The 70,755-nt window shown below is 36.3% G+C and overlaps 8 protein-coding genes, 1 long non-coding RNA gene, 1 other non-coding gene and 2 pseudogenes across 11 annotated transcripts; 7 read left to right on the top strand and 5 right to left on the bottom strand.

The window, feature by feature from the left end:
- The first annotated feature begins 17,237 nt into the window (after window positions 1-17,237).
- Window positions 17,238-20,262, top strand: LOC125203933 (SNF1-related protein kinase catalytic subunit alpha KIN10). The gene is made up of 7 exons (XM_048102449.1): window positions 17,238-17,463; window positions 17,966-18,150; window positions 18,235-18,417; window positions 18,524-18,655; window positions 19,038-19,223; window positions 19,527-19,616; window positions 19,937-20,262. The coding sequence occupies exons 1-6, from the start codon at window positions 17,277-17,279 to the stop codon at window positions 19,557-19,559; spliced, it is 906 nt and encodes a 301-aa protein (XP_047958406.1). The 5' UTR covers window positions 17,238-17,276; the 3' UTR covers window positions 19,560-19,616; window positions 19,937-20,262.
- Window positions 20,263-22,572: 2,310 nt separating this feature from the next.
- On the top strand, window positions 22,573-26,689 carry LOC125203932 (annotated as a pseudogene).
- Window positions 26,690-30,366: 3,677 nt separating this feature from the next.
- On the bottom strand, window positions 30,367-31,756 carry LOC125203269 (scarecrow-like protein 3). The gene has a single exon (XM_048101580.1). The coding sequence runs from the start codon at window positions 31,680-31,682 to the stop codon at window positions 30,444-30,446; it is 1,239 nt and encodes a 412-aa protein (XP_047957537.1). The 5' UTR covers window positions 31,683-31,756; the 3' UTR covers window positions 30,367-30,443.
- A 2,768-nt stretch (window positions 31,757-34,524) lies between these two features.
- Window positions 34,525-35,094, bottom strand: LOC125206853. The gene has a single exon (XM_048106073.1). It carries the CDS (start codon window positions 35,092-35,094, stop codon window positions 34,525-34,527), a length of 570 nt encoding a protein of 189 aa, XP_047962030.1.
- A 2,679-nt stretch (window positions 35,095-37,773) lies between these two features.
- LOC125207304 (MYB-like transcription factor EOBII) lies at window positions 37,774-39,331 on the top strand. The gene is made up of 3 exons (XM_048106585.1): window positions 37,774-38,032; window positions 38,240-38,369; window positions 38,757-39,331. The coding sequence occupies exons 1-3, from the start codon at window positions 37,906-37,908 to the stop codon at window positions 39,178-39,180; spliced, it is 681 nt and encodes a 226-aa protein (XP_047962542.1). The 5' UTR covers window positions 37,774-37,905; the 3' UTR covers window positions 39,181-39,331.
- Window positions 39,332-39,445: 114 nt separating this feature from the next.
- TRNAI-AAU lies at window positions 39,446-39,519 on the bottom strand. Its single transcript has one exon. It is a non-coding gene; the product is annotated as a tRNA-Ile (tRNA).
- A 504-nt stretch (window positions 39,520-40,023) lies between these two features.
- LOC125207303 (ultraviolet-B receptor UVR8) lies at window positions 40,024-44,033 on the bottom strand. Its single transcript, XM_048106584.1, has 8 exons — window positions 43,523-44,033; window positions 42,774-42,967; window positions 42,251-42,298; window positions 41,839-41,911; window positions 41,420-41,591; window positions 40,686-41,117; window positions 40,421-40,612; window positions 40,024-40,318 (listed from the first exon to the last, which is right to left on the bottom strand). The coding sequence occupies exons 1-8, from the start codon at window positions 43,776-43,778 to the stop codon at window positions 40,276-40,278; spliced, it is 1,410 nt and encodes a 469-aa protein (XP_047962541.1). The 5' UTR covers window positions 43,779-44,033; the 3' UTR covers window positions 40,024-40,275.
- Window positions 44,034-45,568: 1,535 nt separating this feature from the next.
- Window positions 45,569-47,537, top strand: LOC125207984 (uncharacterized protein YwbO-like). Its single transcript, XM_048107514.1, has 8 exons — window positions 45,569-45,729; window positions 45,818-45,968; window positions 46,043-46,162; window positions 46,236-46,282; window positions 46,362-46,487; window positions 46,931-47,015; window positions 47,099-47,155; window positions 47,240-47,537. Exons 1-8 carry the CDS (start codon window positions 45,683-45,685, stop codon window positions 47,312-47,314), a joined length of 708 nt encoding a protein of 235 aa, XP_047963471.1. The 5' UTR covers window positions 45,569-45,682; the 3' UTR covers window positions 47,315-47,537.
- Window positions 47,538-47,672: 135 nt separating this feature from the next.
- Window positions 47,673-49,193, top strand: LOC125207987 (annotated as a pseudogene).
- Window positions 49,194-49,632: 439 nt separating this feature from the next.
- LOC125207986 (glutathione transferase GST 23-like) lies at window positions 49,633-50,637 on the top strand. The gene is made up of 2 exons (XM_048107518.1): window positions 49,633-49,989; window positions 50,150-50,637. The coding sequence occupies exons 1-2, from the start codon at window positions 49,681-49,683 to the stop codon at window positions 50,516-50,518; spliced, it is 678 nt and encodes a 225-aa protein (XP_047963475.1). The 5' UTR covers window positions 49,633-49,680; the 3' UTR covers window positions 50,519-50,637.
- Window positions 50,638-50,737: 100 nt separating this feature from the next.
- LOC125207985 (E3 ubiquitin-protein ligase At3g02290-like) lies at window positions 50,738-53,133 on the bottom strand. 2 transcript variants are annotated; one of them, XM_048107516.1, is made up of 5 exons: window positions 53,009-53,133; window positions 52,214-52,606; window positions 51,548-51,980; window positions 51,132-51,241; window positions 50,738-50,936 (listed from the first exon to the last, which is right to left on the bottom strand). In XM_048107516.1, exons 2-5 carry the CDS (start codon window positions 52,328-52,330, stop codon window positions 50,910-50,912), a joined length of 687 nt encoding a protein of 228 aa, XP_047963473.1. In that variant the 5' UTR covers window positions 52,331-52,606; window positions 53,009-53,133; the 3' UTR covers window positions 50,738-50,909. The 2 variants fall into 2 exon arrangements, with proteins under 2 accessions (XP_047963473.1, XP_047963474.1); XM_048107517.1 differs by having other exon boundaries at window positions 52,214-52,441; window positions 53,009-53,102.
- Window positions 53,134-64,260: 11,127 nt separating this feature from the next.
- On the top strand, window positions 64,261-64,647 carry LOC125203645. Its single transcript, XR_007173413.1, has 2 exons — window positions 64,261-64,458; window positions 64,522-64,647. It is a non-coding gene; the product is annotated as an uncharacterized LOC125203645 (long non-coding RNA).
- The last annotated feature ends 6,108 nt before the right edge of the window (window positions 64,648-70,755 follow it).

Raw genomic sequence — 70,755 nt, 5'->3', positions numbered from 1 at the left:
TTCTTATATATGGTAGTTAAAACTAACCAATTTCTCTCTTTTCAAAATCATCTTAAAATTTTAAATTTACTTAACTCTCTCGATTTAAATTATTTTTCGTAAAAAATGGTATATCAAATTAAAGGTAATTTCATAAGGATTCTAACGAAATCTCAATTGCATATATTCTGACTGTGATCAGATTATGAAATTTTATAAAAACAAATTACAATTTTTGTATATGGTGATAAACATTTCATACCAATAAATGCATCAAACAATTTCAATATAATGCATGTACAATATCAATAAAACTGTATTGATATATTCTGGTACATGTGTTCAGATTCTTATGTCACTGTGTTGATATTAGTAATATACTACGCTATGTAAAAAAAATCGAGAAAATTATCATGTTATAACAAATTGACTATGTTACCATTTCATTGAAATACGTGAATTTTAATCTCATCCATTTATTTTAAAATATAATGGTGTAGAATTAATTTTAGTTATGAATTTGATACTATGTGCATTTTAACACTACCCATGTTTTATCCATAATTCTTAGAAATTTAGGCTAAAATGACCTTGTGACAAAATTGAGACTATATAATCTCATTTTAAAATCGCATATTGGAAGAATTAGAACAAAATAAAGTTGGTGAAAATATTCACACAATTCATTAGACTTTTAATCATATTAATCCAGTGGTGAAAATATTCACACGACTTTAGAAGATTCAAATTTTATCCAACATCAGCACAAAAATGAAATTATAACGTCATAGTTTAAGGTTTGGAGTTTTAATGGTTATTTTTTGTCATAACCAAATGTTTTAATATAAACGAAACTGGTCACCGTAGCTTTAAAATGGTCAAGTCAAGTCCCCTTTTAATAGTGCATGTCATATCATAAACTATACTGAATAATACATTAAACTATAGCTTTAATTTGGTCAAGTCCATTTCAATTTGATCAAAATCCTAAATCGTTGAAAACTATAATGTCAAAGATAGTTATTACTCCTTCCGTCCACGAATAGAAGTCTCGTTTTTTAGACTGTCTGTGATTAGAAGTTCCAGTTCATTTTTACCATAAATGGGAATAGGGGTCTCACTTTTCACTAACTCATTTCACTCACATTTCATTTAAAACTAATATATATAAGTGTAACCCTATTCCAATAACTTATTTTCACCCACTTTTCTTATCATTTCTTAAAACTCGTGCCGTCAAGAAATGAGACTCCTAATGGCGGGCGGAGGAAGTAGTACTACATTTAGACAAAACACACACGATTTATCGGTGAAATGGGCCAAAAAATCCAACCCATTCCGGCTTAATATTTCCAATTTATCAATAATTTTTTTTATACATCAATTTAACAATCATATTCAATACTTTTCACTCGTATCATTTTTATTTTTTACAACTGAAATTTCACTCCAAGCAGCAAGTCGTAACTTGAAAACATATATCAGTAATCAATTAACGTACAATTAAACACTGAAATTAATAAAAATAATCATAAATATCGAACTATAATCACAAATTTTTGCATAGTATATAACTACAAATCACACAACAAGTACAAATAAACATAATTGCTATGACGAAGCGGGGGCCGGAGGATTTGTTGAGAGACTTCACGGCCCGAGTGTCGACATGAGTCGCCATGATTGAAATTAATCGGTAGCCGAGCGAACTTGAAATTGAACTTGGAAAATGAGGTGTAAGGAAAGACGGCTAGCGAAAAAACAATGTATTCGGCGGCGGAGGAGCGGAAATATTTGGAGGGAGAATTAGCGGCGACGCGTTAATCGAGTCTGTTTCAGTTATTCTAGAAGCTTTATAATTTAACAAAGTTTTGTCCACCAATACTCAATTTGGGCCCATAATATTTTGATTTAAGTATTACTCATAATAGAATAATGTTTATATACGTAAGAAGAGATCAGAGGATTTGTTATTTAAATAGATGTTGGTGATTTGAAATTATATACTCATATTAACAAAAAAATTAATTTAACTTGTCAATAGTATTATTGTCTAATTAATACTCCATTCGTCCATAAACAATAGATCGTTTTGTGTATGGTACGAGTTTTAATGTAAAATTGGTAAAGTAAGTGAGAAGGGAAAAAAGTAAAAGAGAAGGAGAAAAAGTAAGAAAGAAGTAATGTTAGTAGAATGATATGTAGGATTATAAACTTACCATAAATAACTGTGATCTATTTCTTGTGAACGGCCAAAAATGAAAATTGTGATCTATTGTTTGTGGACGGAGGGATTATAAAATTAGTTCCTTCGGTAGCAAGCAACTACAAATATAGTAATCACTTTACTTTTTTACTTTATATTCTTTTTTTTAACCTTCAAATTTGTACCCTTTCATTAATTTTTTTTCACTCACTTTTCTTATCATTTCTTAAAACTCGTGCCGTCAAGAAATGAGACTCCTAATGGCGGCCGGAGGGAATACTCTTTTTCTGGGCCTTAAGTTAACTGAGTATGACAATGAGTTTTTAGACAAAACACACATGATCCATCGGTGAAATGGGCCAAAGAATCCGGCCCAATCCGGCTTAATATTTCCAATTTATCAATCATTTTTTTATACATCAATTTAATAATTATATTCTATACTTTTCATTCGTATCATTTATATTTTTTACTACTGAAATTTCACTCCAAGCAGCAAGTCGTGACTTGAAAACATATACCAGTAATCAATTCAAATACAATTAAAAACTGAAATTAATAAAAACTATCATAAATATCGAACTATAATCACAAATTTTTGCATAGTATACAACCACAAATCACACAACGAGTACAAACAAACAGAATTGCTTACGACGAAGCGGGGGGCGGAGGATTTGTTGAGAGACTTCACGGCCCGAGTGTCGACATGAGTCGCCATGATTGAAATTAATCGGTAGCCGAGCGAACTTGAAATTGAACTTGGAAAAGGAGGTTTAAGGAAAGACGGCTAGCGAACAAACAATGTATTCGGCGGCGGAGGAGCGGAAATATTTGGAGGGAGAATTAGCGGCGACGCGTTAATCGAGTCTGTTTCAGTTATTCTAGAATGTTTATAATTTAACAAAGTTTTGTCCACCAATACTCAATTTGGGCCCATAATATTTTGATTTAAGTATTACTCATAATAGGATAATGTTTATATACGTAAGAAGAGATCAGAGGATTTATTATTTAAATAGATGTTGGTGATTTGAAATTATATACTCATATTAACAAAAAATTGAATTTAACTTGTCAATAGTATTATTGTCTAATTAATACTCCATTCGTCCATAAACAATAGATCGTTTTGTGTATGGTACGAGTTTTAATGTAAAATTGGTAAAGTAAGTGAGAAGGGAAAAAAGTAAAAGAGAAGGAGAAAAAGTAAGAAAGAAATAATGTTAGTAGAATGATATGTAGGATTATAAACTTACCATAAATAACTGTGATCTATTTCTTGTGAACGGCCAAAAATGAAAATTGTGATCTATTGTTTGTGGACGGAGGGATTATAAAATTAGTTCCTTCGGTAGCAAGCAACTACAAATATAGTAATCACTTTACTTTTTTACTTTATATTCTTTTTTTTAACCTTCAAATTTGTACCCTTCCATTAATTTTTTTTCACTCACTTTTCTTAACATTTCTTAAAACTCGTGCCGTCAAGAAATGAGACTCCTAATGGCGGCCGGAGGGAGTACTCTTTTTCTGGGCCTTAAGTTAACTGAGTATGACAATGAGTTTTTAGACAAAACACACATGATCCATCGGTGAAATGGGCCAAAGAATCCGGCCCAATCCGGCTTAATATTTCCAATTTATCAATCATTTTTTATACATCAATTTAATAATCATATTCTATACTTTTCATTCGTATCATTTTTATTTTTTACTACTGAAATTTCACTCCAAGCAGCAAGTCGTGACTTGAAAACATATACCAGTAATCAATTCAAATACAATTAAAAACTGAAATTAATAAAAACTATCATAAATATCGAACTATAATCACAAATTTTTGCATAGTATACAACCACAAATCACACAACGAGTACAAACAAACAGAATTGCTTACGACGAAGCGGGGGGCGGAGGATTTGTTGAGAGACTTCACGGCCCGAGTGTCGACATGAGTCGCCATGATTGAAATTAATCGGTAGCCGAGCGAACTTGAAATTGAACTTGGAAAAGGAGGTTTAAGGAAAGACGGCTAGCGAACAAACAATGTATTCGGCGGCGGAGGAGCGGAAATATTTGGAGGGAGAATTAGCGGCGACGCGTTAATCGAGTCTGTTTCAGTTATTCTAGAATGTTTATAATTTAACAAAGTTTTGTCCACCAATACTCAATTTGGGCCCATAATATTTTGATTTAAGTATTACTCATAATAGGATAATGTTTATATACGTAAGAAGAGATCAGAGGATTTATTATTTAAATAGATGTTGGTGATTTGAAATTATATACTCATATTAACAGAAAATTTAATTTAACTTGTCAATAGTATTATTGTCTAATTAATACTCCATTCGTCCATAAACAATAGATCGTTTTGTGTATGGTACGAGTTTTAATGTAAAATTGGTAAAGTAAGTGAGAAGGGAAAAAAGTAAAAGAGAAGGAGAAAAAGTAAGAAAGAAGGAGAAAAAGTAAGAAAAAAGTGGTGTTAGTGGAATGATGTGTAGGGTTATTATTTGTTGAAACTTACCATAAGTAACTTTGATCTACTTCTTTTTAATGACCAAAAATGGAAATTGTGATCTATTGTTTGTGGATAGAGGGAGTATAAAATTAGTTCTTTCGGTACCAAGCAACTGGAAACATAGTAATCAATTTACTTTTTTACTTTAATTTTTTTTAACCTTCAAATTAGTACCCTTATCTTATTCAAAGTGGAATATTTATTTTCTAACGAATTTTTAATTAATTGGCGGAAGCTAGTTTGATTAAGCCGCATAAGACGCAACAACTTTGTATTTGTGTTTCAAGACAAAGTTATGTAATGAGTAAACAGATAAACTCCTTATATTGATCTGCATCGCGTTATAGTTCATAGTATTTTAGGACAGAATACCGAGAATTCAAATTACTAGCAACACATACAACACACGGCGAATCCAAACAAACCTTGAATCTACACGACCCAATGAACCCGCTAAACATAAAAACCAAAATTTGTCTTCGACCAAATGAAACAATTACGTCAAAACCACACTACATACGACAAGGTACTTTAAGCTTTTTCAATCCACACGAAGAAGGTAACCTCTAGTGGATTAACTAGTGTGAAATGAAGTCGATCCCCGACTCCAATTCCATTGTCACGAATGTACCTTTTCCACCCTTCTTTGACCCAAACTTTTGACGAATTATGCATGATTGTGAGCATCCACGTATTCTCAATCGTGAGGAAGTACATGGGTGCTTTAAGTGCACCCATCGGGATATGGCATCGCCAATAGCCGTATGGTATCATGGTCGTGCCATTCAAGTGAGAATCTGTGATCGTCACAACAAACCCAGGCCAACCATCCAATTCTAGAGCACCGTGTCGTCCTCATAATCCGAACCATCACTTGAATCAGTGTCAATATCTGTTGGATGATAATCATCAGATGCGTCGGCGTCGTCGACGGGAAATTCGTCATCCGGGACGGCTACATAATCTACACAAGTTCAACCGTTTGTTAAACTTGGAATTTAACATGGTCTTCATATAAAAAAACATACAAAAAAGGATTCGGTTTTACGAATCACCTTCACCGTCATTTTCCGACTGCAGCCGTCGTCGTCTAAAGGTCTTTGACACGAAAATCAGCCAAAGGTAAGCCACATCCACGATTTTTCTGACCCATTTCCTCTTTTTCTAGTTTTATGTTGTTTTGGTTGTGACTAGTAGTCTCCGACCAGTTAGACGCCCTTTTCCGACTGCAGCCATCGTCGTCTGAAAGACTTTAACACGATTATCATCCAAAAGGTAAGCCTTATCCACGATTTATCTTTCAGTCAATTTTTTGAATTGCATTTGGATTATTTTCGTGATGTTGAATTTGGTTATATTGAGTCTATGTGATGTAGTGAATATTTTGTGCATTTGGTTGTGAAATAGATGAGAAACATCGGTTTTTTGTGCCAATGCATATTCTTGATCTTAGAGGATTTGGTTCAGCTGCTGCAAGTTGAAACCACAACCCTAGTCCATAGGTATTTGAAATGTAAGAGCCGCCGTAGGAGACGTGTTATTTTAGATAATGCACGGCGCTATAGTGTACTTAAAAAAAATGCCAATGCAAGTCAAGCACCTAGATCGATTGGTTAATGTCACCGTCTACGATTGCATTTGCTAATCTAAGGATGGACCGGAATGCCTTCGACCGTCTTTGTCGCATTCTATCCGAGCGTTGCGGTTTGAGAACATGGAAGTGTGTTGGTGTGGAAGAACAAGTGGCTATGTTTGTCACTATGTTGGCACATCATAAAAAAAACGTGTAGTCAAGTTCCAGTTCTGGAGATCGGGTTCAACTGTGTCGCATTATGTGAACAAAGTATTGGCCGCTACATTGAGTCTTTATGGGATATTGTTGTCCAAACCGGAGGCGGTAGCGGGAAACTGTGTGGACTATCGATGGAAATGGTTCAAGGTGGGTTCGGTTGTTATCCATGGTCACCATGATTGAATTTAATCGGTAGCCGAGCGAACTTGAAATTGAACTTGAAAAAGGAGGATTAAGGAAAGATTGCTAGCGAACAAACGATGTGTTCGGCGGCAGAGGGGCGGAAATATTTGGAGGGAGAATCGAGCGGCAACGCATGAATCGGGTTCGTTTAAGTTATTCTAAAAGTTTTATAATTTGCTCCAATTTGACTATCAGAAACAATGGAACCATATTAACCATCCTCATCTCGTATATGAAAACAAATCCGTATATCTCGTGTAACAGCTCCGATGAATAAGTATACCTCAGGATTGGCTCGAGAAAGAAGGCTCTTTATAATCGAATCCTTGTGCAATATAATTGGGGGAAGTGTTTGTACCATTGGAGTGTTCAGCTATTGTATGTCAATAAAATGATATAAAATCCTCAGCAGTGTTCAGCTCTTGTGTGTCAATTCCAAAATCATAAAATAATGGCCAAAAGACTCTACACTGATAGTAAATGAAGAGATAAAGCTACATACTCTGTATTCTACAAGACAATCGTGGAAAAAAGAAAGCCTCCCGAGGGTTCAGCTTTCACCGGGTCTAGACTTCGGTACACATCAATGTTGATTTCCTCAAGTATTTGTGGCAAACGTCTTGAATTGCATCGAGCACAAATACCAGTAATCAATTCACATACAATTAAAAATTGAAAACAATAACAAAAATCATAAATATCGATTTATAATCACAAATTTTTGCATAGTACACAACCATAAATCACACAATGAGTACAAACAAACAAAATTGCTTACGACGAAGTTGGGGCCAGAGGATTTGTTGAGAGACTTCACGGCCTGAGTGTTGGCATGAGTCGCCATGATTGAATTTAATCGGTAGCCGAGCGAACTTGAATTTCAACTTGGAAAAGGAGGTTTAAGGAAAGATTGCTAGCAAACAAACGATGTGTATGGCGGCGGAGGAGCGGAAATATTTGGAGGGAGAATCGAGCGGCGACGCATTCGGGTTCGTTTCAGTTATTCTAGAACCTTAAAATTTAGCAAAGTTTTGTCCACTATTACTCAATTTGGGCCCATAATATTTTGATTTAAGTAATAGGATAATGTTTATCCACACAAGAAGAGATCAGATGATTTGTTATTTAAATAGATGTTGGTGATTTGGAACTATAAACTCGTATTAATAATAAATTTGATTTAATTTGTCAATAATGTTATTATTTAAGTAATATAAAATTAGTTCCTTGGATATCAAGTAATTGGAAATATAGTAATCACTTTACTTTTTACTTTAAATTTTTTTTTTTTTTAACTCAAATTAGTAACCTTATCCTATTCAAAGTGGAGTGTTTATTTTCTAACGAACTTTTAATTAATTGGGAAGCTAGTTTGATTAAGCTGCATAAGGCGTAACGACTTTGTATTTGTGTTTCAAGACAGAGCTATCTAATGAGTAATCGGATGAATTCCTTATATTGATCTGCATCGCGTTATAGTTCATAGGGTTTTAGGACAGAATACCGAGAATTCAAATTACTAGCAACACCGACAACACACGGCGAACTCCAAACAAACCTTGAATCTACACGACCCAATCAACCCGCTAAACATAAAAAACAAAAGTAGTCTTGACCAAATGAAACGATTACGTTAAACCACACTACATACGACAAGGTACTTTAAGCTTTTTCAATCCACACGAAGAAGGTAACCTCTAGTGGATTTAACGAGTGTGAAATGAAGTTGATCTCCGACGCCAATTCCATTGTCACGAATGAACCTTTTCCACCCTTCTTTGACCCAAATTTTGACGAATTATGCATGATTGTGAGCATCCACGTATTCTCAATCGTGAGTAAGTAGATGGGTGCTTTAAGTCCACCCATCGGGATATGACGTCGCCAATAGCCGTATGGTATCATGACTGTGCCATTCAAGTGAGAATCTGTGATCGTTTCCACAAACGTAGGCCAACCATCTAATTCTAGAGCACCGTGTTGTCCTCATAATCCGAATCATCAATTGAATCAATGTCAATATCTGTTGGCTGATAATCATCAGATGTGCCGGCGTCATCGACGGGAAATTCGTCATCCGGGACGGCCACATAATCTACACAATTTTAATCGTTTGTTAAACTTGGAATTTAACATAGTCTTCATGTAAAAAAACATACAAAAATGATTCGGTTATACGAATCACGTTTACCGTCGATTGGGGGAGGTATGCTTGTGTGCGCATCGTATCTCTTCAAGTGGAAAATCCCAACATCGGCCATGATGAAAATCCCAAAATCCCAAAATTCCAACGTCGATTTGGCCTTTCATATGTTGTAACCTCCAATATGTTTATGAGGCGCCTTAATGCCGAGACCTCTCGTGTGGCCACTCCTATCCTATAAATAGGTGTGGATTTGAGAGATGAGAACACACCAACAATCATTCTCTCTTCTCTCAAGCTCTCAAGCATTCTAGTTCGCATTTTAGGAGCATTGCATAGCTCGGTTCTCGACTCCAATTCAAGTTTGCCGGAGCCTACGAGTTTCAGGTGCTTCAACTCGGTAGGAGGAAAGTCGTTTCATCTTTGGGGACGTTGCGCCAATCCGTGAGCACTAGCCGGAGCGTATCTCGTCTTGCGGAGAGAGAGTTACCTCGACTCGACTTGAAGAAGACAATAGTTTGCATCTTGTTCTTTTATTGTATTTCTTTTGTTTTATTTACCTTCTAGTTTTTTTTGGTTCTTTTATAATAGCAAGAGTTGCCCGTGTAAAGGCTACACTATTTCAAACATGACTAACAACCAAAAAACTTAGCAGCACCTACCATTTCGTCCATATTGATCGCGGCGGAGAAAACCCGAAGAAAGGACGAGCGACGCAGGTATGGAGAATATTGATCGCGGCGGAGAAAACCCGAAGAAAGGACGAGCGACGCAGGTATGGAGAGTCCTCCGTTTGGCATGGCTCCGGCCTTTGCAATGTACTTTGAACTACTACTTCATTACAAATATGCATATAGTTGTATTTACCTACACAACTCACTCATCTCGATTTGCGTAAAAGGCAGTGTGGCGTGGTCAACGAAGCCATAAACAAATTTGCGTCGAATTCGAAACGTATTCAAATTTTAAGGATGAATGGCTTAAGCCCTCGCCAAAAACAAATTTATTATTTTTAAATATTTAATATTTGTTGTATAAATTATTATACAAAATCCTGTGTCATTAAAATATTGTATAAAAAATTATTTTAACATTTTAAATATAAAATACTATAGATTTATAATTCTACATTTACAAATAAAAACTACTACTTCTACTATTGTTTGCAAATTACATCTACTACAACGGATAAATAAAAACTATACATAGTATACTAGATTTGAAAAAAAAAATTATGAGGTTATAGTTCATAGTACTAAAATTTACGAACAAATCTTTTAAATACTCTATAATTTATGTAAATAACAAATTATGTGCTCCAACAAATCCCACTTAATCATGTAAAAATCTAACATGAGATTTGGTATACGTGACCATTTTGTTTTCATGTCAAATTTGTTCCGAGTGAGAACTACTTTGAAAATTTATAATTTTGAGACATTAAAAAAAAATCCAAAACATTTTTTCAATTAATACTTAGAAATGGTTAAGTAGTTGTATAAATGAAATTCAATATATTAAATATAATCCGATTTTTTTGGGCTTTTCTCGGTTCTGAAAAAAATAATTAAATGAATGAAAAATCCAAATTGTGAAAGAAAAAAAAAAAAGACCAATTCTATCTGAATAATTTGATTTGGGTATTCGAATGTGGAGTGTTACCAATATTTTGCTCGCACTAAGGTTTGGAATACCTGCATGGGAGTAGTTTGTACTACTGTCTAATTATTTAATTTGTGATTTTTAAGAAGCTAAATAGAATCTCAACTAGAAATTAATTAAAAATATTTTACAAAGTACTTTGAAATCCAAAGGCGTGGAATATTTTGGAATTGTTTGTGGAGGAAAAACAGATCATGTGATAAAATAGAAGCATCAATTTCGAGAGCCACATTAAACATTAATATCATATGTCATACTTCCTTCATCCCATTAAAAATGACTCACTTTTTTTTTTTATTTATCCTAATTAAAATGACCTATTACTTAAAATGGAAATACATTTATCTCTATTTTATTCTTTCTCTCTTACTTCACTCTCTCCCCATACCATATAAAATATATCTGCATAAAATTCTGTGCCGCCCAATGAAGGACATCTTCCTTGAGACTTATTTAACAAATACAATAAGTCAATAACTATTCCATGTGACATATTTACTTCACATCTTCCTCAAATTCCACGCATAATCGAGTTTATTTTAGCATCATTCCAGTATGTTATAGTAATACTTTATAACCTAAAGTCGTGGCTCGTGGTGTTTTTTTATGGCAACGTATCACATGATTTGACACTTTGTGTTAAATTATTAGTATTTTTTTTATTTATATATGGACAATTAGGCATATAACACTGGGTTTTAATAGGGATGCTTTTCCAGATCAGGTTGGTTCCAGTTAATTCATAATGTCAAACAATTTGATTTTTTATGATCACAGAAATTTATCTTTTTTTTGTTTCTCTTTTTATGGTAATTAACATTTTTCCGGTTAATCAATTTGGAATCTAGTACTGTTAATTACCAGCATTAATGACTTTCCTTTTATGTTTTCGTGGTAATTTCGTAGAAAATATTAGTAGTGGAAAAAAAAAAGATTGGAAAATTGGTTTATCGTTTACCATATCGTGGAAATTGCTTCACTTCCCTTTTGACAATTAATAGAGTTCATATTTTACTCATTTCCCCATTTACACTTCCAAAAAATTGAGAGAGTGTGACACATCGAACACGTCAAATCTCTAGCCCTTATTAATTTGATGCTAATTTAAAGGCTTAGGTGCATTGAATGGAAAAAAATTATAATGTGCGATCAACCCTAATTTTCAGCTATATTGAAAACTACACCTATCATTTATATCTCAATAAAATTTAGAATAAATATATGGGGATCATAGTATTGGTGGCCACATTAGGATACTTAAAAAATGTTTATACCTTTTTTTAGTAAGAAAAATGTTTTTGAGACATAATGACAATGCCATAATAAGATTAAAATAGTCATGCTAGATTGTTTTATATTTTTATTTAAATAAATGTTTTGTGCATATATCATGCTATCTTTGTGCACATAAAAACATTTATTTATATTTAATAGTACTTGCTTAGGAAAGTTGTGTGCAAATATTGATGGCATGCTTTAAGCAAATATATACTCTAATCATCTCACCACAATCTCCAATCTCTCTACCTAATCTTCGGCTGCATCATATATTGGCTTTAATTTTATATTCCACTATTTTGTTTAGGAAGCGTACATAAATTTCAAAATTTTAAATACTCCAATGATGCTAAATTTTAATTATTCTTTCTAACTTCAATCACGATTTTTATTTAAAAAAAAATCTAATATAATGAATTTGAACTTTATTTTAAATAATACATTATACAATCAAATTTTTAAATTCAAAACTTATAGGTACTTAATAGATTTAATACTCACTCATAATTTTCTTATTACAAAACATTATTGAATTTAGAATTTATATTTATAAAATTAATAAATCAATTTAATTGCTTGAGTTCTTACAACATCAAATAAAGATGCGAAATTTATACATGCTTTATTTTATTAACGGACAAAATGTTAGGGAACAATAATTTAAATCTGTATACTAGAATTAAATTGTTACATGGTTTCAAAATAAAGTGTTTTAGCTATAGAAATTTAATAGTCATGTCATGTAGGTGTGGGAATACGGATATCGGGTATTGGGTTTATCCGTACCCAATCCGATATTCGCCGGGTATTGAATACCCAATATCCAATTTTACGGGATTGGGTATGGGATTGGGTATTGAAATTTAAGATAAATCGGGTATTGGGTAACCCGAATGGGTATCGGATATTATCCGAATATCCAATTTATTATTTAAAGCAATTTTTAAATTAAGTTCAGTGATTTTGGGCTTCAAGAGCTAGGCTAATTTATTTACTAATTACAACTTACTAGGTTAATTTTCTCTAAACTTATATAAATAAGTCAATCTCTCTTACTCTCTAGGTCACCGCTTCTCTAAACTCTCAAGTTTTACATATTGCATAACCAACTCATATGGTTTTTATATTTTAGTTAATTATTTTGACTTTTGAATTATATTATTGGTTGCTTCTACTATTTAATTAAATGCGTAACTTTTACTATTTTACTTACATATTGTATAACCAATCCCAATAAATATAATCACACACTTTAAAATAAAAATGACCCATTTTTTATAGTTTTATACTACAAAATAAATGCAACATTAAAGATATAAATCAATTTAAATATTTCTATATTTATATTAGTATATAAAATTAAATTTTTTTATTAGTTATTAACACATGTAAAGAGTCGGGTATTCGGGTACCCAATACGTCGGGTATGGACACCCGGGGCGGGTATTGGAGTATCCGAAAATATATTGGGTCGGGTTTTGGATAGACATTTTGATGATTTTCGGGTTTGGATACCCGGTTTTTTCGGATCGAGTATCCACGGATACCCGTATTCCCACCCCTTCATGTTTCAAAATAATTTGATTGATGTATATTTTAGATAAAAGATACTAGTAATTTGATATGAATTGTCTTTCCTTTTATGATTAATTGATATATATTTATTTATTCAATTATTATTTAATTTAAAATAAGGGTAAATTATTCCATATTATAATTTAACTTATATGACAAAGTGACATAGAGATATTATAACTTGGAGACCTTATATCTCTAAATCATCACTCAATGAGTATTTACTTATCATGTGATCAAAAGGCGTCATATTTTTTCAAAAAATAATAGTACTCCTTGTCCCTTGATATACAAAGTCGTGAACACACAATTAAATTATTCACGTGTTGTATTATTAATGAATATTTAAATGTTAACAAATACACGATTTAATATGCGTTCAATTGCTACTATGAAATTTAGTTATTTTCGTTCAATATTTGAGTGTAAAATCTATTAAGTATTTAATACTACATTAAAAAGTCAAAATCAGGGCAGGCCCAACCCGGCCTACTTAGTTGTTTGTCCTGACCGGGCCGAGCCTAAACTGCGGCGGGTCTACTCGAGCTGGCCCAGCCCAGTCGACAACACTACTACTCCACTATATAATACGAATAGAATTCGAACTTCTAACTTTTTCTGGGGTGCTAAAGAGGGCTATAGTCCTTAACTTCTAACTATTAGTAACAATAATTGTTACTCCACTTGTAAGCTCAGTTCTTTTTCTTTCATTTAAGAAAAAATACTTTACAATTAGATTTAACTTAGTGTGGATATTATAGTAAATTAGTACTCCTCCGTTCCATAGTAGTTGAGTCATTCAATTTTATACACTCATTTTGTAAAAATGATAATAAATAGTTAAAGTTGATAAAAAGTAAAATTTAAGATAGAATAATATAGAGAAGACTTTTATCTACATTATTCTTTATTTTACTTTATTTTTTCTCAGTTTTAACTATTTATTATTATTTTTTTAAAATGAGTGCATAAAATGAAATGACTCAACTACGTGGAAAGGAGTGAGTATATATATTATATATCTGCATTTTTAAATACTACTTTAAACTGCATGATTAACAATAATGTCATCTGTAAATTGTATTTAACAATAATATCATTTTTAATATTAATTATGTGAACATTAAAAGGCTCTTCTTGAATCATGACCGCTCATTTAAAGGTTTACTATATCAAATAAAAAATTACTGTATATAGTTATGTGTGCGGAATAAATATGCATTAAATAATAATTATAATTATAATAAGTTCAACGTGTTAAATAGTAATAGCTGCGAAAAGGCCCTCCAAATGTTGAGAGTATCGCACGTGAATACATTTAATCTGATTTATGAAATTTGGAAAATGATTTGAACTACGTACGCATGATTATAAATTAATACATCACATTTTGATTTAATGAAAAATGGTGTAGACCCCTCACCCCAATATAATAAATATATAAGATGAAGTGTTCTGTGTGTAATATGATATCGTCCTAGTACATATAAAAATGCATGAACAAATCCCAAAACAATTAATATTCTGCTTAGAGATGTCAAGTGGGCCGGGCCGGCCCAGCCCGGCCCGGGCCCGGTATGGCCCGCCAGTATTTGAGCCCAGCCCGGCCCAGGCCCATGTTTGTGTCGGGCCGGGCCGGGCCTGGGTTTTGAAATACAGAATGAGCCCAGCCCAAGCCCGGGCCCAGTTAGTAAGTGGGCCGGGCTGGGCCGGTCCGGGCTGGGCTGGGCTGGGCCAAGCTCAAATTTTAATTGCACTAATTAAAAATTAATTGATCAGAAGGTTTCGAACCCAAGTGCTAATGGTTCCCAATTAGCTACACTAACCAATTGAGTAAAGATTGAAATGTATCATTGTACTTGCATATATTTAATATACTAACACCTCAAAATGATGGGGGTTAGTGTAGTACTAATGATGTAAAAAATACGTATTACCACAAAATAAGGAATCAAGATTTTGAGCATGAAGTTTTATATATTCCCACAAAATTTAGGTATTATATTAATAGATTATACACGCATAAATGTTATATATAATCCCCAAATTTAGGAATCATAATAGTATAATTATGAAACTATTTTTAATGGAGATAAATCTATAAAAAACCTACTCCTTATGATTATGCAAATTAAATGTAATTATGAAAATAAATTTGTTATAAATTTTGATTTAGGTTGAGTGATTGAATTAATTGATTATTTTTGCATAATTTTATTAATAAAATCTATGATTATCATAAAAACATACAAATACATATATACATCCAATCAATCTTCATACTCATATACATATATTATATACATATAAATAACTAATCAATCATTATATTTATGGAACTATATTTGATAGAGATAAATGATTGACAACTAATCTCTATAATTAAGCAAATCAAAATTATTATAACACAAACAATTATAGGATCCACTATTTTTTTTAAAAGTCAATAACTAATCTATGTAATTTTAGAAAACAAATGTGCAAATATAATACTCCATAATCATGCATCTAATAAATTAACTAGGAGATATGATTATTCGATATATTATTATATATGAATAATATTCAAACTTCACCCATATTCATAATACATATATACAAGTAAGAAATATGCACAAATAACTTGAAAGAACTAATGTACCTAATAGTATAAAACTAAGTTCATAGTTACATTCTGCCGGGCCTGGGCCGGTCCTGGGCTGGTCCTGGGCTCGGGCCGGTCCTGGGCTGGGTCGGGCTTTGAGTGGGCCTGGGCCTGGGCCGGGCCTGGGTTTGTAAAAAGGCCCAATTGGAGCCCGATTAATCTACTAAGCCCAGCCCAAGCCCGCACCATTTCATTGGTGGGTCGGGCCTGGGCCGGCCCATACCGGGCCGGGCCCGGGCTGGGCTGGGTCGGCCCGGCCCACTTGACATCTCTAATTCTGCTTGACATAAACACCAAAGATTCAAGCCCTAATTAGGGAGCAATACTAACAATATAAGAACTTGATTCCACATGAATAATAGTAGTACTAAATTATGGAGTAGTGTTATTTGAGAATCTTGGAGGACAAATATCTTACTTTCACTTCATTAAAAAAAAGAAAATAAATCTTACATTTACTTATCAAAATCAAATGCATAATACAGAAAGAATCCCTCCTATATGTACTAACCAAATCATATTTAACCAAATCTTGAGTGAAAAAAGAGTATAATTTATTAATTTGTAAAAAATGTTAGTACTTTCCTAATTTGATTTGTGCTAATGATAACAATAGCAATAATTGAAATAATGCTCCCCACGCGTTCCTCTAAATAATTGGATCTTTCTTCCCCACCTATACTAAACTTCCATTTATGTAACTGTATTTTCCACAAAATCTCTAATTAATCAACTCCAATTCACGCCTTAATTATTCAAAATCAAAATTAAATTATAAAAAAAGAAAGCAAACTTAGCTTTCAGTATCGGCATCGCCAATTCGCCATCACCACCATCATCATCTCCTCAACCTGCATTGGAGGAGGCCATCGCCCCCACCCCGCACACACTTCGTTCGTACTGAATCAAATCCCCCTCACGATTTCGATTTGTTGATTTCCTTTGTTTTTCGAATTTGCATGTCATTGTTCAATTTGCATTTACAATTTTATTTTCATGATAACAAATTGTGTGTTTTGATCTCTTCTTGATGGGTGTTCCATTATAGTAACTTGTTTAAAAAGAGGAAATGAGTTAGAATGGAAAATCTGGACAAATTTACTTAGCATGCTGAAGGAGTAACTTATGCTGGTTTTTTGCTATTGTTGATTTTCGACCAATCGAGTAAATTCATGTCTCTATAATTCAATTCTGTGGTAATTACTTTCAATCTTAACATAGTTGTTGCCTTCCTGAAGTGTGGTTTATGAATGAAGGTCAAATCTGACATTATGTCTTTTTCAGATTATGGATGGATTAAACCAAGATGGCAACAGTGTTGATTCGTTCTTACGGAACTACAAACTTGGGAAGACTCTTGGGATTGGTTCATTTGGCAAAGTTAAAATTGCTGAACATGCACTCACAGGGCACAAAGTTGCTGTCAAGATTCTAAATCGTAAGAAGATAAAGAATATGGATATGGAAGAAAAAGGTTAGTGCAAACCATATTCACTATATGTTAATAATATGTCTTCTCCAATTGATGTGTTCGCCATCTATATGACCATGGCATGTGGCTCCTTTGTTGTACTGCTGTTCCTCCCCTTCCCCCTCCATGTTCATTTTCCAATTTCCTTGTTTGAGGAACTACGGTTATGTAATTAATCATGCTCAGTATTGGGGTAATTTCGCCAAAATACACAAATTTTCACATGAATCTGTTTTTACATGTGCATCATGTCGGGTATGTAAGGTCCATTTTCCGTGCAACTATTCTCAGAGTAAAGATGATAATTATTAATATAACAGTATTGCAAAATTTTTACTACTTTAAAATCTGAGACTCCAAATGGTGTCTAGCTGTGTCCAAGGTATTTTATTCCCGTACTTGGATATGTGTTCGTGTTATTCTGTATGTTTCTTTCTCTAGTAATGCACATGTTAGTTAAATCAAGCATACATCAGTTTTTTTAACAGTTGGTTGCCTCTTGCAGTCCGAAGAGAAATCAAAATTTTGAGATTGTTTATGCATCCCCACATCATACGTCTCTATGAGGTAGTGAAGACAAATTCCGACATATACGTTGTGATGGAATATGTGAAGTCTGGTGAATTGTTTGATTATATTGTGGAGAAAGGCAGGTTACATGAAGAGGAGGCACGCATGTTCTTTCAACAGGTTAGATTTTTCCTTTTAGACTTATCAAGATATTTTTCATCTACGATGAGTGTAGCAATGTCTTTGTGGTGCTGATGATTGCAGATAATATCTGGAGTGGAATACTGCCATAGGAACATGGTGGTTCATCGAGATCTGAAGCCAGAAAACTTGCTTTTGGATTCTAAGCACAACGTAAAGATTGCTGATTTTGGTTTGAGTAACATTATGCGTAACAGTCATTTTCTGAAGACTAGTTGCGGAAGCCCTAACTACGCTGCACCAGAGGTACTCTAAAATACCCATGAGGCAAAGATGTAGCTAGAATTTAGACAGAGATTTTGAGCGTTTCAGAAATGTGCAATTCAAAGTATGATGTGTGTTTCTATCATAGGTTATATCGGGTAAACTATATGCGGGGCCTGAGGTGGATGTATGGAGCTGTGGTGTAATTCTTTATGCACTTCTCTGTGGCACCCTCCCATTCGATGACGAGAATATTCCAAACCTGTTTAAAAAAATAAAGGTGCATCCACATAAGCTTATGTTATTATGTTTGTTGTTTCCTCTTCATATATTTTATGCCTGGAAGTTTAGTTATAAATAGCAACCACTGCATCGCTTAAGACAATGTTCATCATTACATTTTTGAGCTCATAAGGGGTGCAGTTCAGAGCTGACTTCTGACTTCTGAGCTTCCTCTTGACCATATATCATTGTTGTTTTGAAGCTTTAAATGTTCCACAAAATTGCTAGCTGGCCTACTCTCATTAATTCATAAGTATTCCATGGAACCTAGATTGAATCCTATTCATAGCATTCGGTGTAAAACTGTAAATGAAAGGAAGACTTTCACATATCGTGGTGCTCTTAATGCTAAATTGCTAATCTGTTCATTTTTTCTCTAGGGTGGAATATACACTCTTCCAAGCCATTTATCTGCTTGTGCAAGAGATTTGATTCCCAGGATGCTTATAGTTGATCCCATGAAACGAATAAGTATTCCAGAGATCCGTGCCCATCCTTGGTTCCAAGCTCATCTCCCGCGTTATCTGGCTGTGCCACCACCAGATACAACCCAACAAGCTAAAAAGGTAACTGGCCGATTCTGTGAAAACTGAGAAATTTCTACAAGATTCTCAATGACTGACCAATGACCAAGAAATGAGAGTAAAATTATGAGCATCTTTCCATTTCTTTGTATCTCTATACAATGTTTTTCTGGCATTAGTGTTGTTCCTGCACCACCTTCCTCTCCTTATTTTACCATCCAGATGATTTGACCTTCATAATGTTCTCCTTACTCATCGTACTTTTGCTCATCACATGACCTGAAATTTTAATGCCCAGAATCATTTATATGGTTGTTTATAGTGAAGAAATTTCATAATGTGCAGATTGATGAAGATATTCTCCAAGAAGTGATTTAGATGGGATTTGACAGGACTGCACTTGTTGATTCCATTCGAAACAGGGTCCAAAATGAGGTAAATTTTGTTACTCTAACATTGTAACATTGTTATGGGTTAATCGCATCTAACAACCTGACATTGACACGTTTTCTGGGTTACACCATAAACCTTAAAATTATACCACAACACAACTTAGCAACTTTTGCAATTATAAACTCTATCCTAATATCACGATCGCAGCACATTTTCTTGGTTGTTAACACGACTCTTAATCATTGCACAAGGAACAATGTTTTTATATTTATCATGACTTTGAATCGTTGCACGTGTGAAAGGAATGTTAACTGTATTGTTATTGAAGTTGTGTTCATTCTCAACGCTCAACCATTTTTCAGGGTACTGTTTCATACTATCTGCTCTTAGACAATCGATTTCGCGTTGCCAATGGCTACCATGGAGCTGAGTTCCAAGAGACGGCGGTACACTTTTCTGTCAATAGATTAGATGTACTATTTAAAATGTTTTAAGGAAATTAGAGCTTTTACATTTACTCTGCACAACCAAATCTATACAAATATAAAAGAGCAGTTTTTTGGACTGCCACTTGTCATTGGTTTTGGCGGGAAAATGAAGTTGTTCTCTGGCTCCCTTTTTTAATGTTTTTCGTAGGTTTTGGCGATGCACTTTCTAGGTAGTCTACATTTTGTATCAGAATATTGTAGTATGTGCATGTGACAAATTTTAATGACATTAGTGTATGATTAAACAAATCTTTTAAAGTGCTTAAGATCTAATATCATAAAAATAGATAGATCAAATACTGAATTATTTTCATCCAGCTATTTGATTTACAAAAAAAAATCAAATGAAATAAATATTTACTACATAATTTTATATGTTCTTAATATGTAATTTCACAAAATAGGAAGATTGTTTGATTAAATAATTTTTTATTTTGGTCAAATTTAATACTATCAAAACATAGATATATAAAGTAATGCATTATTTTCGTTCAATTATTTGATTGGTAAAAGAGATTTTATTGACATTAGTATTTGATTAAATAATTATTTTATGTGATTAAGATATAATATCACAAGATAAATAGAACAGTTAATGAATTATTAAAAGAAATTCTCTTATCACTAATATTTGATTAAGTTGATTTTTTAATATGATTAAATCTCTATAAATATACATATATTATATAATAGTAGTAATAAAATAAAATATACAAATGAAAAAGAAGTTTTCTCCATATTTATACGCCACCTCTTGTATTAAATGATGATTTACTCTAATAGCTATTGTAATGTAATTTGTTTTGTTAATTTTTATTGTTAATAAATATTATCGCCGTGAATGTAAAAGATTTTGTATTGATTTCTAACTTTGAAACTCTAAAATGTGTAATTAATGCATAACAGCATAACTTTAATTTAAATTTTCAATACTAAAATGAGAAGGGATTCTTATATACTAACCGAAAGTATGGTGGAGGGTTAACAAGTCATTTTAAGTTATCCACTAAGTACAATTTATATTTTAATATAATCAATACTTCAATTTACTAATATAATCTTGTGTGGCTGGCCATAGGGGTGTAAATTCGGGTACTCGCGGGTACCCAAACCCGAAAATTCGGGTACCCGAACCCGAAATCTCAAAAATATCATACCCAATACCCGACCCGTATGTGAATTCGGGTACCCTAATACCCGATGCGGGTACCCGAACCCAACTAATCGGGTACCCATAAACCCGGAATTATTATATTTAAAATTTATTCTTTTATATAAATTAAATTGTGATGAGAATAGAAATTATTAAAAATAACACAATACTTATACTATTTACTGACTATAAATATATATTATATAAAATAGATATAGAAATTAGAATAATTTTTTAAGACATTAAATTAACATGTAAATAAAATGGAGAAAGAATAACTATTAACTATATATTTTCAAAAGATAACAAGTAAGAACATAAATAATGCAACATGAATCGAATACGAATGTAAAGAAGTATTAAATCTACACTTGATTAAATAAAGTAACCCTAGATTTACCCTATTATGGCCCTATACTAAATAAAAGTATTTATCACAAATACATGATTAATCGGGGTCAATCGGGTATTAGTCGGGTACCCTAATACGGGTTTCGGGTACCCTAAACCCAAAAAATCCTAACATTAACTAACCAAACCCGTACCCGAACCCATAATTTCGGGTTTCGGGTACCCAAAACCCGTCGGGTATTGGGATTGGGTCGGGAACACCCGAAACCCGCGGAGTAAATTTTCAGCCCTAGCTGGCCATAATGTGGCCATTTAGCATCGCTCAAATGTTTATTATTGGCTTTGTAATTAGAGACGCATATATTGCGTCTAAATTTATTAGAGATGCAATTATATTATATGTCCCTAATTTGGGGATGCTTCGTTTTTTTTCGTCTTAAATTTTAACTTCTCCTTTAAAAATTTACAACGCAATTGATTCGTCTCTAAGTTAGCATCCTTATAAGACATATTTGTTGTAATGGTCAATTCCTATTGTCAACAACTTTGAATGCTGCACTTCTCTTCTTTGTAATGAGAATTTGATTTGCTCGAGAGTCCCATCTTTCGAAACGATAACCATTGAAATCGACGAGAAGTGTTCATCTAGTTATCTCACATTGAAATTTATCAGTACTGTTACTACTGTATAATTTGGTGCCAACATACAAGGTGTCTAATTTTACACCATATTTGACAGCAAAAGCTCATCCCCAAAACCTAACCCTTTTCCATTTTCAAGTAAAATAACTTGGTTTTTGTTGATTTGTTCAATAAAAACTGTGTATTAGTGTTAGCTATGTTAGAACTTATAATCAATATCCTTCTCTTTGTTTTGTGGTCTTATGGTTATGTTGATTCCTTCGTACATTTTAATGCTTAAAGAAGTAGTTAAATAGAACTGATTGGATGTTATCTCCATTAATTTTTTTTCATGAACTCCCCCATTAATTGTATCAAGGCTTCTTTAATAGCCAAGACAAAGTAACTCTTGCAAAACACATACTCGATGTAATTGATCCTCAGATGGCGCCTAGTAGAGATGCAACATTATTACCACCACCACCGCCAGATGGTGGAATTAGTGCAGCAATGGACGATATATCATTAGCTAAGATTAAGAAGATTAGACATGATCCTTTACGAGGGATCGTGTGAGTGCTGGGTCTACCTTGATGTGGTCGGTGGCCTCTCCGAGAAGAAGGCCTTAATGTTTGAAGGTATGCAAGTTTCCATTTGAAAGCATGTAGATATCTGTATTAACGGATATACTAATATTTATCTTCATTAGCGGCAGTGAATCCGAGACAGCAACTTGATGTTTTTAGCAGTGATGGCAATGATGGTGGCAGCAGTCCGGTGGCATCTGCAGGAGGAGGAGGAAGAAGAAGGAGGTATGCCTTCCGTACTTTAAAAAAATATAATATGAATCAGTTTTTACAACCAGCTCTGCACATCCCAGCTTTCCATTAACTGTGGCTCGGTTTCCATGTCTGCAGCACTCAATGGCAGAGAGAGTATTGGAGACATACAACCAAGAGGATCATCCATGCTACAGATAAAGGGTTCACCAACCGGCTCAACTGTCAAGCATAGCTCCGTTGCTGCTCACCAAGTCCCCCACAAGAAGGCAAGAATGTCTACTTCTCAATTCTCCTATGCATTTCGAGTCAGCTAGGGTGAGAAAATTATACGCCTTCACTTTAATCCCACTCTATATAAAGGCTTTGAAAGGTTGAAATACTTGTTCAGTGTCGAAGCTAACTTTAATACTCCTTCATTAACTGCTGCTGCTCTTGGTGTCAACATATTTTCCAAAGAGTTCTGCATAAGCCTAGAAGAAAACCAAATATAGAATGTAACATTTTCTCCTGTGACTAGTGACCTAAGAGATAATCCCAGTACCACTACGTTACTTGAAAGAAGGTGATCATCGAGCCCAAGTGGTTAGCCAGGCTCTGGTGAACATTGACAATACCACTGCACTTGAATTAACACACAGATATTTAGTTTCATTTTCTGATGATAAAGCAAGGGAAAATGAGATCAACGGTACTACCTGGAAAATGCCAGTGGATGTTGGCTTTAGGTAATTGGTGAGGATTCATTTCTGCGACCTACGTCTCCATGCTGAGGGTCTAAAAGTCCTCATTGATGAAGTAATTTTGGATGCTAACACGTCCATACAATGGGTTGATTGAATATGGCATCATATAGTACAGTGACTATGTAATGGCAGTTAAAGGGCGAAAGGAGGAGGGTAAACGAGAGCTCTTGATTTCCTTGCGGTCGAATGATGAGTTTGTTGATGCACATCAACTCATCAAGGGATTTGAGATATACAAACCGAGCAATCCTGAAAACAGTCTTGCCAGCCCGAATGTCTTCCCTCCCAGAAATAAATCCCCCCCTTGGATTATCAACAACTTACGGCCAATTCTCTGTCAAGGAAATGCAACTGCAACTCTTGCAATATACATAGTATATAAGCTGCGGGAAATCTGTGAAGAAAACATAGGCTGCATGACTCTGTCGACGTTTTTCAATGGCTGAGATTCAATTAGCCACCAAAAACTTCAGTGAAGGGTTACTGATTGGAAGGGGAGGATTTGGTAAAGTTTACATTGGACTTAATAGATAACGGGCGAGAGACCGTTGCCATAAAGAGGTTGAAATCTAACTCAAGACAAGGGAAAAATGAGTTTTCGACTTAGATTGAAACACTTTGTGAGCTCCGACATATTAATCTAGTCTCTCTAATATGCTACTGCAGTTTTCAAAGGGAAATGATTCTTGTTTATGAGTACATGCCCGGTGGCACACTGGCTGATCACCTCCATGATTATGATCACCCATATTATCAAAATACTGGCAAGTTGACAAGGAAAAGTATCATAGTATATGCCTTTTGTGTTGTGTTGCTGGTCAAAGGTATGGAGATGAAGATTTTTATCTCACCATATGGGCTCTAAACAAAATTGGCAAGGGAGAGGGAGAGGTTAATAAGATTGTAGCTTCGAGTCTGTTGCTAGAAATCCTACCAGATAGCCTGAAGGCATTTGTTGAGGTTACTGAAAGATGTTTGCACAAGGGACCAAAGAAAAGGCCAACGATGGCTCAAATTGTGGTTCAGGAGAGTGGAAAGACTGCTGAGCCAAATGACTTAGCTCATGCAGCTAATGAACATATGGTGTCTTCTGCAAACACTGCACTATCAGCACTCAGCAGAAGCCTCCTCAAATGTACATGTTGATACATCTTCTCCTATGGAACAAACAATTCTAAACTATTTTCCAGATGGAGAAGAAGATTGGAGAGAACCAAAATCGTATAAGGCACGTTTTTGGGCATTAGATGCACTATGGAACAGGTTAAAACCATCCAAGAGAAAAGAAATCAGATTAGCATCAGGTATTTAACTCATTCCAAACACTTTCTTTTAAGTATATGCTAATTCTTCAACTTATAATTAACACACCAATCTATATCTACCAAAAGTAAATAGAAGTGTGCAATGATTTTGCATAAATAAGAGTGCCAAATTATGAATTTAGCAAGCTTGCGGCTGCAACCAATCTATTCTCCGATTCCAATAAGATTGGAGAAGGTGGATCTGCTCAAGTCTACGAGGTGACTCTGACAAGGCTGATGATTTCCCTTTTTTATTCCTTTCAATATTGCGATGGCAAATGACTGAATAAGGTTATCCTTCCTCAAACTAATTCTAATTTGAATCTTCGTATAGGCTGTGTTAAGAGATATTATTCATCACAAGACCTTGTCCCTTTGTTCAAAAATGAGATTCTGTTAGTTTCCAGTCTCCATCCATTAAACTGCTTGGATATTGCATACATGACAAAACACGAATGCTTCTGTATGAGTTCATGGGCAATGGAAGTTTAGATTCGGTTAGTGTTTTAGACTCTTTCCTTAGTTTTTCAAGTATTAAATATAGAACCTAAGATTTATTCTTCTGTTTCTTGAATGTAATGGAACATTTGCACATAGATAAAGAACGACATCCCAGGTCCGAACGCTTCAAAGTCATAACTGGAATTGCTAAAGGAGTTATTTATCTAAATTATCTTCATCAAGAGTCGAGTCCGAAAGTGAATGACGGGGATCTTACCCCACCAATATATTACTGGATAATGAGATGAATCCTAAAATTTCCTACTTTGGCTTTAGCTAGAATTACTGAAGATGACCAATCACAAGTGTCCACGAACCTGGACATCACGATGAATCCTTTCCTTATCACTCCAACTTTGTCTTTCTGAGTCCCGAATAATAATAGTACTTTTTTTTCTTTGTTTTGTGTGTGCAGAGATTATTTGTCACCAGAATATGCTATGGGAGGATAATTCTAAGAGAAGCTAGATGTTTACAGTTTTGGTGTGTTAGTCATGGAGATATTCAGTGGCAAGAGAAGCAATGTATACACGGAGAATCAGATTTACAATGTAAGCATAATTCATGAACTTCTATGTAAATGTGCATGCAATGCAAGTTCATCATGGACAGTAAGGATTGAGGTTATACAAATAGATGCATGAGAGCAGTCCTTTCAGCAACTATAGAACGTACCAAGTCAGCAGTCTTTTCAAAATTTTATCTGACTTGCTGCCTTTAATCACTTGTCATCATACTATACATACATGAAATAGAAGAGTAGAACTCAAATGAAGATGCAAATAGACATATACTGTGCAGTAGTGTCAGAGTGTCATTTCCGGTTTATGCAGTCGTTATAACTGTGAATGTGTTATGATATGATGAATTTCCAGGCATGGAGGCTTTGGAGAGGAACAAGGAATGTACGTATTGCGATGGTCGGGAAGAAGCGGTGAGCTGTGCACCCAAGTATCACTGCAGCAGTGCCCTTACATTTGGGGTCCAGAGTATTATTCCACTTGACATGTTTATGTTGAATTTTAGTACCCTTGGCAGAATTCAGTTACCCTTCTGCTTGTTTGCTCATTTCATTAATTATGTTCACATCATTTGCAACAACTATAAGATGATACTCATTCTATAGTTAGATTCTTCAAAATTGTGAAAAAAGCTATCTCTATTTTATGTAACCATCAAGTGTTATCTACTTCTGTTCTCCCATGAACACGTTGTTACACAGTTGTCTAAGAACAACTAAAATGGTGAAAAAAGCTATCTCTATTTTATGTAACCATCAAGTGTTATCTACTTCTGTTCTCCCATGAACACGTTGTTACACAGTTGTCTAAGAACAACTAAAATGGGAAAAAAATCACATTGAATTGTAAAATTTCAGGGTTTTGCATCGTCAGAAATGCTTAAGATAACAAATCACAAGTGTCATTTGTATTAATGCACAGCGAGTCGTCTGGGGATATTACAATTAGACAAGTATTTTTTCAATAGTGCATTTCATAAATGAAGATGAAATTAAAAACTACAAGAGCTCTGTGATTTCGACCTATGATTGTATGCTTCTTGGTTTGAAAGACCCTATATTTTGAGACAAAAGTCTTGCACTACATATAACAAGGACTTCTTCTTCTGTGCGAGGATTCTATTTTTCTTAGTGTGATCAAGTGAAAGTTCGAATCGTGCAATAGGCCGAAATGCAAAAAAGCCAACTAACTTGAATGAATTACTCCTATATCGTCTGTGACAATAACACTCTCAAACAATGGAGGAGCAATGAAGCTAATTAAAGATTAGTTATGGGTGTTCAAGAGAAGTCTCTGCCATTTCTAAATATTTTGAAGATGATTTCTTGAATTCCATTCTCATCTCATCTAAAGTACTATGTGAAGAACTTGATGTTAAAACATAACGACGTTAGTTTTTATATGGTGAGTTTCTCTACAATTCTCTACAACCACACCCAAGTCAAACAGTGGATTGGATCATTGGAGACATACAATGATCTCTGCTACAGATAAAGGGTTCATCAACAGGCTCAACTGTCAAGCTAGCTCCGTTGCTGCTCATCTAGTCCCCCACGAGACGACAAGAATTTCTACTTCTCAATTCTCCTATGCATTTCGAGTCAGCCCGGGTGAGAAAATTCTCTGCCTTCACTTTAATCCCGCTCCATATAAAGGGTAACGACTTGTTCAATGTTGAAGCAGGGCCCTTTACTCTGCTCGCTAACTTTGGTGCTTCACTAAATGCTGCTGCTCTCGGTGCCAACACTTTTTCCAATGAGTTCTGCATAAGCATAGAGGAAAACCTAGTCAATTAAGAGATACTCCTATAGATGCTTTCATAAATGGAATAGAGATAATCCCAGTACCTCTACGTCTTTCATACTCGAAAGGAAGAGATTATCGAGCCAAAGTGGTAGGCCACAAGGCTGTGGTGTCTACAGACAATACCACTGCACTTGAATTAACACACAGAGTTAACATGAAACAGTATTTAGTTTCATTTTCTGATGAACTTGATGATAAAGCAACGGAAAATGAGATCACCGGTGGATGTTGGCTTCAGGTACTTGGTCAGGATTCATTTCTGCGACCTACGTCTCCATGGGGAGAGACCCAAAGTAGTTGTGGATGCTCACAATTTCATACTACTGAATGGTGAATATGGCATCATGGAGTACAGAGACTATGTAATGGCAGTTAAAGGTTGAAAAGAGGAGGGTAAACGAGAGCTCTTGATTTCCCTGCAGTTTGATGATGAGTTTGTTGGTGAGCAATCCTGATAACAGTCTTGCCAGTTTAAATATCTTCCTTCAGAAAAGTGATACTGCCCCTCGGATTATTAACAACTTAACGCCTATTCTGTCTCGCAACTCTTTCAATAGCTATACTTGCTCTGATGAATATAATTGTCTATGAAGCAAGGAGCGCTACGGAGGATGAAAGCATACCATCAGCAAAGGCTGAACGACATTTTTCACTGGCTGAGATTCAATCAGCTGAAGGGTTACTCATCGAGAGGGGAGGATTTGGGCGAGAGACTGATGCCGTAAAGAGGTTAAAATCTAACTCAAGACAAGGAAGGGAAACATGAGTTTTTGACTTAGATTGAAACACTTTGTGAGCTCAGACATATTAATCTAGTCTCTCTAATAGGCTACTGCAGTTATCAAAGGGAAATGATTCTTGTTTATGAGTACATGCCCGGCGGCACACTGGCTGATCACCTAGATATCTTATGATTCATGCTCTCTCACTTGGAAGCAACGCCTAGATATCTGCATAGGAACCGCCTGAGGATTATATTATCTCCAGTCCATACGGGCAACAGAGTCACACATCGCGATGTTAATGCTTCAAACATCCTCTTGGATGATAATCTCATAGCCAAGGTCTCCGATTTTGGCTCAGCTAAGCATGAGATCGAATCAAGCTACAGAGCCACGCTAGCACAAAAGTTAAGGGCACACATGGGTACATGGACATACAGAATGTTGTGTTACTGGAAGTATTGTGAGAGAGAAAAGCACTAGGCCATAAACATATACGCTCTATATAGTTCATTTATTTTTTACCGTTAAAACAGAGTTGAAGAGTTAGTTTATTTTAGCAAGATAGTAGATGTGATTGCCCTACGCTTTTTGTTGAATGTCAGTTATAGTATCTCTGTGAATTTATGTCGATAAAAATGATGATGTATAATTAGGGCTGGGGAAAAATACCGAAATACCGAAATACCGGCCTTATCGTACCGAAAAAATACCGAAAATACCGAATTTTCGGTATACCGTGACTTTCGGCACGGTAAGATACCTTACCGAAATATTCCGGTAAGGTAACGGTATGAATTTTCAAATACCGCGGTATACCGTTGTATACCGAAATTTGGTATATACCGTAAATTAAGGTATATACCGTAAACTAAGGTATATACCATAAAAATATAAACACAATTATATATAAAATATATGTTATATATTTTTAAATTATAAAATCTATTGTTAAATATAAATATAATTATGAATAAATTATATTTAATTTATTTTTTAAATTATAAAATATAAACAATATTCTAAATACTCTAATTTTCTATTTTAATTGATGTTGAAAGTCGGGTATACCGCAAAAGTAAGTATACCGAACTTCGGTATGGTATACCGAAAATGAGGTACGGTATCGGTATGGAAATTCGTCATACCGAAAATAAGGTATACCGAAGTTCGGTATACTGAAAACTTTGGTAAGGTAAAGGTATGACTTTTTCGCATACCGTATTTACGGTAAGGTATACGGTATGGTGGTTTCGGTAAGGTATACCTTACCTACCCACCCCTATGTATAATACTTGCATTCAATTTTTTCTATATTAAAAATTAAAATTATTGAAGATCAAACAGAAATGCCAAAAAAACTTTAACAATTATTCTAATCTAAAACGAAACTAGACAGGGTTAAAAGTATAAAAAGACATTGTCTGATAGTATCAAATAGAAAGAAATTTGTATTTTTCATTTTCCATACTAAACCTATTTTAAAAATCTCTTCAAAAAGAGAAAAATCAATTCTAAAGATAAAACATTATACATAATCAAAGTATATAAAATATGTATTTAGGATTATCTAATTGTTTTTGTACACTAAAATTTCAGAAGAGCGACGTGCATATCACCAATATACTCCTTGTTTCATAAAAATAATGACACTTTCATTTTTCGTCCGTCCCATAAAAGATTCTCGTCATCTCTCTTATTTTACCAATTATGCATTAATTTCCGTGTCTCAAATATCTTTATTTTTTTTATAGAGGTAATACGGAATATAAGAAAAATATTTGTTGGTACTATAGTGCTTTTAATCGCACCTTTCACTTTAAACACAAAAAATGAAAAATAATAAAAGAACATTAAAAAAAATGAAATTATATAATCTAGAACAACCCCCAAGTTGACATTGCATAAATAGGTCTATCGTGCCAACAAATCATCAAACTCCCTTTTTCACTAGTTACATTAAACCCCCTCGGCTCATAGCCCTCAACCACTTTTCGAGCCTCATCCATTGTGTCATACCACAATTGAACCGGTCTAAACCCACTTCTTGTAAACCTAACCCCCCACTTCGCAAATCTCTCGTGCCTCTCCTCCCTCTCCAACCCTTCTCTGGCCACGATATTCTCGATTTCTCGCCCCAACATTTCCTCTAGGGTTGCTCGATTCGAGCACGATGATGCACCAAATGTCGCATCTATCAAGTCAAACAAGGCACTATAGAAGTGTAACCCTTCCACAAAGCGATCCATTAGACGGGTTGAGTTGTGATCAGACTCTTGCTCGAATAGTAGCACGAGCTTCGGCCTAGCCGATCTTACCATTTCTAGAAACTCTGTCATTTGCTTGCATTCACTGGTTTTGCTTAGACCGAAACGCGCATCGACACTGTCGTCCTCGGCCAATAGGACATGAAGGCTCAAAATCGAAGTCAATGCCAACACTTCACCTTGTTTGACCTTGAGCATGTCCAAAGTCAAATCCCTAAGTTTAACATTCACATGATTGAACTCAATCTCCATCTTCGAAATTCGAGCCTCTTTCAAAATCCTTCCCTCCAATCTCTCTTGGGCCTCATTGGTTATACCAACAGTTGTGATCTTCAAATGAGGCGGCCCATTGGGCCCATCTGCCATGGCCCGAATAAAAGGTACCCATAATTTTGGGTCACCACAGCCCAAATCAACGACATGGATCATAGGCTCTCCTAACAGGGCTTGAACCAAGGTCCGGTTTATAACCACGTAGGCGAAGTCCAAACAAGGGAAAGCCCGCGCAAAAATGGACTTGGCCCGATCCATATCAAAACCAACAAGGCCACCATTGTTTAGGGCCTTGTAAAGGCCCGGCCATCGCTTGACTAGCCGGGCCGCCAAGGCTGCGGCAAACCTAGCGGCCAGCCGCTGCATGGAGTCGCCGGTGACGGAGGCAAGCTCGGATATGTGGCGGAGGCACGTGTCGGCGTGGTGGAGGTTGCCGGAGGAGGCATGGTTGGCGCAACTTAGCAAGAGTTTAATGAGCTTGATGCCTCTTTCTTGGGGATTTAGGCTATCATTTCTTGGTGGTAAGCTTAGTGACAAGGTTACATCAATATTTTGTGATTGAGATGAAGAACTCATAATTAAGGATTTATAGCTAATTAATCCAAGATATTTGAGTGTGTTGAGGAAGACAGATATATGAATGGATAATAGTATCTTTTCTTGGTTGAAAATGTTGATTTTGATGCAGGGAAATTAGCTAATGGGAGTATTAGACAAATACAATAGCATAATACAAATGTTGGTGTTTGTTAATGATGCTATGAAGTGGACATTTCTGGACTGTTGGTTGTATTGATTATCAATTTTATTATAAATTTATAGATATAATTACAATAACTATGTTAAGGACGCATTTGTCAACTAATAGTAAAAAAATTAACTAACGTGTATTTGTACATAGGTTTGGTCAGTTTGGTGTTTATGTAGTAATTTTTTTTTTTTTTTTGGTAATGAATGTTTTTATTTATTAGGACAATCACAAGAATCCAAGCTTAAAGAAACATGCAAAATAGAAAAGGACAAACAGTTCCATTCTCGTTATTTATCTAACTTAGATATATAATTAAGTTTTCGATTTATGAATAACGGTATGCTCAATTAGTAATTAATCCTAAGATGAATTTGCAAGTGCAAAGCCAGCTAACTAAATTTACAACGACTTAGTGACAAGAACTAATACCAAAACTTCTAACCTTTGCACCTATTTTTCAGTGCAATGACACATTGCTACAATCCATTTTCACGTTTGAAACTAGTGATGGTTTTCCTAAAAGACAAGAGAAAAAAACATGATTCAAATTACGAGATAAAACTGTTGTCCTTCCCTTAAAAGATTCATTTGAAATATAGTATATAAAAAAGAACCATATTCTTCCATCACTAAGGACAAGAGGAAGGGTAAAGTTAAATATATTATGCAAATTATTTTACTACTAGTATTTACAATTTAACAAATAAAATAATGAAATGGGCCCTAACCCATATAGCGTCAAGTAGTAAATGTTGTTTAGTTTACACACAAAGCCCACTCTCAATTTTTATTGGGCCTCATAAAATACTCTATAGGGCCATTACAATTATTTTCATATAATATATATACACATATCAATACTATATACTTATAAATCTTCTTCTTCGTGAATAATATTTATTTTTATCTTATTCAAATGTTTGACCATGAAAATAACTAAGTTTAAGGTTAATCAGAGATTATCCCTTTTCGTACATAATTTTATGTATGAGAGATTTAATGCATTTTGTTGGAAGTGTCTTGTCAAATACAAATAAACACTAGCAAAATAATAAAATGAACATCGACTAATCGAGAAAATAATAAATGATCAAAATAAAAATAATCATGCCCAAAAATTTCATACTACTATATACGTGGGATGGGAGTTCCATTTTTCGATATAGAAATATTTTACTTGCCTTTGTTCATGCACCAAAAATTACATCTAGAAGCCTTTTTTCAACTTATATAATTAATTTATCATTGTATTCTATCTTTATCAAAAGTGACAAGGATCAACTTCAGATGTGTTTTCTGAAGCATATCAATTTCAGATGTTAACATGCATTTCCCCCACTATTCCATCAATTAAGAATTCATTTCGTATTTTCTTTTAATTTACTTACGTAGTTACGTTCTTTGTTGTATAACTTGCACTACGATTTATCAATTAAATCATATTAATTACTTAGGAAATACTATTATTAACATTATTTCGTCGGATTGTGAAACTTTTGCCCTTATTTATATCAAGTTTCAAGGTTTATATAGTTGGACGAAGGTGGCGTGAGGAAGGACCTCATTCGTCCCTTGGCTGAGGTTGTCTCCGGTGGCGCCCCTCCCGTTCGCCCCTCCCACGCGCCCTTCCCATGCCACGTCAGCATTCGCCCCTCCCATTCCACTGCCACATCACTCGCCCTTCCCACTGCACTCGCCCTTCCCACTCGCCCCTCCCACTCGCCCTTCCCACAATTAAATTAATTCACAATTAAAATTTAAATTCACGGAAGACATAATCCGAAAAAAATACGAACGAGAAATACGATTATTTCATTAAAAAAAAAACATACATAATTCGAAAAAAAAGTTACATAGTAGAAAAAAAAAACATACATCATGCGAAAAAAAAAACAACCACATCAGTGTCCACCCCTCCGCGTCCAAACCTCTTCGATGATATCCTCCTGAAGTCGAATATGGGCATTTCTTTGCCGCATGTCGGTAAATGCGCGCAACCGCTCAACCTCTCCATGAGGTACACCCATGTTCACATTCGCGGTGGCCACGCCGTGGCTGTGTCCGGCACCCGTGTCTTCTTCGCCGCTCCACTGAGTCAATTCGTCCCCTTCACTTTCGACAATCATGTTGTGCATAATGATACACGCGTACATGATGTCGCCGATGTTGGGGATATACCACTGCCGTGCCGGACCCCTCACCATCGCCCATCGATTCTGGAGCGCACCAAATGCGCGCTCAACATCCTTGCGCGCTGCCTCTTGCCGGGTCGCAAAGTAGCTCTTCTTTGGCCCGACCGGATGCTTGATCGACTTCACAAAGACGGGCCAGCTTGGGTATATCCCATCCGCCAAATAGTATCCCATGTTGTGCTGGTTGCCGTTGGCGATGAAACTTATGGCGGGACCAACGCCATTGCACTGATCGTTGAACAGGGGCGACGACTGGAGGACGTTGATGTCGTTGTTCGACCCGGCTACTCCAAAATAAGCATGTCATATCCACAGCCGGTAGTCAGCTACAGCTTCAAGGATCATCGTAGGATGCTTGGCTTTGAAGCCGGAAGTGTGTATCCCCTTCCAGGCGACGGGGCAGTTCCTCCACTCCCAATGCATACAATCGATGCTGCCCAACATCCCAGGGAACCCGTGCACCGACCCGTGCATATTAATCAGCCGCTGGCAGTCTTCGGGGCTCGGACGCCGAAGATACCGATCCCCGAATATCGCTCTTACGCCCGCACAAAACTCCAACATACACTCGACGGCTGAAGACTCCCCAATGAAGGAGGTACTCGTCGAACATGTCGGCCGGGCCTCCGTACGCCAGTTGCCTGATCGCGGCCGTACACTTCTGTATTGGCGTGTGCCCGGGTTTGCCAGCCGCATCCTCCCTGATTCTGAAAAACTCGTACCTCCTCTCTAATGCACCAACGATATGCATAAACAGAGGACGATGCATCCGAAAACGTCGGCGGAATAAGGCATCCCCAAAACGCGGCTCTGGAGCAAAGTAGTCCGCATACAACCGGTGATGTGCAGCAATGTGGTCCCGGGGTACATGCCGTCGGCGATGGATTGGCCGAGGCACGGCCGCCGCCGCCTGCTGCCGCCGCTGCTGCCTCTGCCGGATCCGTCGATCAATCGCCGCTTGCACGGCGAGATCGAATTCATCATCACTAAAGCCATCACTATCACTAGCGCCTCCGCCACTACCACCCGCACGACTACTCGCCATTATTAGATAATTGAAAAAAGAGGTTTAGAGAGAGAAACTTGTCAACACAAGTGGTGTGAATGAAATGACGTTGGAGGAGCCCTATTTATAGAGTTAAAAAAAAAAAAAAAAAAAAAATGTCGGACGTCCGAGTTGGGACGGGCGACCTTCGCCACAGTGGCGCCCGTCCCACTCGCTCGTCGACGGGAGGGGCGAGGCCATCGCAAGGGCACCCGGGACGGGCGTGGGCGCCCTTCCCGCCTACTATGGCGCCCGTCGGGTCGCCCGTCCCCGACGGGCGAACGGGAAGGGCGCCATTGGAGATAACCTGAGGGGAACGTGACGCTTGCAATGCATCCTGCCCCCTTATTGATGCTCTAACCGCTCAAATTATATTCATACAAAATACTCCTACGATATAAATATCTATAAGGTGTAGTTAGTAGAAATTAATCTAAATATATCTATTTCATTTTTCTTGTGATTTAAGTATATCTTCTATGGATGTATGAAAAAAAATTAGTAATTGTTTTGTTATAAACGAGTGATCAATATCTCTTCAAAGCTCAAACCGAACTGAAAATTTTATAAAACTTTTTTCAACCAACTATATCTCAATATATGAATAAAATGAGAAACACGATTAGAAAATACTCTTCAACTAAAGAGATTCATATATATATATATATATATATATAGTATATATATATATATATATATATATATATGAAATCCCGAGACGAGTGATGTGATACGGGATGGGGAATGCTCGATGTTAACAGCGAAACATCGACAGTACAGAATGAATAAGGTTGACGACTGTGATTTATTAATCTGCGAACGAGGGGTTAGGCGACGACTATGATTTATTAATCTTATGCGATTCGACTCTCTTAATAATTCGGGAAAGAATCAACAAAGAAAACTAAGAGACTTAGCCACGTCCCACAAACTCCATCGTGTCTAATGTACAAAATGATATCTCATCTCATACTCATCGATTATCACGAGAATACTCAACAATTAAGTACTGACTCAGCAAAAATAAAAATACAAACAAAACAATCGTTTTCACAATCAATTAAATTATTATTGATTACGTCCCTAAATACTCCTCCCATGTAGCAAAACCTCACTTATAATTAAAGATAAGAATGCCATGCCCTAGCTACCAAATCCAGCATCGAGGATCTTTGCACTTTTGACTCCTTTTATTCTCCAATTTCATATAAAAAAATTTGGTGTCACATATTTAATTTCCAAGGGTGACCACGTCATTACCTATATATAGCACTATGCTAATTAATTAATAGCATAATTAAATGGCTAAGTCCACGCGTCCATGAAGTGACTCATTTGTTCTCGTCGCCTTTCCATATTTTAATCACCCCATTTACTGGTTTTGGCATCAAGAACCTTCTCAATCTCAAAAGGTTACGACGTCGTTTTCAACCCAATATGATCACCAACATGAAATCTAAAGATACGACCAACAACATGTGTTTCGTTTTGATTGGATAATAAGCCATTTTCCTAGACAAAAAACACACAACTACAACGCACTATGTAGTTTACGGCTCAATGCACATTGCAATCTGAATCTAATAATTCCTCTCTCTTTTTGGAATAATTACCCTAGAATCCACAAATTTTATTATATAATATTGAAATTAAGTGCTAACCAAATTCGCCGTTACTTCTAAATTCAAAGCTACGTGTTAATTACGTTGAACTAACTGATAAGTTACTAATTTTATTTTTAAGGTCAGTAATGAGCACTTTTTTTAAGATTATACACTGTTTAACAATTGATTCTTATATTATAGTATGGGTTTTGGACCAGATATTCTGATTTAAGAAGCTACGTCGTTGCCACATCAATTTTGATTTAGCATAATGGTACAGTTGAATCCGGAGAAAATTGGGAAATTTAAAAAAAATGAAAGTTTTTGGATAAATTAAAAAAAATTAGGATTATTAGTCGCTAATATCTCAATTTATGGCCAAATTATGAATTTTTCCACAAAGTGAAAGACATGAACTTCAACCTACATGTGTTCGGGATTTCTCACAATTGACGACTTAGACGAAATCAAGTCATATGTGGCTCTGTCGGATAGGTCTAGTTGGACTAATTAGACAAAAAAAAAATACGATGGCATTTCAAACGGTTGTAAAAGAGATCATTTCAAACAAATATTGTGACTAAACCTGTCGAGCATATTGAGAACTCAATTAGATCCGATTTGGTAATGCCAACTGCCAAGGCACCGATCAAAGTTCATGGAACATGATCCGATTTTCTTGGAAACGTCAATTGTAAGAGATTTCATAACTGATCAAAGTTCTAAATTTTTACGACCAAGTTTTTAGTTCGTGCGAAATCCATAATTCGGTCATAGTTTGTGATATTAGTGTGTAATAACCAAATATTTTAGTCATAATTTACGCATTAGCGTGAATTATACAACTAAATAAAAACAAATAAAGGTGTCAAATAAAGAAGCACGATTAATAATAATTGTTCTCGTCCTTCATCGTACTAAAACCGTGTTTTTGGAATCAACACTTGCTCAAACTTCACTGGTCAACACAATCCATCCTTGCTGTTCAACACATGGCGGGCTGTGTGAGGATCACTTTTTTAAAATATACATATCTCCAAGCAAAGAACAAAATATCCTTGATGACTAAAGACGTTGGTCTTGATTTCTTTAATCCGCAGATGATCAGATCATCAGCGAAGGCGACAACTCGTATTAATATATATATATGTGAGAGGATTGTGATTAGGTTGTCTGTCTCAAGAATTGGTGACAATACAAAGCAATAATGGGATTTGCAGTAGCAGAGCAAGGATGGAGGAAAGGGCCGTGGACGCCGGAAGAGGATAAGCTGCTTGTGGAGTATGTTAGCAGCTATGGAGAGGGGAGATGGAGCTGCGTCTCTAAGTGTGCAGGTACTTACACACAGACACACGTGTGTGTGTGTGTGTTTGAGTTTTTGAAAATTTTGTTTTTACTTTTTCATTTAAAGAGTATCAATAATGGTCCGACATCTACCGCGTGATCACTCGAACCCCTGACCTATTGGATGGGGAGAAACTTTTTACCAGCTGAGCTGCGTTTCATTGTGTTGATTTATTTTTATTTATTTTTGGTGTCAGGTTTGAACAGGAGTGGGAAGAGCTGTAGGCTGAGATGGGTTAATTATTTGAGGCCTGGGCTTAAGAAGGGCCATATTACTCCACAAGAGGAAGGGATCATCATTGAACTCCATTCCCTTTGGGGAAACAAGTATGCATCTTTCTTTCTTTCTTTCTCAATCAGTGTGTTACAAACTCTAGTACTATCCCATGTCGGTTCTGTAAGGCAACTGATGAGGAGTTTATAAACGAAATAAACTATCTCAATGAGTGTGTTACGGATTTGAGTATCTCATATCGGTTGTGTAAAGCAACTGTTATAGAGTTTATAGACCAGATAAAGACTAAGTATCCCATACGTTGTGCAAGACAACTGGTGTGAAATTTATAGACCAATAATCTCCTGGTGTGGAATTTATAAACCAAATAAACTTTCTTAATATTTTGGAAGGAAAAAAGTGTGACCAACATGAAATTACGAGTTCTTTTGTTTGGTTTGTAACGAGTGTGTATTGACTTATTATAAGTATTTGTGTAGGTGGTCAACTATAGCAAGGTATTTGCCGGGGAGGACGGACAACGAGATAAAGAACTACTGGCGAACGCATTTCAAGAAGAGGAAGTCGCCGTCGTTGTCATCGCGTGATGAGATGAATGGGCAATGCCGGAAGGAAGCTAGGATTGATGATAAGATTAGTGATGAAGAAGGGAAGAAAGAGGGAGTCATGGAGAATGATGGACTAATGTTGGGAAGGGGTCATGATGAATATTGTAACAATAGCAGCAGGTGGAGTTGGTCTGATTTTGACAACTGCTTGAATGTTGGTGGATTATGGGATATGGATGAGCAGAGTGGATGCAGTAAGACGGCCATTCACAATCAGGCTGGAGGCTATTCGCGCGGTGGCGGTGGCGGTAGTGATGCTATGGATTATATTAATGGAGGAGGATATATATTTTGAGATGTATAGATTCAAATGGTGATATGTAATTTTGGTATTTCTTGTTTAGTGGAGTAGTTTGGTTGTGGGATTGATACTCAATAACAGGATTCCAAAACTATGTACTTGTATGTTTACTAATCCGAAATTCAGAATCGAGATTATTACTCAACATTGTGTTATTGCATTTTTTGGTGATCTCTCTCAGTATTATTAACTATTTCAACATAAAACTGAAGTAGGATAGGACTATTAAAATAAAACATGGGAAAAAATGAAATAAAATTGGCCCATGCAGGTCTCGAACCTGCGACCTTGGCGTTATTAGCACCACGCTCTAACCAACTGAGCTAATGGGCCTCTGTTGAAAGTATTAGTGACAAAATCCTATACCAATCATGTTTTAGATCTTCCCTCTTTATTTTATATCGTTCTTGTGATTAGCAGCATCAGACATTTGTGGTCCTCAAATGACATCTCCCGTCTATCAATATACATCTTACTTTTAATTACTTACAAATTGTAAAATTAAATAAAAATTTAGAAAAATGTAGATCGTATTTTATATAGTAAAATGTGAGTGCAATGAATCAATAATGCGTAGACCATTTATTAAATTAGTAAAAATAAATTAGTAAAAATGAAATGTAATACTCATTTTATTGATTAAAACAACAATTAATAATGGATTAATGATTATATCGACTAACAAATTATACAGAAAATATTAAAAAGTGAGTGTTAGTTAAGAGTTGATAGGTCCAATAACTACGAAATGGAACATCAGATTAAAGAGTTAATTAAATAGTAAAAGGTTTCTAGATAAGAAACAAACAATCACAAGTGCAGCCTCATTGTTGCAAATTCAGAAAAGCATCCACAAAATATTTATATTAATCCAAATGCTACATTTATTAGATAACAGTAAGGCAAATGATAAATCATAGTAATACAGTTGAAGAGTATCGAATGTCAAGCTGATGCTTGTTACAACATTTACAGACAACAATATAAGTACCAATGTTTCCTAGTCTTTACCCACCAAACATACCTTAAAACCTACAACTAAAAATAGAATTGCTGCACCCACAATTCACTAACTACGCTGTCACAACATTATCTCTCATTATGGCAAACTCCATCATTTGGAAAATGCTCCCTGCAAAATTTTTTGGATGAATTTTTAACCATAAAATGTAGAGGATTTTCTAATGCATTTTAAAGTAGTTTTGCAAAAATAAACACACTTTCTTTTTATTACCTCAGTCTTTCACACAAGCGGGCTAGAGCATCCGAACCAGTTCTCGAGGCAACATCCTCAATCAATGACGCGTTCGACTGATTTACATTGTTCGCAAGTGCAAATTCACACAGCTCCTTCAAAGAAAATGCATCGGTGAGTACTGCTGAATGGCCACCTCCGGCTGCTAACTTCCTAACCTCCCCAACACACCTACGTGAAAGAAGCTTCGATCAGCATTTGCTCTAAAAGTGAAGACTTTTTTTCCTATAAGCTTACACCATACCAGTCAACTGGAGAAGGGTACCATGCGTACGTGGACTTCTCATTAGCGGCCTGTCCATAGTTATTGTAACCCCATCCGTATATTCTCCCTTCGTTGTTGCAAATGAGTGTGTGGGAATGGCCACAACAGACGAGTCGAACACCGAATGGGATCAGCAAGACGGGCAAGTTGCGGAGCATCATGTCGGATCCATTAGGCTTGCAAGAAAACAATCCGGCAAGAGGTCCAATGCCTAACTGACCGGCCTGACCTCCACCCCAAGCATACAAAGCTCCTTTGTCAGTCAATGCACATGTGTGCACGCCTCCACAGGCTACATCCTTGATAACTATCCCATCAAGAGCAACTACACGTCGAGGCAACAGTTCCTTATCACCACACTGAAGTGAACAGTGCCCGAGTTGACCCATGCTCCCAAGTCCCCAAGTGTAGCTGCCACACAAATATTTAATCGGGAAATGGATGAGAATTAAGCTATAAGTGAAAACCCCCAAGTAAGGCACATAATAAAATGAAATTAAATAAGTGTCAGGATATTCGACCACATGTATTTCCCCACAATCTGGACCAATGTGACAAAATGATGTTTCAATGTGAGACCTCAGAAATTCCAACAAATGGAACTGTGAACTCTGTCTGTGACAATTGCACTCCAAAATGTTCGATAAAATTTTCCAAGCATATTATCCTAAACTCTTATGCCTAATAGTCTAATAGAACCCTTGAACACTTACACCTCGCCAGTGTCCGATATAGCTGCAGTGTGGTACTCCCCACATGAAACCTGGATAATCTTTACAAGCTCGGGGGCTTCATCAAGGAACCTAGCATAGCCTTTAATTAGACGAGCCCCCTGAAGTCCTTCACTGGTAATACCTCTGCCGAGCTGACCATATTCATTATAGCCTGATTTACCAGATCAGTGATAGAATTCTGATTAATAAATGTAGAACAACCATTTTTTAGTAGTTTCAATTTCACAGTTCATTTAGGCTATGATGTAATAAAAAAATTGAAACACAGTACGAATCAAGAAGTTAATCCAGATTGCAATTTAGTATCAGAACAAACCAGTATAATGAAAATGCATATAGAAAAACAAAGGATTATCTTATTATGCTAATATAAGGTATTGAATTTAGGCCGACATTACCCCATGCTTGTAGCATGCCATCTTCTGACAGAGCAACCACGTGAACAGCACCACAAGAAACTTGGCGAACAACCTGGAACAAGGAAGAAAAGATACAGTAGAATTTATTCTACAAGGATGTATAGAAAAAAAAATTCTGAATGTATACAAGGAAAATAAAGCTTGAATTGCCACATTCTATGCATAGTTTAAAGCTGTGAAAAGCGTGATGTGGTACATGATTTGATCTTAGAGCCCCTACTAAAAACCTTTTTGAGGAAAAAATCTAGAGGCAAAATTCCAAGATATACAATTATACACAAAATGAAGCAAGCACATGTCATGCAAATGTGCAATGGAAGTATTATTTAGAATTAACATAAGCATTTAAAAAGAGAGAGTATTTATGATTATTTTGGACAGAGTTGCGTACTGTGTCTGGTGTGAAGGCTCCCCAAAATAGACGTGGTGAATTAGAACCCTGTGAAGGAAAAAAACAAGAAAATTTACTTAGTCACGAAGCCCGAAGAAGTATAATCTTCAAAAAGTGATTCATTAGAAGAAGTTTCTCATATGCACACAAAATATAAAACTGCAATGCAACTCAAAACTAAGTTATATACATTCATGTACTACCTTTTTAGCTCCTAGTATTATTAACAAGAACACAATTATAGTAGATTTTATCAGCCTATGCGCCACAAATAAGAATTTACTTTCTAATAAAAATCAAATGAGCATAAAGTGTATATACTTTCCTGAAGTAAGCTTTACTATACTGATGTAACTTCTACTTATACCGGCAATGTGAGTGACATCAGATTATACCATGCTAAAAAAAATAGTAGGAGCTACAAGGGGGACATAACAAAAATTATTAAGAGCCTCCTTTAAGAACATTGAGCCACACTGCCGGAGTAAAGAAGTTGTAATATTAACCAATTCACCCATTATACCTGATTCTGCCCCCAGACCCACAGTCTCCTTGTTGACATAGAACCATCATTTTCACGCGGTTCAGCAATGGCTGCAGTGCAATGTGCCCCACAGGATACAGAGATTGCAAATTCAGACTGCAAATGCTTCACTTTCTTCGGGTATTTCCTCCCCCTTTCAGTTCCATCTCCAAGCTGCCCATATTCATTGGCCCCTGTCGACAGATGACATAAACATGCTAAGAACTTTCCGCTTTGCCCCACAAATATACTAGTATAGATTAGTGCACCAGACAGAACTTCATACTGACACCGGCAAGATCATGAAACTAGCACAGCCAAGAAAATGATAGATCCAATTATTCAGGAACTGGAATAATCTTAGTCAGAATTATACCAAAATCCGTTATTTACATACACCAACATTGATGGTGGATGCATAGTGAGGGTATCTGTATATGCCTATTAACCAAATTCCGACTAGAACAAAACCTCTACGACAAAACAAAATACAAAGTAGCCATTTTATCAAGGTTATTCCATGATATCAACTAACATCCAAGACAAAAAAAAATTTACAGTTACACAAACTGGACTCAGAAGGAACAAAATTGCAAGTGTGCTAATAGGAATTGACCCAATTCCACAATGTCCCAAATTTCAGCTCTTTCAAACATTCAATTTTGATTGAAAAGAAATCAAGCAATCTTCTTCCGCAAATGAACACAATCAAAGTCCAAAAAGAAATTTCCAATCAAAGGCAACACTACCCCACGTGAAAAGCGAGCCGTCGGATGCGATGCTGGCGGTGTGCTCGCGGCCGCAAGCAATATCGAGCCACCGCGAGTTTCCGCCGGCGGCCGGGCAGCCGAAGAGATCCATCGGCAGCTGCCTCGGAATCCGCAAATTCCCTTCTTTGCCCGACCGGCCAGTTTGCCCAGACTGATTGTAGCCCCAAACGTATATCACACTCTTGGTGGGAATCTTGGCCAGCTTCGATTCCCCCAATATCTCGTCGATCTCCATGTGGTCTAATCAAAATCGGGGATAGCCTATCGCAGTCGCGGGAAGATAGTCGGAGGAATTTCAAGCAGTGATGAGAAATTCCCGCGTACCGAATCGATTTAGAGGGAAATGATTATTGTAGTAATTACGTTGGAAGGAATTGGGGTTGATTTTCGAGGGAAAATATGGTTTATCGCCTTTCCGAAGAAGTTGGCGAAAGAATGGGGCGGACTGCCCGTACGTGATTTCAGATTCCTGCCCGACCTGCCCGCTCCAACTGATTTTTTTGACGCGACAATTGTATTGTATCCGATAAATTACTAGTAAAATCGATTTTTCGACTATCTTCATATTTACTAGTAAAGGTCACCACGGTTCAAGAACCGCCAGTTTAGGTTCGAAAAAATTTTGAACCTGAATCGGCTCGCCTAAGTTCCGGTGGTTCTGGTTCTTGAATCGGTTTAGCCACGGTTCAATGCCGGTTCAAGACCGGCGGTTTCCAGACGGTTTCGGGTTGGTTCCGGTTTGGACCGCCGGTTCAAGTTCTTTTTTTTTTTTTCACAGATTTATTCAATTTAAAATACTAATTACAAATTACACCTTGTAGTTATAGTCTTATACTATCGAATAAATAAATAAAACGAGAATGACAATTGACAAATGAAGTAGAAGTCGACATTGGAGTTGGACAATTAGAATTTTATTGATACAATTATACAAATTTGAACGATATGTCGATATTACAAATACAAATGTTGAAAATTAAAATTACAAAATAGTCAAAAGACTTAAACAATAATAATTAATAAATGAATGATGAATGTAATTTGTAAATATATTATATACATAACATAATACATGCTTGTTAGCTTGTCGTTTGAAAAAGCCTGCCGGAACCGGCAAACCGTCGGTTTTGAACCGCCGGTTTTCGGCGACCGGCGGTTTCGAACCGCCGGTTACGGTTCTTCATTTTTTGAGAACCTGAACCGGCCCGTCGGAACCGCCGAACTTTGTCCCGGTTCCAAACCGTCACTGCGGTTTCGGTTCACGGTCCGAATCGTCGGTGACGGTTCCGGGCCGGTTCGATTTGGTGACCTATAATAACTAGTGATAATCTTTGTCATTGTGTTCGTTTATACGTGTATTCTTTTATAGTTAAGTTATTGCATTTTTTTAGTAGTGTGATTGATTGGTAAAACAAGCTTACTATATGATTTATTTTTGATAGATTAATTATTTCAAATTTTAATAGTATAATTTTTAAACTCTCCCTCAATAATAATCAAATAAACTACTAATACTACTAGCACATATACTATTTCCATTGATTTTCACCCCCTTTCTCATTTCACTATATTCGTTATAATTACAAATAGGGTAGTCATAAGTATGTACTCCTATAAATGTACGTTATTCCATTAGTTCTATAAGATATGCGGCTTTTTTCTTTATAATTTATCTCATAAGAATATGTATTTTATAATTTTAGAACTATTTTCTCTTTAATGAGGTGAGACTCATTATCCACTAACAATAATTTATTTATTTTTTCTTTCTACCTCTATCTTACTTTATCAAATTTGCATTAAAATCTAGGCCGAACTCAAAGTGCATATTCTTCGCGGAGTATAATATAATATAATTCTCTTAGTCAACAATCATTAAAAAAACGTGTCATAAAAGTGTAACAGCATGAATCGTGGCCAATCCGGTAATGCCGACGCTTTTAAATACCAATATTATGATTTATACAGTAATTAATGTTTATCAAATGACATAAAAAAATAATTAAAATCTTAGAAATTGCTGAGTCAATAATTCAGAATTGAAAATAAAGAATCGAACATTTTCTGCGCCGGAGAGTTTCCAAAAGTCAAACGTGATAAATACGCACATTTCGATTCCGATCATTCCACAAATCGTGTATGCTTCTCCACTGTCCCAATAGTTCTCAGCTTCTTCGGATTTCCAGGTTTGCTTCATCTCTCTCTGCCTGGTTCTCAATCTTAAACTAGATTTTCGGCTGTCTGAATTAGTATCTTAAAAACCGAATGTTGTAGATCAATCAAGATAGCCGCGATGAGCAGCAGCGGAGCAAAGAAACTCATCAAGATCGACGTCGTTGCTGACACTGTCTGCCCCTGGTGCTACGTAGGGAAAAAGAATTTGGACAAAGCAATAGCTCTATCAAATGATCAATTCGATTTCGAGGTCTCCTAATCATGTCCGTTTAATTTTGGCCTTATTTGCTTTTGTTAGGATTGTTGAATTTGTTTGAATTACAGATCAAATGGCATCCCTATATGCTTAATCCTAACGCGCCTAAAGAAGGCGTTGTTAAGAAGGATTATTACCTGAACCGATTCGGGCCTCGCTCTATACAGATGGAATCTCGAATGACTGAGGTTATATCTTGATCATAATCCTTTGCTTTTTCCTTTTTGTTTGTTTGGTGCTGATTTGTGTTGGTTTGTGTAGATTTTTAAGGGCTTGGGAATGGATAATTATGACACATCAGGGCTCACGTATGTCGTCGATTTATAACTTTGTTTATGGAAAAAGGAAGGTTTTTTGTTGATTTTTTTTATTTGCTTGGATGTGTAGAGGCAACACATTGGACAGCCATAGGTTGATATGGTTTGCCGGGACGCAGGGGTTGGACAAGCAGCATAAACTTGTCGAAGAGCTTGACAATGGCTACTTCACTCAGGGGAAGTATATAGGTGATAGGTTAGTAATCTTTTTTTTTTTAATTTCGGCTCGCTTATTAGCTATATATATGCACGTCTGTTTACTCTCTAGCATCGGTTTTCTTCATAACTCGGTGTGATTGTGTGAACCAAATCATTTTTCAAGTTTTTATTGGCAAGTATTGTCCATCTACTATTTGTTTTCTCTTTGGAAGTGTTGTTATCACTATAATCAGCCTATTATCGAAAATGATTCATGTTGGGGATGTTAATGGTGGATTGGTGGTGGATTTATGACAATATCATTCTTGGCTGGAGTTGGTTTCTTTGATTATTTTGTTGGGGTTGTCTGCTAGTGAACTCGTAGTATCATTCATTCTTCCACACGATGAAAACAATGATATATTGTGCCTTATGGCGTCAAACATTTGATGAGTTATGCTTGAATGCTCGTTAACATAGCCCCTCTTTCGTTATCTGAAGGGAATTTCTCGTGGAGTGTGCCAAAAAGGTTGGTGTAGAAGGGGCAGCCGAGTTTCTACAAGATCCCAACAATGGACTCAAGGAGGTATAGTTCCAACTAAAAAAACTTCCCATTGCTTCCTTGTCTCGCTTGTATCACCAATTTACACTAGTTCTTTTTGTTGTAAGGTTAACGAGGACCTTAAACGCTACGCATCACAAATCAATGGAGTCCCTCATTACACGGTAAGCCCTGCCTAAAACTCTGTGAAAACACCGAGTGCTATCTTGCACGAAGGGGATGATAACTAAGAGGTGTGACTGTTGCAGATAAACGGGAAGAGCCAGCTGAACGGAGGTCAGCCACCTGAGACCTTCGTACGAGCTTTCCAAGCGGCTGCATGACTGGTGCCTGAACCGAGTGAGGGACAATAGTCTCTTTGATTGTGTGTCTGTGTCAAGCCTCATTATCATGTGTTTGAGGTGATCTTAAACTTAACGTTGGTATTGTGTTGAATTTGCTCAGGTATTGTGCTGCCAACTTATGAGGTTTTCATTCTTGTAAATTGAAGCTACTACATGAGTTGCTCTTTTAAAAATACAATGGACAAATAATTTGGTTGTGGTATTCATAGTTCATTGAAGCTGTGATTTGATGTGGTAGGAAACACATGATTGTTTGAAAAATCAAATTATTCAAATATTTATTTCATTAATTAGGCTCATGTGTGCTCCCTAATTATCCTTATCTACCTCTTATTTAATTATCCTCATATTCATAATAAAAAAAATTTAAAAGTACCCTCATAAAAATTATTGTTGATTTCGTGTGCTCTCAATTTTGCATTTTTGCATAAAAAAAACCTATTTATCTTTTTATGTTTTGTATTTTTGTCTCTATCTTAATAACCAAAGGAAAAAGTCTCAATTGACTATCCTCCTCTGTTGGTAGGAGATTAGTAGTAATCGTTAAGAGATCTTTGTTGGCCTCTTCAAATTATACGTGTTTTTATCAAGAATCAATTCCTTGTAAGCTCAAAACATAGTTATAAAAGAGTATGCACAATCTGTTAATTTATTTATTCATGTCAAGCCCTTTAGAATTGGCTAAGTGGTGGTCTATATAAAAAATCAACCAAAGTCACATTAAAATTTTCCAAACGTGTGACTATGAACAGTCGAAATGTGTGGTGAAGAGGAAATCCGCGTCGCTCAATCAAACAAGTTGGACTAAATGTGTGTTAGATCAGTTGTTAGTTGCAATCATCAATACCATCTGCATTCATGATTAATACTATACTTGATAGTGAAATATATCAAGGAATAGTCATCTACCTCTTTAACTGGAACAATAAGAAATCAACATCTCCAATTGTATAAATTCATATTTTTGGTTTCTTACACCATATCATCAATGGAGGAAGAAGCAAGCAAGCTGAGGTTGTACGGTACCGAGGCAAGCCCGTTTGTTCGAAGAGTGATATGGGCACTCAAACTCAAAGGTCTCGACTATGACTATGTCGAAGAAGATCTTTCCAACAAGAGTCACGCCCTTCTCCGCTACAATCCTGTCCACAAGAAGGTCCCGGTTCTCGTCCACGATGGGAAGCCCGTCGCAGAGTCGACCGTGATCCTCGAATACATTGAGGAAACATGGCCCGACCGCACTCCCTAAAGATCCTTACGAGCGAGCCATGGCTCGTTTCTGGATCGCCTATGGAGATCAAAAGGTAATTAGATTGAGTGGGATGAATTCTCCCCTCATTGTTCTTGTTTTGGAGGGAACTAATATTTCATTTATCTCATGATCGTGCGCACAGGGCTACGCATTTCAAAGCTTCATTGCGTGCTTGGAGGAAGACAAGGAGAAGGCGGCGGAAGACCTGCTGGAAATATTCAAGATCATTCAAGACAATGCGTTGGGAGATAAAAAGTTCTTCGGTGGGGACACGGTTAGTTTGGTGGACTTGTGTTATGGTTGGATTACCTCGTTCAAGCAAGTGGAACGAGTCGTGGGCGTGGAGGTGCTGGGGCCCACAACTCTTCCGCGGCTGCACCGGTGGATGCAGGATTTCAAGGAAGAGCCTGGGATTAAGGAGAATCTTCCGGACACAGAGGCACAGTTTCCGGAGCTCGTAAATTTAAGGAAGCATCTTCTTTCGACCAAGAACTGATATGAATCTTGATAGGAATCTAGCATTCTGCTATAACAATTCAAGAATCACTGCTACTTTGTAGTACTATCGTTTTACTTTATATGATTAAATCTAGATCCATGTCTGAATTCTGATTGTCTTCTCCAAATCCTCTAATTAGATTAAAAAAAAACACTACACATACTCCATATCAACAAATGTTGCTACCAAATTTAATCTTAATGATTCGGAAGTATATAAAACTCATAGTTGCAGGATAGTAATTACTAATAAACTGAGTTATTATGCATTAAAGATAAAAAAACATTTGTATAAAATTAAAAAACTAACTCACATAAGATAAAGAGGATAATTCAATAGAAAATCACAGACAAACAATTCTCAAAAATGATTCTTTTCCAGTCGGCAACGTCGCCATCAAACACAAGAATTCTAATTTGAACACATCCAATTTGTTTGACTTGTACTCCTTTGGCAATTTCTTGGAAAAGAATAAAACTTGTGTAAAGTTATAGATGGTTTTAAAAAAAAATTAAAAAAACAAATATATGTGGGAATATAAAAGCCATATGTTAGCTAACTATAGAGTTCATAATTTGCTTACCTCCTCCATCAATGGAAGTAAGGCTACATGGCATGTGGGCAAGCCCTTATGTGATTAGAGTGATATGGGCACTCAAGCTGAAAGGCGTCAAGTACGAGTACATCGAAGAAGATCTCTCCAACAAGAGCATGGCCGTCTTGGAGTACAATCCGATTCACAAGAAGGTTCCGGTGCTGGTTCACAACGGAAAGCCCATCGTAGAGTCAGCTGTGATCCTACAGTACATTGAAGAGACATGGCCAGATAGGACCCCCTTACTGCCAGAAGATCCTTACGAGAGAGCCATGGCTCGATTTTGGATCGATTTCGGGCAGCAAAAGGTAAAAATATATGCTTCTATCCACCTGTAATCACAGTCAGAATCTAAAACACAAAAAAAGAACTCAACTTTGGCAGTAACCATTCACAGACATGATTTTCCCTGTACCAGTGTAGTATAATCGATCATTTCTGAAATATGTTAATTTCGTTATCATGCAGAGCCTTACCTTTTTCGCCTTCTTTCTGACTTCGGAAGAGGACAAACACAAGACAGCAGCACAGGTACTGGAAACTCTGAAAATCCTTGAAGAGGAGGCTCTAGGAGATAAGAAATTCTTTGGGGGTAACACTATCAATATGGTGGACCTGTTTTTCGGCTGGCTCACCTACTCGTTCGGATGCATGGAAAACATAAGTGGAGTACAGGTTTTGCTACCCGAAACTCTTCCTAGGCTGCACCGATGGACTCTGGATTTCAAACAAGAACCTGTAATCAAAGAAAATCTACCAGACAGCACAGCCCTGTTGGAACACTTCAAAAGGGTAACAAAGCACTTAAAATCGAGCAACAAATTCAAGCCTGCATAGCTTTCAAGAAAATAGTTACAGTATGGAACAAATTGTGATGTATGTCTGAATTCTGATGTTATGATTGGTATCAGTTATATCCATGCAACAGCAATAAAATAATATAATTGTTATGTGCATACTCTTCTTCACACCAATTAATTTTATAAAAGATTTAGACTTTCTTCATGAAAACAATAGATAAAAGGGCTGTACACTATACAATTACAGAAGAGGAAGTAATTTGGAGGAAAAATTATTATAAGCCATGGGTGTTTATGCTGAATTGAATCAGCTTACAAAGATTCAACCAATTCTAGCTAGGTGTATTCTACATTTCCTTGACCTCGTTTGTTATTCCTCTCCTTGTTGGTGTTGGTTTCATCCACGACATAAACTTCATGAATATATATCACGTCGTCTCATTGAACGCCATCACCTGGAAATCCAACCAAGAGATGTTAGACCGTAAGCAGAACTATATCATGCCACTTCATATCAACATATCCTACTACTAAATTCAAAAGCTAGGTTTTTATTTCTTGAACGATAATGCAACAGCAAAGATTGTTGTTAGTTAAAGTAACCAAACAAAAGTTCTGAGGGAATATATACACTAATAGATATTACATACCCTCCCGCAAACAGGACACTTGTCGCTTCTCTCCATCCACTCATATATACATCCAAGATGGTAATGGTGGAAACATTCTGTAACTATTTTTGGGTTTTCTGTAGTATATTCTGCAAGACAAGGAAGCATTAGGTGTATAAAAAATTTAAACTGGAACACAAATAAAAGGAGGACATTGCAGGGGAGAGGTTGCTTCATAGTGGGTTGACGATATTCCCTTCGTATGGCGAGCTCTAGGTGATGCAGGGGATGATGGATGTTCATCCCTTGAATCACCCAAAGTTCACCATACGTAGGGAATAGCTTCAGCCCTCTGTCAAAACCTCTCCCCTGCACCCAAATATATTTTGGGCAATGTGAGTGTTTGTTACGAATGCAAAGGAATAATGAAAGAGTGCAGTATGTATTTAACCTACCTTCAAGACATGTCGGGCAAACATCTTCATCTTCTGAAGAAGCATTAATATGAGCGTATCCGGTTGCCATTTTGGAGTTTGAGAGCTTAAATGATAATCTTGAATTATAATCTTTTGATCCTTCTTGGGATGCAAACTCATTCCATTTGTGTTTGTTACTCAAGAGTTCTGATTGATCATCTACTCCACTAGTTCTCAATTGTTCACTTTCGTCATGCGAATGACTCGATTCTTTCGCTCTTTTTGAGTCCAGCCTGGCAAGCTGTTGCAAGCGGAAGCTTCTTGGATCTACATCGTATGGAAGAGGTCTTGGAGGAGCGCGGTACATCTCAGCTAGGGAATTATCTAGCGATACCATAGGATGTAATGATGATGCTCCCTGAGTGGATGGGGATAAGGCATTTTCTTCCCCTCTATCAAACAGAGATGCATACTGCAGAATTCAACATTTAGTAAATCATATTTGCACCCGAATGTATTTATCACTCACAAAGATTCATCACATAAAAGCAAACTAATCCAATGAACTATTTGTTGTCAAAATATGACCATGATGCAGGCAGAACGACGTGCTAAGCGTGACATAATAATATATGATTATAGATTTGAGTTCTGAGAGGCACGCTGATCCATAAACAGGCAATGTATCATCATAGCATTACATACCATATGCACGAAACTCGGAAGGAAAGAACCAAGGCATACACAATTCCTGTATGTTGGGCTGTTTGGATTAGCAATATCCTCAAATTCATCCCTCAAGCAGCAACAAGAAGCACCCATGGCTACTGTCGACACTCGACTCCAACCCCTGAAAACCCCCTTTCCCCCCTTTTACACCTTCACAAAATCTACTTGTCCTGTTTTCTCAATGTCTTCAACAAACTCTGTTATCTATCACAGAGATTAGCAAAAGATTAATGTCTACCACCCAAATGTAACTCAATTACTAAGAGAGAGGCCCCCGAGCTCGCAGAAGTTGAGCTAGCTTTGCGAACCAGCAGCCTCTCCCCACAAGTAAAAAACTGTCTTTTCTTATAGGGGGAGACCTCAAACAACCTGCCAAGGCCAAAAAACTAAAATAAAATTGCATGATCGGATTTGGAGAAAAAGAAGCAACTCTCCCAACAACAAAAAATCACAAATATACAAAAGTCGATTTCAAAAATCAGAAGTTCCATACAATTCACCATAAAATTCGACAATCAAAGCAACAGATATAGCAAGAATTTAGAAAATAAATTGCAAGCGATAAAGGTGCAATCTTTTTTGAGTTTTTCCACTACCCTCAAACCAAGAAACGGATAATCACCTCAAAAGTTGTGATCACATCAGCAATAAAAGAAAATACGAAACCCCACAAAATATTAAATTGGTTCATCAAAACGAAAGAAACGTACACAAGGATTGAAACCAGAATATAATGGAAAATAGAAATAACAAGAAACATAAAATACGAACCAATATGAAGAGGGTAGATGATTCTGGAGAGAGAGAGAGAGAGAGAGCCGAATGATCAGAGGTCAATTGCACAAGGATGGTATCTAAATATTTTCTGGTAGAGAACTGATATTGATCTGCGTATTTAAGTAGAGAAGGCGACAAAATTTTGGATTTTGTGTTTGTTTTAATTGCCTGAGGGCAATGAAATTCCTTAAGGATTATGAAATAAGTAATTTGAATAGTTTTGTAACTAAGAAAATTAGTTTGTATACATATTTGTATTGTTATTATTAACATTATTATTACTATTTACATTATATTTTTGTAATTAAATTGAATTGATTTTGTTATTTATCATATATGGTAATATTTTAATTACACAGAATTTCCAGCCGTTGCATTGAGATTGAAACAACTCAAATTGTTTTTACCATTATTTACATAACTTGAAAGCCATACTTAAAATGAGAATTTATATAAAGAATTGAACCATAATATGTATCAACGCATTTTTGTATACACAAACTAGTGTGTCGATTTGTCGAAAAATCCAATTGAAATATAGGAGTATTTAATAATCGTGAAAAAGTATGTAGATATTCTGAATTACGTATACATATATCTTACATGGAATATGCAATATAATTTTTAATTATATTATTTCGTACTACTAATTTGTTAATAGATTAAACCATACCATCTCATAGAGAAATTGATTGAATAATCAAATAAAACTCGGTTGACTTAAATTCATTTTTGACGGAGTACAGTTTTTAATTGGTTTGAAAAATTGACCCAGTCTCCTCCCATGACTTCTTCCAAATTTTAGAATGAGTGGGGAAACTTCAATACCAAAAAAGAAGAAAATAAAAATTAGAAAACAAATCAAACCGAGTAATATGGTTGAAGTATAACTCGATTGGATTTAGCTTTGTCCATATAATTGTGAAACCAATGGTGGGGCCAAGCTTGCCGTCGACCTTATGACTGATTGGTCTTTTTTTATAAAAATAAATAATGGGATGGCTACATTCTGTTGGCATGAGTATTTTTGTCTCTTGAGCTTCCTCAATAATCATAACCACAATAATATTATCAATATAACATAAATATTGTACATAATTATAAAATTATAGTTGTATTATATTTTTCGATTAGCTATAAAAGAGATATGCAAATATCTTCGTGTACAATTTATTTTTCAGAGCAAATTAAAAAGTCCTCTCAGGACTTGTAGCTTGGAGTAAAATTTCAGTAGTAAAAAATATATTAGCTCATATTGCAGCTCGCAATTCCTTTTTTTATCCTTCTTTTATGTTTTAGTCTTTTATTCCAGATGGTATCGTTGAATATTTTTAATCAATCCACCCATTGTTCCTTAAAAAAACAAGGTAAAAAATAAAAATGATACAAGTGAAAAAGTATCGGATATGATTGATAAATTGATGTATAAAAAAAAAGATTGATAAATTGAAAAATATTAAACCTGATTGGGCCGGATTCTTAGGCCCATCCACCGATGAATCGTGTGTGTTTTGTCTAGAAACCCATTGCCATAGTCAGTTAAGGCCAAGAAAACTATCTTTGACATTATAGTCACTTTTTTATGATTTAGGATTTTGACCACGTTGAAATGGACTTGACCAAATTAAAGCTCTAGTGTCAAATTAATGTATTATTAAGTATAGTTTATGATATGACATGCACCATTAAAAGGGGACTTGACCATGTTAAAGCTCTGGTGACCAGTTCCATTTATAACATTTGGTTATGAAAAAAAGAATGGTTATGAAAAAAAGAATAAAGGTCGAAACTGGTCCTGAACATATGATCATTTTATGATTTTGGTCCTAAACTTTATCTTTTGAATTTTTTGGTCCTGAACATATGAAAATTTGATCATTTTGATCCTCCGTCAATAGTTCCGTTAATATTTAACAGTCAACGGATTTAATCATAATTTTGACCAAGTTAAGTAGGTTAATTCTGATTTTTTAGTCAATAGTTAAAACCTTAATTATTTTAGTAAATATATCATATTAAATACCAAATAAATAATATTAAAAAATAAAATAAAGAGTTTGAAATAGCTTCTGGCAATATTTCGAAAGCTCATTCTCTCACTTCGACTTCGACGGCGCCGTTCTCCCTCTGTCACTTTGACGGCGCCGTTTTTCGAGCAGCGACCACTGGAAAGAGTCGGAGATGGTGGTTGCGGTCGATTCTCAGTAGGAGGCAGTGCTTGAGGTCGATTCTCAGCCGGATTCGATTTTGAGAGGCGGGTGCTCTTCCCCTTCCCCTTCTCGTTCTCCTTCTCCTTCTCCATCTAGGGTTTCTTCGTTCGGACGATAACCTAGGGTTAGACGACAACAAGCTTAGCTCTCATTCCGGTGGTCGCCACTCGGAGAACGGCGCCGTCGAAGTGAGAGAGGGAGAACGACGCCGTCGAAGTCGAAGTGAGAGAATGAGCTTTCAAAATATTGCCAGAAGCTATTTCAAACTCTTTATTTTGTTTTTTAATATTATTTATTTGGTATTTAATACATATATACTAAAATAATTAAGGTTTTAATTATTGACTAAAAAATCAGAATTAACATACTCCCTCCGTCCCAAAGAAGTTGGCACACTTTCCTTTTTAGTTTGTCCCACAAAAGATGTCACATTTCCCTTTTTGGAAAAAGTTCTCTCTCACATGAATATAAAAATTATATTTTCTCTCTCCATTTAACACACAAAACAAAACCTCCTAAAATCCCGTGCCATTTTCAAAGTATGCCAACTTCTCTGGGACGGAGGGAGTACTTAATTTGGTCAAAATTATGATTAAATCCGCTGACTGTTAAATATTAACGGAACTATTGACGGAGAACCAAAATGATCAAATTTTCATATGTTCAGGACCAAAAAATCCAAAAGATAAAGTTTAGGACTAAAATCGTAAAATGGTCATATGTTGAGGACCAGTTTTGGCCTTTATTCGAAAAAAAATAACCATTAAAATTGTGTGAATATTTTCACCGCTGAATTAATGTGATTAAAAGTCTAATGAATTGTGTGATTATTTTCACCAACTTTATTTTGTTCTAATTCTTCCTATATGCAACTTTTATTAGAATGACGTCTCACAATATCTTTTGAATATAACATGCTAATTACTTATATGAGAGGGTGTAGCTGAGCTGCATCACATGGAATAAAAACCATGGTGTATATCATTGGAGTTGAGTATAAAGACTCAATCGATTTGGTATTATGTTGTAACATAAATTGACATTCGAAATTGGGGATTCATTGTGGAGAGCTCAAGGTTATCGGTCAAGAAGAAAAGGAGTTCTTGCTGATCGTTGGTGTGACTCGCTCAGTGATTGTCGCTCACATTGGTTAGTTAATTGAGCTACTACGTTGTAGCTATGATTGTATAGGATCAGTGTGTGACTAATTGTGTAGTTTATTGCTATTGTATGCTTCTGTAACTCTCTTCTTTTCATCAATACAAATTTGCCCGAGTTCTCCCGTGGACGTAGGACACATTGGCTGAACCACGTAATTTGGTGTGTTGTTGATTCTTGATTTCAATTCTTGTTTAGTGTTGTTGTCAATTGCATATTTGTGATAACAATTTTAAATGAGATTTATATATATAGTCTCAATTTTATCTCACGGCCTTTTAGAATTTCTAAGAATTACGGATATAACATTGGTCAAATTAAAATGCATATAGTATCCAATCCACAACTAAGACCAATATTCCTACATCATTAGATTTTAAAATAAGTGAATGAGATTAAAGTTACATATTTCATTAAATCATAGTAACTTTATAAAATCACAATGTTTGATTTGTTGCTATTTTTAATATACATAAATGAAAATGATATGATCTTGGTTTTGTATCGAAAATTTCTGGCATTCATCTAGAGTTATGAATAAAAATTTCATAAATACAACTAGAGATGCAATTATGCAATAAATATTTTCATACGAGGGTTATATATACCGTGCATGTAAATTAGTACTTTAAAATTTTATACCACTCACACATTTTGCTCGACTGATTTATAATATACTTTAATCGAATTTGTAGACTGAGAATTTTAATAATATAAAGATATTAACTAGTGTCAACTAAAAAAAGGAAAAAAAAAAAACTAGGGTGTGCGAGTGTGTGTGCATTTGTATGAGTGTAAAAGATAAGTCGTAAATTTCATTTAACTTTTAAATGCTGATATATATTATGAGCCCTTCATCCTATATCAAGACACACACCTCATTTATTATTTTCCAATGCGATATAAATAGTAAATATATCGACAAAAGACGTGTCCAAATCTATTGTCGCCTACGATAATTAAAATAGAATAAACATAAGCCCGTGAATTCACTACCCGTGAAGAAAGAGAAATCAATGCCCATCTATATCATTTCGATTTTCTTTCGATAATATTTTCATATCATATTTTATATTTTAGTTTACCAACTAACACTATCAATATATCAATATGTTTGTAAGGAAGTATGGCATACGAAATAATGTAAACAAATTTTCAAAATTAATCTTTGTAGCACACCGCGTGAACCGATATCAACTTACCATTAAACATTTTAAAGGGCTTTGCAATTAAATAATGGACTAAAAAAACTTGGAATCTTATTCAAATCTTTTACCCATCTAAAAATGTTGCATTGATGATGGGCTAGTGTTATTTGAAATTTTAGATTAAAAGCAATTATGACATAGAACAATTTGACAAATTATAGTGATCTCAATCAATGCACATGTAAAACACACTCTCCTCTTATCATTTAATGTTATAAAGTCAAAGAGTATTATAAAGTCAAAGAATAAAAGCATGAATCCAACTAAATTTAAATATAATCATCTTTCAATGACTTACACTGATTTTAATACAAAATTATTTAAATTATATTAATAGATAAACATCTACATTTGTAGATTTATTAAATTCAAATTTAGAGTTACAAAGTTGGAGGCAAAATTAAAGAAAGTTGCATGAAATGAAGTCACACACATTGCAAATTAACTAAATTCTTTAAATTTTACTACTTGAGCATGCCATTATATTATATATACTCCAAATGCGTCTTCAAAGATATATAAAAAAAAATATTCCCAATATTAATTTGATGTGATAACATTCAACACAGATTCCCTAACTTAAATACAGTTATTTTATTTTATTTTTTTTATGAAAGTGAGTTCAATCATATTGTGTGGTGAATTCCAATCCTATAAGCTTCTCGTGAATCAAATGTGGGACAACCCTATTCCCAAAAAAACTTCAATCAACATTAAAATCAGACAACCAAGATAAGATAACTCATCCCAACCCCAAATTCCTACATTCACTCCCTTTTGCCTTCAATAAAATAACTGCTGCCACCTTCTACCAATGATTTCATTGCCCTTTTCAAATATTACAAATTTGTATGGATTGCTCCATCACAGTACTCCCTTCATCCGTGACATATTGTCCAGTTTATACATTTCAGTCCGTCCGTAAAATATTGTTCACCTGGGTTTTTTCCATTTTCAGTAAATGGACCCTACTTTCAACTAACTCATTACACTCACATTCTATTATACAACAATATATAAATATGGGACCTGCATTTTACTAACTTTTCCGCTCATTTTTTTAATATCCGTGCCCAGTCAAACTTGGGCAATACTAGCCATTATAAAAGGAGCATTCCCATCTACTAGAGAAGTACATAATCACAACTAGTCAGAATGTCTTGGATTCTTACACTCATCCTGCTCACTTCCCCATTCTTGTCAGACGCCAGGCATGATCCCCCCTCCGCCGCCGGTGACTTGCCGGAAAAGTTCTTTCTGCCGCCAAATCCATTGAATCCCGGTCTACTGCCTCCCAACCCCCTCCTGCCGCCTCCCTCCTTGATTCCTCCGGTCCTGCCGACTCCTACGCCGTCGATCATTCCGCCGGTGCTGCCTACTCCGCCGCCTTCGGTGATTCCTCCCCTTCTCCCGACGCCGCCCTCGTCGCCTTCGTTCCCCTTGCCCTTGCCCTTGCCGCCGGTTATTCCGGGCGTGGTTCCGTCTCCGTCACCACCGCCGCCAGAACTCCCGGTTCCTCTACCTCCGCTGCCGGTGCCTCTGCCTCCGCTGCCTGTCCCTCCTGTTCCGTTCCTGCCACCTGGGATTCCGGGAGGCCCGCCGGCTGAGGTCTCTTCTAAGCCGTGATGATGTTGCAGTTATATATACATATATAGTATATGTATAATGATGAATTAATAAACTTAGTTTGCTTGGTTGCGTTTTAGCTTTGCTACTTTAATCATGTTACATGTAATTCTCATCATCTGTATTCGTCTTAGCCAATCCAATTGTTGATTTCAAATATCGTCTTTTACGTTTAAAATGATACTAGTATTATTATTCCACTAAAGTAAATATTTATTTTAATGAAATAATATTGTTTTGAATATTGCCAAAAGACAATATTTTAAGGATCGGAGATAAAACAATTTAAAAGAAATATCATCATCGTCATTTAATATTCCATTTCAAACTTCACAGAATTGATAACTATTTAATCCAATTTCAAGATTTAATTAATTATGCACACTAATTTTTATTATGATTTCAAATACATGATAAAGTCGTGTCACATAATCGATTAAAACCATTAACACAATATGTTTGTACATTGAAAACATATAATCTGCTTCGAAACGAAAAAAAAGTTTTGTCTTTTATTCTGAACAAATTTGAGGAAATAACAAAATTAAGTAAGCAGATTTATATGGTGAATTTATCCACTTCTAGGAGTTATTGGTCTAAAATGATTATTCTTATAAACTCCATCAGCTTTAAAAGATTAATGATTAATTTATATCGCTATAAAAGTTTTATATTAACATGAATACTAAAAACTACTCCATTAGGTCCTATTATAATATACATTTCATCATCGAACAATCGACATTGTCAAATTTTGTGTCCGTGGCACTTGAAATTGAATAGCCTTTCTTGGGTGGTCATTTAGTAGACAATAGTTTGGATTGTCACATAGCGGTGTTGTACTGCTGTATATACGGAGTACACATTACTAACTAGAACTGGCGAATTTACCCTCATAATTTTCACCAAATAACACCATTTGCCCTACTGCCCTAATTCGTATTCTAATGTAGTCAGATGAACTAATTTGTTTGCAGAAACTTGGTGTGGGGGACTCGGTGGAATCGGTGTCTAATGTCGAAACTTAATTGCAAGTTTTCGGAAGAAATCTTTAAACTTGTTGGTGGCCATGGAATTGCCATCAACCTTTGACAAAGATTAAACATGAAATTACCAGACAACTTGAATCAAATTGAGGAAACAGTTTGTTAAACTCGAGATTTGAATACCAATTAAACACCCAAATCTAAAATACAATGGCGCGGAGGAAATCTCGGAGTTGGGTAAATTAAACCAAACCTCGAACAAAATAAATGGCTGGCGCCGTTTTCCATTACCACTCTCTGAATCGGCGCAGTCAACAGTATTATGGGTGTCGACCGGTTGATCTCGAGCAGCAACTGCGTCGAGGTGAAAGAAAACTATAATTCAGCTGCGTTAATTAATTCAAAATGAGCTGCTCTGTGTGGAATTAAAGTTGAGGACAATAATGTCATTTTGTGTTTTTATATGAGTTACTGTTCAAAACCCATATACCTATCACACCAAATTTGTAAGATAAGAAAACCACCTATTTCAGAGTGTTTAGCTTGGGACTGCCACATTTCATCGAGCCAAGCATTACCAAACAATAGATTCCACTAGTTACCATGCACTAAATGCTCCTAACATACAAATCAAAACACACCCTAATGTTTATAGTAGTAGATTGGAAACAAACTATGTTAATTATTTTTTGCTATTTACGTGGATGAATAAAAATTAATGTCATTGACATGAATATATCAATCTGAAATGGAATTAATTTAGTTAAAATAATTATACCAACGTGAAATGCTAATCTTGTTTTATGAACGACAAATTCAAAATTAATTACACTTTCCATTTTCCAACTCAATTCTCAAGCTTTCCCGTCTAAACCCTTCACGCAGGATATTGCTGTAAACCCGGATTTGAACTACGAGGAGCAACCCCAGATGATCTTGGATCGAAAGGTCCAAACCTTGATAAATAAAACCACTATCTTCGTTAAGATTCAATGGAGAAACCACGGGCCCGAGGAAGCCACGTGGGAACGTGAGGATGAGATAATGGAACTATACCCGGAACTTTTCCCTTGAAGGTACCAAATTTCGGGACGAAATTTCTTTTAAGAGTGGTAGAATGTAACACCCCGAATTTATAACCCTAATTTTAGAGCCCTAGAATTAATTGTTGATGACGTGGAATCGAGAATGCTTTTAATTTCATGAGTTGAGTATGTGTTGAAAGTTTGAAAAGTCAAACTATTTGATTTAATGATGTGGCATATGATTTATTTATTGATTATGTGGTAAATTAATTATCTAAGGGTGAGTGAGAATATTAGAGAGAAATTTCTATAAATACTTGTCACCCTAATTCTTGTTGATATTTTCGAACCCCCTTGCTTTGTAAAGAGGGAATTCTATTTCTTCCGGAATTTATTTAATCCTTGGGATTTTATTCAAATTAAATCCAAGAGCCAATTATTTCCTTGTTTAAAGATGGAAAAATCGACACCCCCTTATTTAATAGTGATTTTCGAAAATCACCATGTTGGGAAGGAAATAATATTATGCCTATTTTATTGGTTCCTTAATTGATCTCTTTCCATACCTAGAATTTTAAAATATTCTATCAAATCTTTCCATACCTCAAGAGATCTTGGCATTCCTTATTTTAGTTATTATTATAAAACTCATTTCCTTATTTAAAGTTGTAAACACACGCCTAGACCATTCTCCATGGGAGGATTCTTTTATTATTTATTTAATTTTACTTCATAATATCTCATTCTACTCCGTAAAATATACCAAAACAAAACCATGACTAATTAATCTAGCCTAATTTTCGAGAACTACCAAGCTTGGCACCAAGTCTATTTTTGTTAATCCTTCTTCCCTACTTCAATATATTATTTTAGTCTATTTATTTATAAGGCAAAAGATCTTACCAAATATTCTATTCTTATTACCTAAAGATCTCATTGGACTCTATAAATAAGAACCAAAACCCCAACCCTAGCCCCCATATTTTCGAAAACTCCCTCCCCATACACTCTCTCAATTTTCTTCCACTTTACTCCATAAATCCTTCATCTTTTGAGAAGAAATCGAAGTTTAATCTGAGAATATTGAAGAACCAAGTCCCTACTTTGTTTCTACCGATTGATTTTCTCTGAAAAGGTACTTTTGCTCAAGTGTAACAACCCGACTTTTATCGTCTTGTTAAGGTGGGTAGAATGTAACATCTCGACTTTTTATTTTATTTTATTTTATTTTTTATTCTCGAAATGACATTGAATGTTTAGCCGAAAATTTCAGAAGAATAAAATATGTCATTATAATTCTAGTAAATGAATGCTATACATAAGTGAAGAACAGGGTCACACTAATGGAACCAAACTTTTATTTTACAAGTTTAACTACCGGAACACATCTCAAAAACTATGAAAATGGAATTCAAGAAATTAAAAGTGTACATATAGGTGTGTCCCTATCAATTAGATTTCAGTCCACTTCTTAAATTTTGGGAGTCATGAAGAGGCCCAGCTCATCCTCTCTTGCATATGGCAGCCCACAACTCCACACGTGGATTCCTCGAATCCTTGCCGACTCACTCCACCGCCTTATCAAAATCTCCAACAAAATGCCGTCTCATGTGTATTTATATACTCTTGTTCACACACAATATTCGATATCAATTTCAATTTCAATTTCAAAGAATGAGAAGTGAGATAGAGTAGAGTTAACAAGGTAGTTTTTCAACAATAACAGGTTACTACAACTTTTAGCCCTTTTTTATTTCTTCTCATCACATAGGAATCTTGCACAACTTCATGGAAAACACAAACCTCACATAAGTTAACAAACCTTGATTCTAGCTTTCACAAGTTGCTCGTTCCAGTGAGCAAAATATATACATGTCACCTTAGTTCAGAATCTTAGTCTTCCATACAGCCAAAATAGAATTTTGTTTACTTTGGAGCAAATCGGAGCATTTCAAAATTTATAAAAATAGAGAAAGAGAAAAGAACGTAAGTTAGCTTAGTTGTGCAAAGGTGAAACGACTCGGGAAGAAGAATTTCCTTGACGGAGTGGCTGCCCACGAACTCCGAACAGCGGCCCTGTTAGGAAGGCTCAGGGGCGGCGTGGTTTAGAACGGGTTGGGGTAGCGATGGGAGACGGCGATGGCGATGTGAACCGCCAGGCGCGGCGGCGCCGATTTCGGAGTGAGAAAGAGAGGGAGATAGGAAATTGGGGCTGAATCGTGGAGGAGAGGCAGCGACCGGTGAGCGCGTGACGGCCGGCGATTTGCGAGTTGCCGTCGCTGTGGGTTGGAGGTCGACGAGTTCTGATTTGGGGCGGAAGAAATGAGGGAGAAGGGAGAGAGAGGGGTTGACCCGTGTGGTGTTGAGGATGAGAGTATACAATTAAATTTGGGCCTCCTTCCTTTTGCTTTGGGTGCTTGGGCTCAATTCTTTTAATTGTGGAGAAATAAGGTGGGCTAGTAAAATAATTAAGTCTTGGACCTTTAATAATTCTTTGGGCCAATAATTAATTTAAATCATGGGGAATTATTAAATTAAGTCCCGGATTAAATTGCGAACTACGAATAATCTTTTTCCAAGTACAAAATAAATATATATATGCGAAGGGAAATAACTGCAATAATTTAAGTGTGAGCTTGAATAATTTTTGGAAATTTATTTCGATATTGTGGTGGAAACTATGAGGCGCCAACAGAGAAATATGGGCGTGAACGGCCGATCAGCGTCGCCCCGCGACGCCTTGGGCGGCCGCTAAGGAAATAGAAGGAAAGAAAGAGAGAGAGAGACGACGCTCTCAAGTCACATAATTAATTAAGTCTAACAAAGGACTGCTTTTAATCAATTTTCCTGACTTAATTAATATGAAAGTTTCATAAATTTTCTATGAAAGAACGAAGGATAAAAAGAGATTAACTAGGATGCATGCATTCTAAGTAGATGTTTTTCTTGAGTATGATTAAGTATACGTTTTTATTTTCAAAAGGCTATCTCGACGAGCAAGTGATGGTAGGAGTAAAGAACCTCAAGTAACAGAATTTAAACGCACGAGGTGAACTTTTCTATCCTACATACTAATGTGGATGAAAATATAAACTTATGTTTTGTTATTTGTGAAAATGATGTTGTCTTGCCATAAATGATTTGTTTTATGCCTATCTGTTTGGTTGGAACGTAAGAATCGAATTCGGGTTCGAGTGAGGGTGGTGTCCCTACTCGGGCTAGTGTACACAGGTGACCGTTGGAAGGTGGCCACCTTCCACGGCACAAAGATGAGATAGTGGAGGCCGTTGGGAGGTGGCCACCTCCCCGGCTGGAGAAAAAGGTAGGTGACCGTGGGAGAGCACCATCTCCACGGCACTTGGTGTTCAGATATGGCAAAAGAAAGAAAGAACTTAAACTGATCAGTCGAACTTTAGCTCAGATCTCCTTCCATACCTAGAATTTTAAAATATTCTATCAAATCTTTCCATACCTCAAGAGATCTTGGCATACCTTATTTTAGTTATTATTATAAAACTCATTTCCTTATTTAAAGTTGTAAACACACGCCTAGACCATTCTCCATGGGAGGATTCTTTTATTATTTATTTAATTTTACTTCATAATATCTCATTCTACTCCGTAAAATATACCAAAACAAAACCATGGCTAATTAATCTAGCCTAATTTTCGAGAACTACCAAGCTTGGCACCAAGTCTATTTTTGTTAATCCTTCTTCCCTACTTCAATATATTATTTTAGTCTATTTATTTATAAGGCAAAAGATCTTACCAAATATTCTATTCTTATTACCTAAAGATCTCATTGGACTCTATAAATAAGAACCAAAACCCCAACCCTAGCCCCCATATTTTCGAAAACTCCCTCCCCATACACTCTCTCAATTTTCTTCCACTTTACTCCATAAATCCTTCATCTTTTGAGAAGAAATCGAAGTTTAATCTGAGAATATTGAAGAACCAAGTCCCTACTTTGTTTCTACCGATTGATTTTCTCTGAAAAGGTACTTTTGCTCAAGAGTTATGTTTGTTCTTCTTCTACCTCTTCTTTTCTTTTTCTTCCAACCGGTTTAATCGGTGTTCTTGAACCTTCATGCATATTAATTGAGTGAAAAAGGGATAAGAAGGGATATGGGGAAACATGTGTGTGTGTGTGTGCCGAGAGTGTGAGGTTTGTGTGCCGTGTGTGTGTTATGCGTGTGATGTGTGTGTTGAAGTGTGTGTTGTGTAGTGTGTGCTTGATGGCTAAATACTTTTGTATGACATATGATGATAGATCTAGGGTTGAGATGCTAAGAAATATATGTATGCTAAGCGTGACTTGAAATTAGTAATTTATGATGAGTGTGACTTGAAATCTATAAGTTATAAAGATTAAGGTGAATCGATGGGAAAGAGGGAAGTATTGTGACATGCATGAGTTAAGAGTCGTGATTGAATCTGATTTGTGAATATGTGCCTATGTGAATAAAAAGGTGAAACCTCGGTTGCGAAGCCAGATAACGGAAAAGCGAAACTACTTGAAAACTAAACAGTCGAGGTGGGCTTTATTCTTAAACTCTTTTACTTTTTATCAAAATTATTGATTGGTGTTATAAGGGTGGTTTAACTGTTATGCCATGCCTATGTCTGTTTTATTGTGATATTGTGTGCTTGATGCCTAGTTTGTGAGTTCGCTCCATTGGGCTATATGGTCATGGATATGTTATACGAATTCGGGTCTGAGTATGGGCCGCAAACCCTACCAGGCTGTGTACACGAGGGGATCGGGAGCCGTCCTTGCTAGTCGGCCGGTCTCGTGGGCGAAAAGTGTGGCCACACTTTCGTCGCACATGGATATGATTGTGACTGTGGAATTTGATGAGGAAAATGGGAGATATTTGATTGGCCAATCTATGAAAATATTTTGTGATACTCGTTGATATTTTATAAATTGTAAAACTCGAGTTCACTTGGTAAGGGTGGCATAACTTATAAAATGTTTTGGCAACGAGCTCACTGAGTATTACAAAATACTCAGCCCTGCATGTGTTTTCCTTATTTGCAGGTTGAACGATGACGAGCGGGGGCGGGTGTTGAGTATGATAATTAATTAAGATGGATATTTGGAACTTCAAGCGTAGTTGTGTCTTCATACATAGCTATTCTTTCTCTTGGTCGTTTTCCGCTGAGTCTTGATACACTTATGTTTATTTCGAATATTTTGCACTCTCCTTTCGAGTTAGAGGCTTTAGACTATCTTGTGGCTTTATCTTGGAAAACTATGTCATACTCTTGACATTGTTGAACGTCATTCATTACACCTTTCTTTTTCTTATTCGAGTTTCGAGGTTAAGTTATTGCTTTAAACACTCTGATAGTTTCTTTCAAATCTTCTGGTCAATACTCTTTAATTGAAACCCTAGCCTTCGTTCATTTCTTGAGTCCGTTTTGGTAGCAGTCGCCGCATTTATTGTACCCTAGGAAAGCGGGCTGTTACAATCTCCGATTAGGTTCTATAATCCAACAAGTGGCGCCGTCTGTGGGAAAGAGGAGAATCGTTGGAAGAAGTCGGAGATCTGTTCGAGAATGGTGTTGCTTTTGGAGTCAAACAAATTCAATGGGAAGAATGACTACTGCCTATGGAAGATGAAGATTAAAGCAATTTTGATCGAGAAGGGATGCGCAGCGGTCTTGGAGAAGCCCGATCCTGAGAGCAAAGGGAAGGCACCTGTTCTAGATGAGAAGGCATAGGCGAAGCTGGCTGAGATGCAGCTCAAGGCCTATGGTGCGGTGATCTTGAGCCTTGGTGATAAGGTTTTGAGAGAAATTCAGGAGCAGAAGACCGCCGCTGAGATTCTTGAGAGGTTAGATGAGATCTATTGTAGTAAGTCTCTGGCTAATCGATTATACATGAAAAGAAGGGTGTATTCCTATAGTTTTTCTGGTGATAAATCAATTCTTGAGCAGCTAGAGGATTTTAATAAGGCTGTAGATGATTTGGTGGCCTGTGATGTCAAGGTGAGTGATGAGGATAAGGCTATTTTGGCCCTCAATGCGTTGCCTGACTCCTATGACCAGCTGAGAGATGCGATCTTGTATGGTCGTGATAAGGAGATTACTTTCTCTGAGGTTCATTCAGCTCTCATGGCAAAAGAGTTACAAAAGGGCGTAGTGAGAAATCAGGATTTACAGGCAGAGAGTCTAAATATCAAGAAATTTAAGGGGAAAAGGAACTTCAAGAAAGAAGATGATGGATTCAAGAGTGGATCCACGGAGCAGAGGGAAACACGGTCTTGCCATTGGTGCAAGAAGCTGGGCCATTTGAAAAAGGATTGCTACGCTTGGAAGAAAAAACAAGCGCAGGAAGCGGCGCAGGGGACTAGCAGCTCTGATTATGTGCAAGAGAATGAAGACCCTCAGGTGCTAAATGTGATGATGAAAGGTGAGTCTGTCTCTTGGATTCTTGACTCCGGATGTAGTTTTCATATGTGTCCGAACATAGATTGGTTTGAGTCATTTGATGAAACTACGAGTGGTGGATCTGTGGTTCTTGGAAACAATCAAGTTTGTTCGGTTAAAGGAGTCGGGAGTGTGAGATTGCAGCTGGCTGATGGCTCCATTAAAATCTTGAGTGATGTGAGGCTGATTCTTGAAGTTAAGAGGAACCTCATATCACTTGGGTTGCTTGAACACAAGGGATGCTCATTTGAGTCCTTTGAGGGGAAGATGACCATCAAGAAAGATGGGGAATCGGTTATGCAGGAAGAAAGGAGAGGAAATCTCTACTATGTACAAGCCACAGTGATTCTAGTAGGGTATGAGGCTGGAGTTAAAGGCCATAGACTAGGGTGTATTGAGCCTGAGAAGCATAGAGATATGGTCTTTGTGGAGAATGTGATGCCACTCAACAAGGACAACAATAATTTGGAAGTCAGTAAAGAGATCCAGAAAGAAACTCCAAATGATGAGATAATCTTAGAAAACACTTCTCAAGGTGGAGCTGAGCCTGATTCTGACTCTCATGATGGTCAGATCAGGGATGATACAACTCAAGGTGGAGCTGGGGATGAACGGGAACGAGACCATGCTGATGACAGTGATGGTCAAGATGGTCCGAGAAACTACCAATTGGCTCGGGTTAGAGTCAGGAGAAAGAATATCGAACCACCAGCTAGGTCTCTTGATTTAGAAATGCTATATTTAGCTTTATGTGTGGCTGAACACATCTGTTATTCAGAAAGTTCCTATGCGGCAGCTATGCAGTGTGAAGAGAAAGATCAGTGGCTAAAGGCAATGATAGAAGAGATTAATTCACTTATCAAAAATGGTACTTGGATATTAATTGATAAGGTGGAGGGCAGGAAGATCATTAGTTGTAAATGGTTGTTCAAAAAGAAAGGTGAATTTGTAGATGGTGAGCAAATCGGATTCAAGGCTCGTTTGGTTTCTAGAGGTTTCACTCAAGAATATGGAGTGGACTTCAACGAGGTGCTATTATACGTTGATGACATACTAATGGCTGGAGCTTGCAAATGCAAGAAGATGGAAAGGAACTTTGGTCAGCCTTGAAATGGATATTGAGGTATCTGAAAGGGGCAGGGGACTATGGAATTCTGTTCAATGGTGGTCATGGACTTGAGGGTGTTGCATTGGTGGGTTACTGTGACAGTGACTGCGCAGGAAATATTGATCATCGAAGGTCACAAACGGGCTATATTTTCACTATGTATGGAGCTGCAGGCAGCTGGAAATCGAACTTGCAAGGGGTGGTGGCTTTATCCACCACGGAAGCTGAGTACATGACACTCACAGCTGCAGTGAAAGAAATTTTTGGGTTGAAAGGAATTGCAGCAGATTTCGGAGTGGTGCAGGAGTCAATAGCAATCAGCTGTGACAGCAACAGCGCGATCAGCCTAGCTAAGCACCAGGTCTTTCACGAGGAAAGTAAGCACATAGATGTGCGTTTACATTTTGTTAGAGAGGAAGTTGAAAAAGGAAGAGTCAATCTTTTCAAGGGGAATACTGCAGAGAACCCTGCAGATATGCTGACAAAGCTTTTAGCTAAGGAGAAGTTTGAACTCTGTCTTAAGCTGATTGGTATGTGTACTCAGTGATCATTCCATCTAAGCAATGAAGGTGGAGATTTGTTAGTGTTAATTGCTTAGCTACTGATTTGTTGAGCATGAAGAGTTTCAAGTAGAGAAAGGGAGAAGTCTTTGGTCAGCTCGCTCAGCTGTGGAAGAGCTTCAGGAGCCGTTAGATGTGTTTTAGATAGATTAGTTCCTGACCGTTGATTTGAGTGAGTTAGTTTGTTACTTTACAAACTATAGTTAAAAGGGAGATAAAAAGAGTTGTTAGTAGTTAATCTCTCTCTTAGCCTTTTCCCCGAATTGAATGTACTGTAATCTCCCCCCGATCAATACGAATCATCTTTTCGATTCCAATCATCTTCTTCATTCGCATTTCACCATCTCCGATTAGGTTCTATAATCCAACAGGTAGTTATTACTTTGGCTTCGTATTTGTAGATGTCATCCGGATGGGTGATAATTGGCTGTGGTTCTGTTGTATGCGGCAGTTGAGCAAGTAGAGCCTGTGGTTGTGGCGGTGGTCCAGCACTCGATTGAATTCGCTCTGTGTTATTTGGAGAAATGGATTGGGAAAAGTGATGATTCAACTCTTCAGGTTTTCTCCTACTTATTGAAGAGAATGATTTACTTCAAGTTCTGTTGTCATGCTGTTCTTATATGATTCCTGTTTTTACTGTTTTATTTTACTCAAGGCGCATGATTACTGTGAGACTGTCTGATTTTTCGTGTTCCATGCTGTGCAACTTTTGGTGATTCGGTAGCGTTGTTTCAGTTCAATAATGTGTTTTTATTTGATTTTAATCGCTGTTGGCTATAGATTCTCCTATGTAGCAGTTCACTATAAAAACTTGCTATTAGAAGGTTGTGCCCCCATTTGCAATTGCATTTGTCCAGTCTTTTGTCTGCTGATCTAATTATATTTTGGGATGCTTGGTATTTTGTATCTGTAACTAGTGAATGGTTTCAACAGATATGTTTGCTGTGGGCCTGTGGCCTTGTGGATGAAATCTATGCATAGAAGTGTTGGTTCCTGACCCTTGGTAGATTTCCTTCACAATGCTATTCGTTTGTCTTCAGATAATGTATTTCAGCATGGATGCTAGTATTTGTTATTGGGTGGTTTCCAGCGTGATCGGGCTTGTTAGAAAATAGAAGATGCGCAATTTCTTTAGCTCGCTCCAAATATGACTATACTATAGAGTAGAGGTGGCCAAACCAAACCGGACTGCCGGTTAACCGCCGGCCGGCGGTTCGGAACCGGAACCGGACGACGGTTCCGGTTCGAAATCCGGTTTACACGGTTTTTACGGTTCGGTTACGGTTCAAAAAATATAAAACCGGAACCGACGGTTAACCACCGGTTCGGAACCGCCGGTTAACCGGAAAATATAGCCGTTCGCCGGTAGGTTCGTAGGGTTGCAGGCGTAGGTCGGAAAAAGGACGGTTAACCGGCGGT

The sequence above is a fragment of the Salvia hispanica genome, chromosome 2 (assembly GCF_023119035.1).
Source record: "Salvia hispanica cultivar TCC Black 2014 chromosome 2, UniMelb_Shisp_WGS_1.0, whole genome shotgun sequence".
NCBI lineage: Eukaryota > Viridiplantae > Streptophyta > Magnoliopsida > Lamiales > Lamiaceae > Salvia > Salvia hispanica.
The sequence above is the reverse complement of the archived record's forward strand: the minus strand, read 5'-3'. Positions and strand labels throughout refer to the sequence as shown.

Excerpts from the sequence above, each read along its gene's own strand:
- LOC125203933 (XM_048102449.1), top strand. The coding sequence starts at position 17,277 with ATGGATGGATTAAACCAAGATGGCAACAGTGTTGATTCGTTCTTACGG. Across the intron at positions 17,464-17,965 it reads TATGGATATGGAAGAAAAAG|TCCGAAGAGAAATCAAAATT; the intron begins GTTAGTGCAAAC and ends TGCCTCTTGCAG. Across the intron at positions 18,656-19,037 it reads ACCTGTTTAAAAAAATAAAG|GGTGGAATATACACTCTTCC; the intron begins GTGCATCCACAT and ends TTTTTTCTCTAG.
- LOC125203269 (XM_048101580.1), bottom strand. The coding sequence starts at position 31,682 with ATGAGTTCTTCATCTCAATCACAAAATATTGATGTAACCTTGTCACTA.
- LOC125206853 (XM_048106073.1), bottom strand. The coding sequence starts at position 35,094 with ATGGCGAGTAGTCGTGCGGGTGGTAGTGGCGGAGGCGCTAGTGATAGT.
- LOC125207304 (XM_048106585.1), top strand. The coding sequence starts at position 37,906 with ATGGGATTTGCAGTAGCAGAGCAAGGATGGAGGAAAGGGCCGTGGACG. Across the intron at positions 38,033-38,239 it reads CTGCGTCTCTAAGTGTGCAG|GTTTGAACAGGAGTGGGAAG; the intron begins GTACTTACACAC and ends TTTTGGTGTCAG. Across the intron at positions 38,370-38,756 it reads CATTCCCTTTGGGGAAACAA|GTGGTCAACTATAGCAAGGT; the intron begins GTATGCATCTTT and ends GTATTTGTGTAG.
- LOC125207303 (XM_048106584.1), bottom strand. The coding sequence starts at position 43,778 with ATGGAGATCGACGAGATATTGGGGGAATCGAAGCTGGCCAAGATTCCC. Across the intron at positions 42,299-42,773 it reads GGGTCTGGGGGCAGAATCAG|GGTTCTAATTCACCACGTCT; the intron begins GTATAATGGGTG and ends TTTCCTTCACAG. Across the intron at positions 41,592-41,838 it reads TGGCATGCTACAAGCATGGG|GCTATAATGAATATGGTCAG; the intron begins GTAATGTCGGCC and ends CTGGTAAATCAG.
- LOC125207984 (XM_048107514.1), top strand. The coding sequence starts at position 45,683 with ATGCTTCTCCACTGTCCCAATAGTTCTCAGCTTCTTCGGATTTCCAG. Across the intron at positions 46,488-46,930 it reads GGGAAGTATATAGGTGATAG|GGAATTTCTCGTGGAGTGTG; the intron begins GTTAGTAATCTT and ends CGTTATCTGAAG. Across the intron at positions 47,156-47,239 it reads ATGGAGTCCCTCATTACACG|ATAAACGGGAAGAGCCAGCT; the intron begins GTAAGCCCTGCC and ends TGACTGTTGCAG.
- LOC125207986 (XM_048107518.1), top strand. The coding sequence starts at position 49,681 with ATGGAAGTAAGGCTACATGGCATGTGGGCAAGCCCTTATGTGATTAGA. Across the intron at positions 49,990-50,149 it reads TCGATTTCGGGCAGCAAAAG|AGCCTTACCTTTTTCGCCTT; the intron begins GTAAAAATATAT and ends GTTATCATGCAG.
- LOC125207985 (XM_048107516.1), bottom strand. The coding sequence starts at position 52,330 with ATGGGTGCTTCTTGTTGCTGCTTGAGGGATGAATTTGAGGATATTGCT. Across the intron at positions 51,981-52,213 it reads TTCCGAGTTTCGTGCATATG|TATGCATCTCTGTTTGATAG; the intron begins GTATGTAATGCT and ends TGAATTCTGCAG. Across the intron at positions 51,242-51,547 it reads TTGCCCGACATGTCTTGAAG|AATATACTACAGAAAACCCA; the intron begins GTAGGTTAAATA and ends CTTGTCTTGCAG.